Below are 71,683 nucleotides of genomic sequence, written 5' to 3'. Positions count from 1 at the left end.
GTAGTATTAAGTGGAACTTTGGCAAGGGCATAGAGAAACAGACACCAATACATCTGCTATTGGTGAAACTGTGAATCTTTTTTTGCTGCTTAGGGCTGAACCTGTGGCATATGGAGGTTCCCAGGCTAGGGGTCCAATAGGAACCACAGCCGCTGGCCTTCGCCACAGCCACGGCAATACCAGATCCAAGCCACGCCTGTGACCTACACCACAGCTCAAAGCAACTGCCGGATCCTTAACCCACTGAGCGAGGCCAGGGATCAAATCCTCAACATCATGGTTCCTAGTCAGATTCGCTTCCGCTGTGCCATGACGGGAACTCCCTCAATCTTTTTTTAAAGGGCACCTCAGCATTACCAATTATATTTGAAATGCTCTTGCCATTTCATGAGCATTCCACTTTGATGTACGTACAAGAACTGTTTTTGAAGTCAAAAAACTGGAAAGCACTAAAATGTTAATTAAGTAAGGGATAGTTAATTACACATAGTATATAGCCATCAAAAGGAGGCAAATCTTCATATGTTCACACAAAGATATCCAAGACACATCAGGTTGGAAATGCATTTTTTGTGCTGTATTCCCAGTGCCAAGAAAAATGACAGGCATACAATAATTTGAATGATTCAATAAACGAGATAGATTTGTGGGGAAAAGGGGTTCATGTTATTTTATATTTGCTTTGTAACAAATCAAAAGATAATTTATTACATTACCACTCAGAATATTTGTGTCTAAATAACCAAATTCCTATTTAAAGATAGATATTATCCACACTTAATAAAATGGAAAGACTCAGACAAGCTAAATGATTTACCTTCAAACTGCACAGCTAGAAAGTAACACAATAGGGTCTCAAGCCCTAGTCTTCTGATTCTTTTTTTTTTTTGTCTTTTCTAGGGCCGCTCCCTTGGCATATGGAAGTTCCCAGGCGAGGGGTCCAATTGGAGCTGTAGCCGCCGTCCTACATCAGAGCCACAGCAACACGGGATCTTAGCCGCGTCTGCCACCTACACCACAGCTCACAGCAACACCGGATCCTTCACCCACTGAGCGAGGCCGGGGATCGAACCCACAACCTCATGGTTCCTAGTCGGATTTGTTAACCACTGCGCCATGATGGGAACTCCTAGTCTTCTGATTCTTAAATTCAGTTGTCCCCCTCTATCACTGATGCCTACCCAGAAGATAACTGCAGCAACCATACCCTGTAGTTCACACACTGAGACAGTGACACAAAGTTATGCTTGCTGACCTTTATCCCAAGAACTTACTTTGCATTCCGTATCACCCTAAGCTAAATACGGAATGATCAAAGGATTAACTGTACATTACAATCCTGGCACCTGGAACCCAAAATAACTTAAAATGATGTATTCTGCTCATCAGGAAAAGTCTAAGAAACATTACATTTTTTTTTCTTTTTTTGCTTTTTAGGGTGGCCCCTGCGGCATATGGACGTTCCCAGGCTAGGGGCCTAACCAGAGCTACAGCTGCCAGCCTATGCCACAGCAACGCCAGATCTGAGCCGCATCTGCAACCTATACCACAGTTCAGGCAACACGAGATCCTAACCCACTGGGCAAGACCAGGGATCAAACCCGCATCCTCTTGGATACTAGTAGGATTCGTTTCAGTTGAGCCACAACGGGAACTCCCCAAACATTCATTTTTTTAGAGCACAGATCTCAATGCTGAGAGCCTATCTTCTACCTCTCAGTAATAATTTGAGTTCAAAGACAACAATAAAGGAAACTTATTCCCACCTCTTCTAAAAGGAAAAAAGCATTTAATGAACAGTTAAACCCTAAGGTTATCTTCTAAAAATAGGATATAATTAAACACTCATTTAATTTTTATATACCACACAGCATGCCATGGTTAAATCATTTCTACCATTTAAACCTGGAAAGGTTGATGTAAGCCAGTGTTTTTTTATTTGCTCCTGTAAGAAATCTTGTGAGACATATCTTTCGGACATCCAGGTGAAATTCTAAGACCAGAAACATCCTCTACATTTGTTTATGCACGCTATGTATATCTCCCATGCTGAGAATGTAAGCACGCCCAGCAATAACAGAGTGGATTTTTACTTCTAGAAATTTTCCAACTACCAAATTTAGTTGAGGAAGATTTGTAGATAAGGTACAGACCCAAGTACGCATTAAGTATTTCTTCTTCTTCTTTTGTCTTTTCTAGGGCGGCACCCAAAGCATATGGAGGTTCCCAGGCTAGGGGTCTAATCAGAGCTGTAGCCACTGGCCCGCGCCAGAGCCACAGCAACGTGGGACCTGAGCCGCATCTGTGACCTACACCACAGCTCACAGCAACACCAGATCCTTAACCCACTGAGGGAGGCCAGGGATCGAATCCAAAACCTCATGGTTTCTAGTCGGGTTCATTAACCACTGAGCCACGATGGGAAGTCCAAGTATGTCTTCTGAAATATATACTACAAAATCAGGCCTTCCAAAGCTTAATAACTTGTTTCTAATTTGAGAGACTACTTCTTCAAACTACACACTTTTTATAATTCAAAGATATGAAAAATATAACCCACACACCATTCCTTCTTTTCACCTTTAAGACTCCTACCTCCTTTTTCACTGTCATAGTGTGAAGCATCAAACTGAGCATCATCATTAGGGAGCTGCACACTGGCTATCACAAGGTGGTTTTGTTCATCCGACGTGTGTGTCCCCAAAACCAGTCGATGAATACTGAAATCCTTTCCTTCTGGTCTGTAATAGCAACACAAGGTCAATATTCAAGTTAGTAACACTGGGTCCACAAAGTCAGAAACATACATGTATGCAAAGGGCACTAACTACAACCAAGTTTTGAAGGGAAGAAGTGATTAAGACCCACATTTCCTACTTTTTGTTTCTGCTGGTTTTTTCCCCCTTGGTCTTTTTAGCGCTGCACCTGTGGCATATAAAGTTCCCAGGCAAGGCAGCCACAGCAACACCAGGTCTGAGTTGTGTCTGTGGCCTACACAGCTCACAACAATGAGGACCCTTAAGCCACTGAAGGAGGCCAGGAATCAAACCCACGTCCTCATGGATACCTAGTCAGGTTCACTACCACTGGGCCACAACAGAACTCCCGTTTCCTACTTTTACCTTGCACAGAGCTGAGTGAAAGGTCTATGTAGCACTTAATTTTGTAAGTATTTCTTTCTTATCTTTTTAAAAAAAATTTATGTATTTATTTTTTTTTGGCCACACCAGTGGCAACGCTGGATCCTTAACCAGCTGCACCACAGTGGCAACTCCCTGTAAGTATTTCTTACCTTGACCAAATAGTTATAATTACTTTGAGGGAAAAGTTCAATGGAATAAAATATGAATTAGGAGTTCCCTGATAGCTCAGCAGGGTAAAGATCTGGCACTGTCACTGCTGAGGCATGGGTTTGATCCCTGGCTTGGAAACTTTTGCATGCTGCAGGTGTGGCCAAAACATAAATAAATTTTAAAAAATATGAAATAACTACTCACCCTTTACAAGGTGGGAAAGAAAACCATTGCTGGGTATACTAACACTTTAGGTTACTTCATCAGGTTAAGGAAGAAAAGGAAAAGGAAATACTATAAAGTAGCAAGCTACTAAGATAACAGCACAGATTCCAGCCTTGGGGAGTTTGGTCTTGTTCACTACTTTGTAAATCTAGCTAATCATATTATGAAAAGCTTAAAAAAAAAAGATTCCACAATGATTTTTAGTAGGTATGAGGTGGCTCATATTCAGCACAAGAATACGGTATATCTGGAATCACCAACTATTTCTCAAGTATTTTGCCACAAGTTCCTGGGTGGTTTGAACTATTGAGAACTGACAGAAATGATGCCACTTTCCCTGAACTCAAGTAATTCTGATTATCAGCTGAATAATGTGAACTACTGGTCATGATAAAGCAGCTTCCAACTCTAAATTCCTAAGTACTTATTAACATATGTAGGACAGGATTCCCCCCTCCCCCACTTTTTTTGCTCGCTTAGGGTCACACCTGTAGCACATGAAGTTCCCAGGCTAGGGGCTGAATCAGAGCTACAGCTGCCAGCCACAGCCACGCTCTGAATCTGAGCCACATTTGCGACCTACACCACAGCTCACAGCAACACTGGATCCTTTAATCCACTGCCAGGGGCAGGGATTGAACCCACATCCTCATGGATACTGGTTGGGTTCGTTACTGCTGAGCCACAACGGGAACTCCAGATTTCCCCATTTTTAAAAAGTTACTACGAAAGTAGCATGCTCATTAAGTTGGCAATGAAATTTCTATAAAATTTCTATTACTTGTTGAGCTGAAACGTAGGCCAACAACCACATTCTACAAATATCTTGACTCAAAAGACCCGAGTTCTGAAGGAACCTAGTTATTTAGCATACATATAACTTTCAGCTGTTACTCTGAACACCAACAGTTTTGTAATAAAAAATCCATTATTCCCCCAGGCACGTTCAGTTTGTTAAAGCTTTATACTACTTAAAGTCACTTTCCTCTTCGCACTGTCACTTCCCACTGAAAGCCTTTCCTGATATTCCAAGTTGAGATAATTTTCCTTTCTCTGATCATTTTATCTTTGCCACTTTCATAATTATACCTGCCTATTCACTAGACTTGAAAGCAGGTACCATGTCACATTTACCTTTGAATTAACTAACTAGAAAATACCACTGACTGCCGAGATTCAAACATTTTGATGTAAAAACTGAACTCATCCTGATAGTTTCTGAAAGCTGACAAGTTTTACATTACCATTTGGTCAACTACAGCTATAATCCCACTATTCAATTCAGTGTTAGGAAAAGAAAACATCTCCCACACTGCTGGTGGGAAAGCAAACTGGTGCAGCTATTATGGAAAACAGTACGTAAATGCCTCAGAAAACTAAGGATAGAGTTACCATATGACCCAGCAATCCTACTCCCCAGTATATATCCAGACAAAACTATAATTCAAAATGATACATGTACCGCTATGTTCACAGCAGCATTATTCACAATAGCCAAGACATGGGAACAATCTGACAGATGAATAGATGTGGTACATATATACAATGGAATACTACTCAGCCGTAAAAAGGAAGAAATAACGCCATTTGCAGCAACATGGATGCAATTAGATGATCATACTAAGTGAAATCAGAAAGAGAAAGACAAATATCATTTATACTGGAGAATCTAAAATATGACAAACCTATCTACAAAACAGAAACAGACTCAGACATAGAAAATAAATTTGTGGTTGCCAAGGGGGTTGGGAGAGGGAGCAGGTGGTGGGGGTTAGCAGATGTAATAAGCTAGTCTACACGGAAGTGGTAATAAACAAGATCCTACTGTATAGCAAAGAAAATTATATTCAGTGTCCTAGGAAAACCATAATGGAAAAGAATATATATCCAAAAAAAAGTGTACACAGGAAACTGTGTGATTGGGTCACTTTGCTATACAACAGAAACTGAAGAAGCATGGAAAATCAGCTGTACTTTAAAAACATAACTGAATCACTTTGCTGTACAGCAGAAATTTACACAACATTGTAAATTAGTACCTCAATAAAAACAAGTAAATAAAAAGAGAACATCAGTATGTTCTCTCTTATATGCTAAACTGCAAAATAATTTTACATTTTGCCTTACTTTCTGGCCTAGAAAAAAAATGTCACCAATAGGCTTTGATCACGTGTCCTCTACGGGTGACTGGAGAGAGGAAAACAGGGAAAATCAATGTGAGAAATCTACACTGAGGACACAACAAAACAGCATTCGAGAGATTCCTATCACCTGGTTACATCTGGAAGCCACTGTGCAGTTAGGCTGGGCCACTCCAGAGCATGGGTCATCACCAAATCGTAAAGAAAAGGGGTGTTCTTTTTCCATATTTTGTACTCTTCGTTAATCACACGTTCTTCTACTGCGTCATCAAAGGCTGCTAAAAAATTAAAAACAAATTAAGTTAGCGACCACAAACGGAAACCGAGTAAACACTCCCAAAGCTACCGTCACGGCTCCTGAATCCTGATTCTGAAATGGAGATTAGTCTAGATCTCCCCGGAGGTGCAGGCACCACCACTGCTCTCCAGCTTCGCCGGGCGGGAACTGCTCGGGTCATCTCGACCAGACACTCCGTTAGCCCTTCGGGCGACGGCGCCCGCCGTCGAGCGCACAGAACCGACGGGGAGACCGAGCACCGACCCCTGCGGGTAGGGAGAGCGGCCGGGAGGACCCGGAGAGAGGCAGGTAGACCGACGGGGAGCGCGGGAGGGACCAAACCCCCCCCGCCCCCCCCCCGAGGCCACCACGGCCAGCCTCACACCGCTGCGCCGGGCCTCTGCTCCAGAGGGGCTGGCGCGCCATGAGCCCGCCCCGCGGGGCGATTTTTCCTCACGCCTGCGATGGCGGGGACGGCCCTAGGCAGAGTCCGGCCTGCCCCCACCGTTAGGCCGCGTTGAGGCCGCGGCGCAAGCCTGACTCCTCCCGCCCTCCTGGGGCGGCCCCGGCACCCTCACCTTCCTTGTCCGCCATGGCGTACAGGCAAGCCGGGGGGATCCTGGGGCAGAGCGTTGCGAGAGGGGCGGGGAGGCTGCGAGCGCTCCTTCTGCGCGCGCGGCCTCTATTGTTTCCTGCTGCCCCTGCGTGAGGGCCGACTCGCGCACCTTCGCGCCAACATCGGCCAATCGGAGTGCGCCGAACGTCGGTGTGGGCGGGGAAGCCGCGATCGCAGCCTATCCAGACGCGCGGAGCAGCTTGCCTCCAGGCCGAGGCGCGCGCTCTGCCCCTGCCCCCACACGGCCCCGAGCCGACGTCCTCCGATCACGCGCGCGCGCTCGCGCGCGCGGGAGTAGTAAAAGTGCACCCGCCCGGGGTCACGTGAGAGGTTTAGTCCGCACGCTTTTGGGGGCAGCCATTTTCGTGAAGGGTGTTAAGCTAGCGACCCCTTCAAAGTAGTACTTTAGATGGGAAAATGTAGGATGCTTTCGGGTCTAGTTATCTATTGTGGGGCTAGGCGGCAAGAAAAGGCCTCTGTCATTCAGATCGAAAGGTGTCTAATTCGTGTCCCTTATTCCACGTCCTCCAAATTATTTGTTCCCTTAGTCATAGGAAGAACTATTAAGCAAGAGCAGAAAATGGGTCCTTCGACTTTTAATGATGTGCTCCAAACCCTGGGACACAGAACGGAAGTCTAGAGGGATTAACTACCTCCCAGAGAATGGAGCCCTGGTCCTTTAAGGGTGTGCCAAGGGGCGGAGTCTAGAGCGGAAGTTATAAGTCAGGGCCGAAGTCCAGCTGAAGAAGGGCGGAAGTTGAGTTTGGGTCCAAAACCACAATCATGGCGCAGGAAGGGGAAGATTTTAGAGATTACAATTTGACTGAGGAGCAGAAGGCGATCAAGGCCAAGTATCCTCCAGTCAATCGGAAGTACGAGTGTGAGTAGGTGTCTCACTTCTCTCATTGCCTGGGGCTTCTGGCCTCGCCTTCCACTTTGTCCCATACGGTGCTTCCGGCACGTTCCCTTTTAGTCCTGTTTGTCTCTTCTGTGCTTGTCCCGCGGATGCTGAAGGGAAAAGCCACCCGGTCTGAATCGGAAATCTGGGCTTCCACATTTAGTCTTTTGAACTTTTTCTACGTGTGCCTATTCATGCTTACTTTGTGGGAATTTTATTGGTGTATTAATTCTAAAGACAACCGTGTTTTCAAGCGTTTGCGGAGTTGTCGTCTCCTTGTATCTCCAGTGGTTAATAAGAGTGTGGCTAGGTTAGGGAACTGAAAGCTCTCAGTAGGGAACTTCTAACTTGGTGTTTTACCTGTATCGTGTTAGTAAAAAGACCTGGTTTTGCCATATTTAGTTAAGTGACTTTAGGCAAATCATAATAACCTTTCTTTGCATTCACTTCCTTCATGTGAGGGATAATTGAGATAAAAATAAATGTGAAAGTGTAGTGCAGACTCTGAAGTTCTATATAAACCTTAAACTATCATCCCTAAAGGTGGCTGTGGTCTGGGAAGGACTAATCTGACTCTAATTTCCTTGCTTAAAATATTTCATTAAATTCCCCTTGTCTTCAGTATAGAATCCAACTATTTACCATAGCTTACTAGGCTTAGTTCTTTCTGGACCCTGTATGTCTCCCTATGCTCATTTTTCTCTCACTTAGCAATTTTTAAAAATTACTTTTAATAGGTCCTATACATGATGCCAAATTCAAAAAGTACAGGGAGTTCCCACTGTGGTACAGTGGGTTAAGAATCTGACTGAAGTGACTCAGGTTGCTCTGGACGTGCAGGTTGGATCCCCAGCCCAGTGCAGTGTGGAAACCAATCCGACTAGGAACCATGAGGTTGTGGATTCAATCCCTGGCCTGGGAACTTCCAGCTCTGATTTCTAGCCACCTAGTCTTTGTCTCCAGATCAGCCATTCTTAACATTTTCTTATATGTACATGTAGAGATGGACATTTAGTTTAGTTAACCACTTTCTAATTAATGGACATTTATGTTTTTATTCTTTTACTATTGGAAACAATGCAGCAGTGAGTATACTTGTACATCCATTGCTTGGCACCTGTGCAAGTATATCTGTGGAATGAATTTCCAAAAGTTACATTGTTTTGTCAAAAGGCAACTGCTTTTTTTTTTTTTTTTTTGCCCTCCCCTTGAGCCTGTGGAAGTTCCTGAATCAGGGATTGAACCTGAGCCACAGCAGCAGCCCAAGCTGCTGCAGTGACAATGCAGGATCCTTAATCTGCTGAGCCACAAGGGAGCTCCTGCATTTTTAACTTCAGCAGTTATTGCCAAATAGCTCTCCATTGAAGTTGTGCCTGTTTATACTCTCCCCAACATCTTTTCTCATACTTTTGCCAGTTTTCTGTTACCATACTTTTTGGTCTTTTCCAGTTTGTTGAGTGTCTTGTTACACTAATTGCATTTTTCTTACTATGAGTGAGGTGGAACATATTTTAGTATGTTTGGAGCTATTTGTGTTTCCTTTTCTGATATATATATTCTTTTTTTTTCTTTCTTTTTTTATTAGGGCTGCACTTGCAACATATGGAGGTTCCCAGGCTAGGGGTTGAGTCCAAGCTACAGCTGCCAGCGTACACCACAGCCACAGCAATGCAGGATCTGAGCCATGTCTGCCACCTACACCACAGCTCATGGCAATGCTGGATCCTTAACACACTGAGTGAGGCCAGGGATTGAACCCGCAACCTCATGGTTCCTAGTCGGATTCGTTTCCATTGCACTACAACAGGTACTCCTATATTCATATTTTTTAATCCGTTTTTCTACTGGGTTGTTGGTCTTTTTTACTATGTAGAAATGTACTTTTTAAATTTTTTTTGGTTTCACGTGTGGCAGAGGAAATTCCAGGGCCAGGGATCAAACTGGTGCCATAGCTGCAGCCTGAGCCACGGCAGAGATAACTGCTGGATCCTTACCCACTGTGCCACAAAGGAACTCCTATTACCCCTTTCTATTTTTATTTTTTGTTTGTTTTTTTTGTTTTGTTTTGTTTTGCTTTATCTAGGGCCGCTCCCACAGCATGTGGAGTTTCCCAGGCTAGAGGTCGAATCGGAGCTGTAGCCACCGGCCTACACCAGAGCCACAGCAACGTAGGATCCAAGCCACATCTGTGATCTCTACCACAACTCAGGGCAACGCCGGATCCTTTAACCCACTGAGCAAGGCCAGGGATTGAACCTGCAACCTCATGGTTCCTAGTCAGATTCTTTAACCACTGCGCCACGATGGGAACTCCCTATTACCCCTTTTTATAGCTTCTGTGATGTCATACTTAGGTCTTGCCTACTCTGAGGTTGTAAACTAATTCTCCCATGTTTCCTTCTAGTGTAATATTCCTATCTATATAATTCAATGAACTAATTTTTTTCCTAATGTAACACAGTCAGGCATACATAAAATCTGTTCAGAGCACAAGATAGCACAGTGGATTTTAATGTTACAGAGTGTGAAAAGTTCACTGTTAGAGCTTCAAATTCCACATTGCAAATAACCTTTAAAAATCTACCATGTTTCTAGTTTTGGGGTAGTAGCAAGGAAGACTATACAGTTTTTGTTTCTCTCTCCACTCCAGCTACTCTGCTCCTGTATAGTTTTTTTTAGGCTGTTAAAATACTCTTTTCCTTCTACCTCCTGCATATGTATCTGTCACGTTGGATTTTATTTAGGTACTTTAACTAAACTGTCATATTGCAATACATTGAAAAGTCAGACATTATAAATATTCGCAGGAGTTCCCATTGTGGCTTAGTGGAAACAAATCTGACTAGTATCCCTGAGGATATGGGTTCAGTCCTTGGCCTTGATCAGTGGGTTAAGGATCCAGCGATGCCTTGAGCTTGTTGTAGGTTGCAGGTGAGGCTTGGATCTGGGGTTTCTGTGGCTGTGGTGTAGGCTGGCAGCTGTAGCTCTGATTTGACCCCTAGCCTGGGAACTTCCATATACTGCACCTGTGGCCCTTAAAAAAAAATTTTTTTTTTTGCAGAGATGCTGAACAGTGCCACTCTTCTCACTAAACTTTTTGGAAAATACAGGTTTTTTTTTTTAATTAAAATATGTAATTTATGTTATACTATGAGCTTATTTTTATTTTATTTTTAATTTTTTTTTTGTCTTTTCTAAGGCCACACCAGTGGAATATGGAAGTTCCCAGGCTAGGGGTCTAATCGGAGCTGTAGCCACCAGCGTATGCCAGAGCCACTGCAAACTACACCATCGCTCATGGCAACGCCAGATCCTCAACCCACTGATCGAGGCCAGGGATTGGACCCACAACCTCATGGTTCCTAGTAGGATTTGTTAACCACTGAGCCACGACGGGAACTCCGATGAGCTTACTTTTCAATGAATGAATAAGTAGTTAAATTTTTTTTTTCAGCTAAAATTTCTAGTATGGGAGTTCCCTTTAGGCTCAGTGGTTAACAAATCCAACTAGGAACCAACCATGAGGTTGCGGGTTCAATCCCTGGCCTCGCTCAGTGGGTTGGGGATCCGGTGTTGCGGTGAGCTGTGGTGTAGGTTGCAGACGCAGCTTGGATCCCGCATTGCTGTGGCTCTGGCGGCTACAGCTCCGATTAGACCCCTAGCCTGGGGACCTCCATATGCCGCAGGAGCTGCCCTAGAAAAGGCAAAAACACACACACACACACAAATTTCTAGTATGGTTAAAATTGCCAGATAGAACCCATATAAACAAAAAGCTCTTTGGTGTCCTCGATAATTTTTAAGAGAGTAAAGGCTTCCTGAGACAAAAAATTTGAGAACCACTGCTCTGTAGCAGTCTGTCATTGTCTTTTTAAATTGTCTTTTTAAAAATTGAGGTATAGGAGTTCCCATCGTGGAACAATGAGGTTGCGGGTTTGATCTCTGGCCTCACTCAGTGGGTTAAGGATCCAGCAGTGCTGTGCAGGTCGCAGATGTGGCTCAGATTTGGTGCTGTGGCTCTGGCATAGGCTGGCAGCTGTAGCTCTGATTCGACCCCTAGCCTGGGAACCTCCATGGGTGCAGCCCTAAAAAGTAAAAAAAAAAAAAAGAGAGAGAGAGAGAGATAATTTACATATAGTAAAAGCACTCATATCTTAAGTGTAAAGTCCAGTGAGTTTTGATAAACAGATACATCTGTGGAACCAACACTCCAGCCATGCTCTAGAACATTTCCATTGTCCTAGAAAGTTCTCCTTTCCATTCAGTCCCCTGCCCCTTTGCCTTGAGGCAAGTACTGCTCTGACTTCTATCACCATAACTTGCTTTTGTCTGTTTTAGAGTTTCATATAAGTGGAACCACTCCATATAGATTCTTCTTTGTCTTTACTCAGTATCAGAGATAAATACACCTAGGAGTTCCCTGGTGGTGCAGTGGGATAAGGGGTTACCACTGCTGTGGCTTGGGTGGCTGCTGCTGTGGCCCAGGAACTCTTGCTTGCTTCAGGCCTGGCCAATAAAAAAAAAGAGAAGATCAACACAGACATTAAAGTGTTTAGTGGAGTTTATTCAGTAACTACTGACAGTAAAGGAAAGAGCCGAGCTCTTTGGATTTGTGCAAAGGTGATTGGGTCTTTTAAGGGGGCAATGAGGGACGAAGTGAGAGCAGGAGGGCTTAGTAGAGACCAGGAAGTGAAAAATTACCAGAGCTTGGTCAGTGTAAAGTCGATTAGGCCAGTAGTGGTTGCTAACAGGCAGTTATCTAAGTTAGGATTCTGTCCTCCCACAGAGACTGGGAGTCCTTCCCGATGATTACATTTCAAAGGAATGGCCTCCAGTCCTTGAGAAAGACACTTCTCCCTTTCTCCAGACAGATAAATATTCACAACCATAAGCCCTTTTTAGTAAATTCCCCAAGAAGGGGAGGTCAATGGCCTGTTGTCAGGTGCTGACTAGAACAGACAGTAAATTCTCCTGCCTTGTAGAGCTTTCTCTGGAAGGCATTGCAGTGGCACCAGGGTGATCCTAGGAACACAGCCTTAAGCTGCTAGAAGTCCGGCTAAAGTTTGGTCAAGTCTCTCAGTGCAGGGGGTTTGGATGGAGTTATTATTTGCTGAGAGTTGTCCTGTTTTCATTTTTTGGCCGTGTCCTTGGTAGAAGTTCCCAGGACAGGGATTGATCTCGAGCCACAGTAGTGGCAATGTTGGATCCTTAACTGCTAGCCTACCAGCTACTCCTTCACTGAAAGTTTTTGAGATTTATGTAAATGCATATATCAATAGTTCATGCCTTTTTTTTTTTTTTTTCTTTACAGTAGAGGGAAGGATTTTTTTATTATTTGCAACAAGTGAGAACATTGATTGGGGATCTTTCCCAAAGTTCTTACTTCTTTATTGCTGAGTAGTGTTGTGTTATATGCCTCAGTTTATCTGTTCTCCTGACAGACATTGGGTTTTTAATTTGGGAGAGTAAAATTGCTGTGAACATTATGCTGTTTTTTTCCTTCTGTTTTTTAGGGCTACACCTGTGGCATATGGAAGTTCCCAGGCTAGGGATTGAATCAGAGCTACAGCTGCCAGCCTACACCACAGTCAACAGCAGTGCCAGAACCGAGCTGCATCTGCGACCTACACCACAGCTCATGGCAACGCCAGATCCTTAACCCACTATCCCACAGCAGGAACTCCCTCAGCCCACATTTTGTTTTTCCTCAAAGATGATGATTGTTATTCCTGTTGGTAATGATCTAGAGTTATTTTTCTGTGATTTTTTTTTTTTCGCTTTTTATGGCTGCATCTGTGGCATATGGAAATTCCCAGGCCAGGGGTTGAATCATAGCTGCAGCTGCCTGCCTACATCACTGCCACAGCACATGGAATCTGAGGTGCATCTGCAACCTACACCCCAGTTCACGGCAACGCCAGATCCTTAACCCACTGAGGGGAGCCAGGGATCGAACCTGCATCCTTATGAATACCAGTCGGATTAATTACTGCTGAGCCACAATGGGAATTCTTACTTTCCTGTGATTTTTAGGTTTAGTTATTTATAAGTATTTTTCTCTCTCTCCCTCAGATTTGGATCATACAGCGGATGTTCAGTGAGTATACCTGGAGTTTATGCCTTTGACATCATATGGTTAAACTCCGAAGGCTAACGTTTTAATCTTGATGTCCCTAGTTTTAATTTTTCTCCTATTTTGGTTCCTTTAGAACATGAAAATGGTGTCTTTAATACTACTTGGTTTCAGTGTCCTGAAATTGATTGAGGCCTTAGGTTTTGTATTTATCATGTTGATTTTATTTTGACTTTGCTGTCAAGTTTTCCCTGTTGCAGTGAATTATTTTACACAGAGCATGAATGTATTTCTTTAGGTTACATGCCTGGGGAGATACTCTGGAGGAAGCATTTGAGCAGTGTGCAATGGCCATGTTTGGTTACATGACAGATACTGGAACGGTGGAGCCCCTCCAAACAATGGAAGTAGAAACCCAAGGTAACCAATATATTCACAAGGAAGAAATTGTTATACAAATGTTCAGTATTTACATAATTTCATTACATGTTCACAGGAAGAACAAAATTGATTATGAGCCTGTTCTTTCAGCTAGTCTAAACAGTTCATTGTGCTGTTGAATTCAAATGAATTTTTAGAGACAAAAATTATTAAACATACTTTTATGATTCTTTTTGATTCTGCGTAGGAGATGACTTACAGTCTCTTCTGTTTCACTTTTTGGATGAATGGCTTTATAAATTCAGTGCTGATGAATTCTTCATACCACGGGTAAGCAAAAGTTCTTCTTTTTTACTGAGCAAATGGGTTCTTAGTCTATATTTTCGAATGAAACCAGTGATTTAAAATAGAACAGGTGGAGTTCCTGCTATGGCACAATGGGTTAAGGACCTGGTATTACCACAGCTGTGGTGTAGGTTGCAGCTGCAGCTTGGATTTGATCCCTGGCTCAGGAACTTCCATGTGCCATGGTGCAGCTAAAAAAGGAAAAAAAAAAAAGACCATGTGAGGAGTTCCTGCTGTGGGATCTTGGGAGCGCCAGGATGCAGGTTCAGTCCCCAGCCCAGCACAGTGGGTTGGGGATCCATCATTGCCACAGCAGTGGCTGGGTTGCAGCTCTGGCTCAGATCTGATCCCTGGCATGCAGGGCAGGCAGAAAAGAAAAAAAAAAAAAGAATATTTGGGGGGAAAATAAAAGGAGTTGCTGAGTGGCTCAGGGGGTTAGGATCCAGTGTTGTCACTGCAGGAGCTTGGGTTGCTGCTGTGGCATGGGTTTGATCCTTGGCCTGGGAATTTCCCCATGCCATGGGTGTGACCTAATAATAATAATAATAATAATAATAAAAAGAAATTTTACATCTGATGCAAAACCAAGGCATACAGATACCCAAGATAATGATTTGCAGAAATTATAATGACCATAGGTGCTTCTTTTTTTTTTTTTTTCTTAATCCCCTGCACCACCAGGGATGGCACTTCTTGATTAACCTGAGTTTGCCTATGTATGTGCATTCTGTATTTATTTTTTATTTTATTTTTTTGGTCTTTTTGCCTTTTCTAGGGCCACTCCCTCGACATATGGAGGTTCCCAGGCTAGGGGTCTAATCAGAGCTGTAGCCGCTGGCCTACACCACAGACACAGCAATGCCAGATCTGAGCTGCGTCTGCGACCTACACCACAACTCATGGCAATGCCGGATCCTTAACCCACTGAACGAGGCCAGGGATCGAACCCACAACCTCATGGTTCCTAGTTGGATTTGTTAACCACTGATCCACAATGGGAACTCCCATTCTGTATTTAGATCTCTTTATTATGTACTTGTCACTTAATCAGACTCATGTGACAAGAATGCACCTTACTGTCTTCACTGTCTCCGTTTGCACTTTTTATGTCTCCCAAGTTTGAGCTATATGTATGTCCATCCATATGTTCTTTTTGTCTCATTTGAAATTTTGCAGCTCTGCCATGTTGGCCTAAGTTTAAAAATCAGTACATTTGGTTTACCTTAATATGAAAAAGGAAAAGCCAAATGGAGACTACTTGTTGCCATCAACCTCTAGAAGGGAACACCTCTCCAAGATTCTTGTTATCTAACGCATATATCCTGTCTTGTTTCCATAATTCCTCCATTCTCTCCCTTACCAGCTCCACTGCATATATTCTTCCAACTGGGTCATTTGTCCTACAGAGCTCAAGTGCCTATGATATTATATAAAAATAGGCTGAGAGCTTTGTCAACTATAAATAAAGCTGGGGAAAAAAAAACAACCCAACCCAGAGTGACTGAAATCCTGTATCATCCTACCCTATGTATTTTATTTTTAAGGGCCGAACTTGTGGCATATGGAAGTTCCCAGGCTAGGGGTCAAGTCAGAGCTGCAGCCCCAGCAGTGCCAGATCCGAGCCACACCTTCGACCTACACTATAGCTTGCAGCAGTACTGGGTCCTTTACCTTTGAGCGAGGCCAGGGATTGAACCTGCATCCTCATGAATACTAGTCGGGTTCTTAACGTGCTGAGGCGCAATGGGCACTGCTCCTCTAATGTATCTAATAGAAAAATTCTTTCGATTCATATTTTTAGATGGTGTATTTTCAAGAATACCTCCCTTAAATGTAAAAAAACCCTTATTTCCTTGAAATATAGTTTGTTTGTTTTTTTTGTCTTTTTGCTATTTCTTGGGCCGCTCCCGTGGCATATGGAGGTTCCCAAGCTAGGGGTTGAATCGGAGCTGTAGCCACCGGCCTACGCCAGACCCACAGCAACGAGGGATCCGAGCCGCGTCTGCGACCTATACCACAGCTCACGGCAATGCTGGACCCTTAACCCACTGAGCAAGGGCAGGGACCGAACCCGCAACCTCATGGTTCCTAGTCGGATTCGTTAACCACTGCGCCACGACGGGAACTCCTAGTTTTTCTATTTTAGTTAACATTTTAATTTTCTTTGCTGCAGAGAAGTCATATGCTATTATCTCAAAAAAGTGATAACCTAGACATGTTTCTGTAAGTGATCTGTTATGAACATATATTAGAATTAACAATTTTTTTTCCTTCTTTAGGAAGTGAAAGTACTTAATATTGATCAAAGAAATTTCAAATTACGGTCAATTGGGTAAGTTTTGAAAACCTTTTAAATAGCAGGTCATGAAAGAAGTTAAGTTATATTTTTCACTGAATTCAGTGGGCAGGAAGAAAAGCGGAAATGTTAAGTCAGAAGACCAGTTGCATCCCAGTAGGGTTTTGCAGATTAAGCTTTGCGAGACACCAAGGAGTGAGGGTTCACCTCAGCTTTGGAGGACCAGAAACTTGTTAGAACAAAGTTGATTTGGGTTGTTAAACTGGCTTCCCAGTTTGTTAATTTTTAGTACAAAAAAATATATATCATTGCTAGATGGCGCAGAGATTTGCATAAAGCCTAGCTTGGTCACGGGAAATGCTGATGCATCTTTTTTTTTGTCTTTTTAGGGCCGCATCCATGGCATGTGGATGTTTCCAGGCTAGGGGTCAAATTGGAGCTGCAGTTGCCAGCCTACACCACAGCCACAGCAACACCAGATCCGAGCTGCATCTGCGACCTACACTATAGCTCACGGCAATGCTGGATCCTTAACCCACTGAGCGAGGCCAGGAATCAAACCCGGGTCCTTGTTGGGTTTGTTACCACTGAGCCACAATGGGAACTCTACTAGTTGGGTTCCTAACCCAGTGGGCCACAGTGGCAACTCTCATCCTTTCATACAGATCCTCACACTTGGACTCCATTCAAACCAGTTCGTTCTCTTGACAAATTATACTTTTCCTTCCAGTGCTTGCAAACACTTAATCAAGGGCACTCTGATTGGATTTGGTGTTTTCCAGTTTTCTTCAGTCATTTAATGATAACTTTTAGGTTATTTCTTTTCTTTAATATTCTTTTAGGTTATTATTATTTTTTGTCTTTTAAGGACCACACCCATAGAACATGGAGGTTCCCAGGCTAGGGGTCGAATCGGAGCCACAACTGCCGGCCTACGCCACAGCCACAGCCATAGCAATACTGATCCGATCCGTGTCTGCAGCCTGCGCCACAGCTCATGCCAACACAGGATCCTTAACCTGCTGAGCAAGGCCAGGGATCGAACCTACATCCTCATGGATACTAGTCAGATTCATTAACCACTGAGCCACGACAGGAACTCCCCACTTTAGGGTTATTATCTAAAGGTTATCTTTCCCATTTTATGTTGATTTTTTTGTTTGTTTGTTTATTTATCCAGTGAGATCTTATATTATTTCCTTCTTCTTTTTTTATGGCTAAGAAAACAGGCGTGTCCTAGGGTACTTGGCTAATAAATAGTTGAACAGAATTTTAAACATTGCTCTTTCTAACACTGCTACTGCTTCTGCACCTGTGATCTTCAGCCACATTAGTGTAGGAGGGAGAGAGGTTACTCATCCCAAGTTCTAGGAGAGTCCCTTTCCAGGGCCTTCCATATACAGACCATTTTTTGAAAAGTTATAAAATACAAACCAAGTTCAGACAGTATTATACAATCTTGTATTTTGCTCTTAGGTGCTCAGACCTTTTTTCTCCAATGGGAGGTATTACTTACTTAGTTCTATACCCATGAGTACAGTGAACATTTTGAACATGCTACTCTGTTAGAACCAATATCCGTTAAACAATGTTTATTGAGGGAGTTCCCATTGTGGCTTAGTGGTAATGAACCCAACGAGTATCCATGAGGACGTAGGTTCAATCCCTGGCCTCGCTCAGTGGGTGAAGGATCCGGTGTTGCCATGAGCTGTGGTGTAGGTCGCAGATGCAGCTTAGATCTGGTGTTGCTGTGGCTGTGGTGTAGGCCCACAGTTGCAGCTCCAATTCGACCCCTAGCCTGGGAACTTCCATACGCCGAGAGTGTGGCCTTTGAAAGAAAAAAATAAAATAAATAAACAATGTTTATGGAGAATCTACCTATGTCCACTGCACTAAGACACCTTTTTTAAGAGCAACTATCTTTGTTAAGATGTCGGTTACTTTAGTCCCTCAACAGCTGTATCTGCTGATGGTCAAAGTGAAATGTATAGCTCCCTTTCCCTCCATCTCTTTTAGCTTTCTCGTATCTTAACCACATATACATGGCTTCTTTTAAAATAAGGAAAGAGAGAACAAATGTTAAATCTTGAAAATCTTAAGCATGTTTTACTTTTTCTTCTCAAGGTGGGGAGAAGAATTCTCATTGTCCAAGCACCCTCAGGTACGTTTTTAAATCCAGCCATTCGTAGCATTTTTTACTCTCTTACCGTAAAATCAGTATATGTGCCAGTTAACTTACTAGTTCTAAGACGGGGGTGTAAAGTCCTACATTTTTCTCAGACTTCTCTTACCTCTCCAGACATATTACGTTAAAACTCTTTGATTTCATGCATCTGATTTGGAGGATTAGGAGTTAGCACTTGGGTTATGGGGTTAGGTTTTTTACAGAGTACTGTGGGGCTTGAAACTCCCTTTGCCTTTTTGAACATTGATAACTTCCCCTCCAATGAGGGAGTGGGCCTGGATGTTCTCTAAGGTGCCTTCTAGCTTTTGTTCATCTCCAGAGGCTGTATTTGCCAGCATGTGTGGCTTCACTCTGTAGCAGTCAAGTCTGTTGGAATAGGGGACAGGCAGTTTTGGGTTTTTTTTAATGTTTTATGCTTTGTGGGCAGAGAGTAGTGGAAGAGCACCTACTTTTCTATTATGTTTAGCACCGAACAGCCATAGACAGCACATAAATGAATGAATGTGGTTGTATCCCAGTAAACCTATTTTTTTTTTTTGTCTTTTTGCTATTTCTTGGGCCACTCCCTCAGCATATGGAGGTTCCCAGGCTAGGGGTCTAATCAGAGCTGTAGCCGCTGGCGTACCCCAGAGCCATAGCAACACGGGATCCGAGCCGCGTCTGCAACCTACACCACAGCTCATGGCAACGCTGGATTGTTAACCCGCTGAGCAAGGCCAGGGATCGAACCCACAACCTCATGGTTCCTAGTCGGATTCGCCACGACGGGAACTCCCCCAGTAAACCTTTTTTTAACAACCCCATCCCCCACCATTTAGAAAGGAAAAAATCATTCTTAGCCTATGAAGCTGTACAAAAATAAGTGGCAGGCCGGATTTGGCCTTTGATTTGTAGTTCACTGACCACTGTATTCAGTCCAAGGAGACCCAAATTAGGTGGAAGTGACTGGGAAATCCTGTTTGCTCCCAGTAGCTTAACCTGCTGAGCCACAACAGGAATCCCACAAATTATTTTTATAATACAAATGACACGGTGGAATTCTCTTTCTTTTTTTTTTTTTTTTTTGACGCACTGTCTTATTTTATTCAAATACCAGTCTGATCACACATGGTCCAAGAACACCAAAATAATAAACCAAATATAATGACATGTTAAAAGATTGGTCTTTAAACATCATAGCCAACAATGCCACGCTTGCCTGGGATCTCTCCAGCAGAAAACCACATCAATACCTCGGTGGCCAGCAAACCATTCAGCAGAGCTTCCTTAGCTGTGAGCTGTTTGAAGCTACCAGTTTGAGCACTATTTTTGTTGTTGTTGTTGTTGTTGTTTTGTTTTTTGTTTTTAGGGCTGCACCCGCAGCATATAGAAATTCCCAGGGTAGGTAGGGGTTGAATCAAAGCCACAGCAACGCCAGATCCTTAACCCACTGAGCAAGGCCAGGGATCGAACCCGCATCCTTATGGATACTAGTCGGGTTCGTTTCTGCCGCGCCATGGCAGGAACTCCTTGAGTTTGAGCACTATTGACTCTTATTCAGGCTCTGAATAGCTGTAGGGATCTCAGCAGGGGTTGGAGGAACCAGCTGCACCTTGGCATAGCACCAAAATGTGATACTTCTCTGTGAGGTTACAGACACACTGGGCCATGGATCTAAGAGTAAAAGTCCAGTGCTGTGACTGGCTGGCTGGATGTCACCTGCCCGGAAGCAGAATTTTCTTCTTAAGTATATTATGTTTGAAATGCCTATTAGATATCTAAATGGATAGAGTTCCCTTGTGGCACAGCAGGTTAAGGAGCCGGCCATGTCCCTGGCCTGGGAATCTCCACATGCCATGGGCCTGGCTAAAAACAAAAAAGACTCCTAAATGGAGATGTTGGATAATAGGCATTTGTCTGTAGGATAAGTGTCTCAGGATGACCGCTGAGTTCCCAGGGTCCAGGATAGACTGCAAGGAAGAAGTCTCGAGAAGGAGCCCTGAGCCAGACAGTGGGAAAGCTTTGTGTTCCTGGATTCAGCCCATTTGATAAGTGAAAGAACTATGCCCAGAGAGGTCAGCAGCTTCCATATCCGGGTACAAACAAAACCAGGACTATAGAATGCTCCATCTCCTGAGTGCTTTTTCTGCTGTGCACATCTGCCTCTCATTTTTATTGGATAAGTGGATAGTACCATACTGATTGGGTAACTAATTGTTTCATGTGAGCTTTTCCGAGTAACATTAAAATTTTGATTTTATGCCAGTTGTTGTTAGAGTTAATGATTCTGATTGCAATGTCCTTTTTTTTCCCTGTTTGTTTTTTCTTTAACCCCAACTTTAGGGAACTGAAGTCAAAGCAATAACATATTCAGCAATGCAGGTTTATAATGAAGAGAAGCCAGAAGTTTTTGTGATCATTGACATTTAAGATACAAAAAAAGAGACTCCTCTGAAGAATTTTTTTCCTCTTCCTTTTGAGAAGAAACCATGATATAAATTCTACAGTATCTATTAAGATACATAGTTATACAGAACAGAAATTTTTTTTTCTGTCTTTTTGACATTTCTTGGGTCACTCTCATGGCACATGGAGGTTCCCAGACTAGGGGTCGAATCGGAGCCACAGCCGCTGGCCTACATCAGAGCCACAGCAACGCGGGATCCGAGCCACATCTGCCATCCACACCACAGCTCACGGCAACGCTGGATCCCCAACCCACTGAGCAAGACCAGGATCGAACCCGCAACCTCATGGTTCCTAGTTGGATTCGTTAACCACTGTGCCACGACAGGAACTCCCTAGAACAGAAATTTTTAACTTAAACCATGATTTTCATGGGAGTTCCTGTTGTGGCACAGCAGAAAATGAGTCTGACTAGTGTCCATGGGAATGCGGGTTCAATCCCTGGCCTTGCTGTGGCTGTGGTGTAGTCTGGCAGCTGCAGCTCTGATTTAACCCCTCGCCTGGGAACTTCCATATGCTATGGGTGCAGCCCTAAAAAAATTTTTTTAAAAATGTAACTTTCAGAAATGGAAAATTAAGGTACAGTCTTGGTCTGTTATCCAAATATTTACATTCTAAAGAATTCTTCAGGTAACAAGTATGGCTCTTCAATTATTAATTTCCTGCTATAGCAGCAGGAGCCTTTCACCCTTCCGATGGAATGCAAGTCCTCCAGAGCCTGGTCCTAAGAAAGATCATTGATGATAGAGCAGCCTGGGAGAACTGAAGCCCTTGTGCTCTTATCAAACACAGTCTGAAAAAAAAGGAATTTGAGAAGTCCTACAACCAGGATTTTGCTTTTCTTCCAAATTGTTAAGACATATATTTTCTATATGTACATTAGAAGAGGTTGTATTTAGATTGCCCTGTGGAAAAGGGCCATCATATATTCCAGTTGGTTTTTTAAGATGAAATACTTATATTTGAACAATTGGAAGGCTTCTCTAGAAGGAACCCTGATTTGTTTTCTCTCACTTTTTTTTTTGTCTTTTTAGGGCCACATGTGCAGCATATGCAGGTTCCTAGGCTAGGGGTTGAGTCAGAGCTGAAGCTGCTGGCCTACACCACAGCCACTGCAATGAAGGATCTGAGCCACACCACAGCTCACGGCAGCACCAGATCCTTAACCCATTAAGCAGTGCCAGGGATCGAACCTGAGTCCTCATGGATAATAGGTTCATTTTCACTGAGTCGTGACGGGAACTCCCTCTCATGTTTTTTTTAAGCACTGATGTATTGATACTTTCCAATTTTCCCATAAGAGAAAATTGATGCACATGCAAATGGGCCCTTCTTTCAAACATGTATATTACCTACGTTATATGTACAAACATATTAGGTATGTACATGTATATAATACAAATGTTATCTATATATATATAATATGTGTGTGTGTGTGTGTGTGTATTGGGTGCTGGGGAACCACCAAGGAACTCCCTGTAATTTTGTATTAAAGCCAGTATATTTATATAGTTAGAAAAGAAAAGGAGAATTTTAAAAAATGTCTTTGTTCTTTCAAAATTACCTAAGCAGAGTTCCATTGTGGCTAAGGATCCAGTGTTGTCACTGCTGTGGCATGGGTTGTTGTTGTGGCACGGGTTTGATCCCTAGCATGGAAACATCCACATGCCTCAGGTGCGGTCAAAAATAAATGAATAGTATCAACTGTAATAAAAAAATAAAATTTAAAAAAAAATTTAAATGTATAGGAGTTCCCTCTGTGGCCCAACAGGATCGGTGGCATCTCTGTAGTGCCAGGGCACAGGTTCAAGCCCCTGCCAGGCACAGTGGGTTAAAGGATCTGGTGTTGCCGCAGTTGCAACTGACCGATGGCCTGGGAACTCCATATAGTTTGGTGCAGCCAAAAAAGAAGAACTATAAATAAATAAAAATTACTTAAGCTCTTCATTTCCAAGGAGACAGGAGGCCAGGAAAACAACTTTAAACTGATCTGAACTTTTCAAAGTAGATTATGTTTTTTAAAAATGAAACTGCTGGGAATTCCCATTGTGGCTCAGTGGAGAAGAATCCAACTAGTATCCATGAGGATGCGGGTTTGATCCCTGGCCTCATGCAGTGGGTTGGGGATCCAGTGTTGCCATGAACTGAGGTGTAGGTCACAGACTCGGTTCAGATCCTGCGTTGCTGTGGCTGTGGTATAGGCCAGCGGCTGTAGCTCCAATTTGACCCCTAGCCTGGGAGACTCCATATGCTGAGGGTGTGGCCCTAAAAAGAAAAAAAAAAGTGAAACTGCTTTCGTTTGATTTGCAGCATTATTCCATTCTCTATTCATTGACATTTTTTTCTTGTGATAGAAGAGTTTGCAAAGTTGCTGTTTTTTTCACACATACATGAAGAAAGATTGCCTCTGGATGGTGTCACATATCATGATGGTATGCCGAACTTGACCTAAAAGAAAGATTGTCTGTGAGCTTTCTAAGTGTTCTGAGCACTGCATTATTTTTCTCCGGCTGTTTAACAGAAAGTAAGGGTAATGAAGACTAGGCCAAAAGCCTATGGTTTGAGTAATTCTTTACATGAACACAGCGGGATCACTGAGGTAGCCCTCCTTCACCTTCCTAATTCTCAGGTACATTTTATACTTTTTTTTTCTTTTTGTCTTTAGGGCTGCACCCACAGCATATGGAAGTTCCCAGGCTAGGGGTCTAATTGGAGCTGTAGCCGCCAGCCTACACCAGAGCCACAGCAATGGCAGATCCGAGCCACATCTGCGACCTACACCACAGCTCATGGCAAAGCCAGATCCTTAACCCACTGAGCAAGGCCAGGGATCGAACCCACAACCTCATGGTTCCTAGTCAGATTCATTTCCGCTGCGCTACGACAAATTCCCACATTTTATACATTTAAACTGTAGACCTCCAAGCAAAAAATGTCCAGAAGAACTTCTATCTTTTGCTAAGATGAATTTCCAGTCTGAGATGGGGTGGGGTTCTTTTTTTAAAGGACTCCTTTACATATCATGGGTTACTTGGGGGGTTGATTTTGAAAATGAACAACAGGGTATTGTGAGGTTAATGGGAGAGCTGAAGCCACAGTAAGACGAGCTCTTGAAATGTATTAAGTCAAGTAGAGTACAAACTTGATAGGAAAAAAAGCATAGCCATATCTCTTACCACCAGACCTCTACAATGGAGATCAATAAAAACAAATCGGGGAGTTCCCGTCATGGTTAGTGGTAACAAACCTGACTAGTATCCACAAGGATGCCAGTTCAGTCCCTGGCCTCAATCAGTGGGTTAAGGATCTGGTGTTGCCATGAGCTGTGGTGTAGGTCACAGATGCAGCTTGGATCCTGCATTGCTGTTGATGTGGTGTAGGCCAGCAGCTGCAGCTCCGATTTAACCCCTAGCCTGGGAATTTCCATACATTATACTTGTGGCTCTAAAAGGCCAAAAAAAAAAAAAAAGAATAAATAAATCAGGAAATTCCTGTATAGTACAGTTGGTTAAGGATCTAGCATTGCTGACAGCTGTGGCACAGGTGGCAGCTGTATCATGGGTTCAGTCCCTGGCCCAGGAACTTCCACATGCCACAGGTACAGCCCAAAAATAATAAAACAAGTCAGATGTAATTATTCAATACAAATTATATTTCTGTATTTTTAACAAATTAATAATTAAAATTTAGTTTGTGGGTTTTTTGGGGGTTTTTTTGTTTGTTGTTTTTTTTTGCTTTTTAGGGCTTCATCCACAGCATAGGGAGGTTCCCAGGCTAGGGTCCAATCGGAGCTATAGCTGCCAGCCTATACCATAGCCACAGCAACTCAGGATCTGAGCGGCATCTGCGACCTACATCATGGCGCAAAGCCAGATCAACCCACTGAGCAAGGCCAGGAATCGAACCAGCAACCTCATGGTTACTAGTCAGATTCATTTCTACTGTACCACAACAGGAACTCTTAGTTTGTGTTAGTTTTAAAATATGTCAGGAGTTCCCTGGTGGCCTAGCAGTTAAGGATTCAACGTCACTGCAGCAGGTTGGGTCACTGCCTCGGCTCAGGTTCGGGCTGGGCCTGGATATTTCTGTATGCTGCAGGCGCAGCAGGGGAGGGAGGAGCAAAAACATACTGAATAGAAGGGAAATGAGTATGTAACTCTATACATGAAGTTTTGGTGGTTTTTTTTTTTTTTTTTGGTCTTTTTAGGGCCGCATCTGCAGCATATGTAGGTTCCCAGGCTAGGGACAGAATCAGAGCTAGAGCTGCTGGCCTCTGCCACAGCCACAGCAACACAGGATCTGAGCCGAATCTGACCTACAACACAGCTCACGGCAATGCCAGATCCTTAACCCACTGAGTGAGGCCAGTGATCGAACCTGTGTCCTCATGGATACTAGTCGGGTTACCTGCTCAGCCACAATGGGAATTCCTTGGTTTACTTTTTGAGATGGTTGTGCCATGCTCACAGAGCTGCTTCTGTTAGTTTCAGGTATGTGTCTTGCCTTGAAGAACAAATTTCCCCCGTCACAGAGCTAATTCTCCTACCCCATAGCATACCCACTCATCTTCACTTCTGTCTTATTGTTCTCCTTTCTGGGCTGCTGTTCTCATTTCTGAAGACGTTGGGGTAGCAAATCCACTGCTCAAGGAGTCAAGGAGGTTATAAGAATGGGCTGTGGGTGTTGAGTCAAGGGTTTATGCAGCTCCAGCCCTTCTTGCTAGTGGGAATACAGAGTGTGGCAGCTTTTCATGACCCCCTAGAAACATCTTTTTATGTGAACACTCCTGAATTTTTCAAAAGAACCCCAAACCACTGTGGGTTATCACAATGAGGTACAAATTGTGTGTGGGCTGAATCTGGTCCACAGGTTGCTAGTCTGCAGCTCTGCTTTAAAATCCAGCTCAAGCCACATTTCCACGATGCCTCCCTAACCAGACTTCAGGGATCTCTGAACTATACTTCTCAAGGTTTAAGGATTTGCAGGCATATTCAGTTTGTAATTGCTTAATGTTTACCAGTTTTGTCCCTCTGAATAGAAGAAAAGCTCCTTGATGGCACACAGTAGATGCCCAGTTACTATTTAATGGTCAGTGGATTAAGCATCTTAGAGCTATGTCAACCTCTTGGGCAGAGGCCACAGATCAACTCCTTGAGCATATCTACAAGAACGTAACAATGGCAAGTCACAAGCCTCAATTCCTAGCCTTTGCTCTACTGTTTGACCTTGGACGACTTCATCTGTGTATTATAGGTGTGTATGAGTGATTCCTCAATTCCTTTCCAGTTCTAAGTTTCTGTGATCTAGTAATACTGTATTTTAAGCAAATGAGCTGAGAAAGAGAAGGTATCTGTTACTTGAAACAGTTGTTTAGCCTCAAAGGTTCAAATCACACCGTCCAGGTCTGCTTCCTGATCAGCCATTGTTATGGGTAGGTACAGGGTGTGTGACGTGAAGGCAGTGACTCTCAGGAAAGTAGCAGTTAGTGGTGTGATGACTTTTTCTCACTGGTTCCTCTGCCTCTAAGAAGGCTAAGTGGGGAGTTCCCGTCGTGGCTCAGTGGAAACGAATCTGACTAGCATCCATGACGACACAGGTTTGATTCCCAGCCTTGCTCAGTGGGTTAAAGGATCCAGCGTTTCAGTGAGCTGTGGTGTAGGTCGCAGACCAGGCTTGGATCTGGTGTTGGCTGTGTTGTGAGCCGGCAGCTGTAGCTCCGATTGGACCCCTGGCCTGGGAACCTCCATATGCCAAGGATGTGGCCCTAAAAAGCAAAAAATAAAAAAAATTTTAAAAATAAAATAAAAGCTCCACAAGTGATTCTGAAGTGCTGCCAAAGGTGAGAACTCCTGACCTAGGCAGAAATGTTCCATTTTTTCCCTCATGGGCTAATAAAAATAAGTTACTCTTCCAAGTTCCCTTGTGGCACAGAGGGTTAAAGATCTCTTGTCACTGCAGTGGGTCAGGTAGGTCACTGCTGTGGCTGGGGAACCTCCACATGCTGCAAGCGAGGCAAAAAAAAAAAAAAAAAAAAAGTTCTACAGAATTAAGCAATTGGAGTTCCCGTTGTGGCGCAGTGGTTAACGAATCCGACTAGGAACCATGAGGTTGCGGGTTCGATCCTGGTCTTGCTCAGTGGGTCAAGGTTCTGGCGTTGCCGTGAGCTGTGGTGTAGGTCGCAGACGCGGCTCAGATCCTGCATTGCTGTGGCTCTGGTGTAGGCTGGTGGCTACAGCTCCGATTAGACCCCTAGCCTGGGAACCTCCATATGCCACGGTGCGGTCCTAGAAAAAGGCAAAAAGACAAAAAAAAAAAGAATTAAGCAATTGTCAGAGTTCCCATGGTGGTGCAGTGGTAACAAACCTGACTGTTATCCATGAGGACTCAGGTTTGACCTCTGGATTCGCTCAGTGAGTTAAGGATCCAGCATTGCCCTGAGCTGTGGCTGTAGGTCGAAGAAGAGGCTGGGATCCTGTGTTGCTGTGGCTGTGGTGCAAGTCAGCAGCTGTAGCTCCGATTCAATCCCTAGCCTGGGAACTTTCATACGCCAGAGGTGTGGCCCTAAAAAAAAAAAAAAAAAAAAAGAAAGAATTAAGCAGTTGTAAATAACATCAACAAGGAATCAAAAGATTTTCCCAATGGGAAAATCAATAGACTATACAATGGATCTGTGTATCTAGAAATCGGAAAGAGTGAAGCAAAGTACAACTAATTCTTGGATGTATTTTACAAGCTGATTCAATGTCATAACATTTGCAAATGATCTAATCAACCCCAAAGGTAAAAGAGGTGACTGGCATTACCTTGTCACTGGTTTCCTGTCTGAAGGTTATAAAGTATCCGATGGCTTTTGTAAAGAAATAAAAAGAGATGGGGAGAAGTATTTATCATGCTTTTAAGTAAATGCATTTCAATATATTTGCCTTTAAAAGCTGAGTCCCTCGGCTTCTCCTGTGTGTGGCTTATTGCTCATTAACATATCTCACTTTTTTTGGGGGGGGGGTGTCTTTTTAGGGCCACTCCCATGGCATATGGAGGTTCCCAAACTAGGGGTCAAATTGGAGCTGTAGCCGCTGGCCTACACCACAGCTCACAGCCAAAGTCGGATCCTTAATCCACTGAGCAAGGCCAGGGATCAACCTGCATCCTCATGGATGCTAGTCAGATTTCCTTCCGCTGAGCCACAACGAGAACTCCAACACACTTTATTTTTTGTTGGCATTAATACAAGCATTTTGGGAGAAGGCCAACAAGTTAAAAAATGAAGTTTATGGATTCCTTGTGGATTTCATTTTTCTGGTCTATTCATGGCTCCATTAGCATGAATAGTTAGAATATATTTCACAATATATAAAGCAGCTGGGTAGATGATGCCATTTGTGTGACAACCTGAATTTTTATCATAGAAACTCTTGTAACCAAAGTCACATCCTTTACATATAATATTTATTCTGTATAGGATTTATCCACATACAATGACATCAGCTTTAAAACAATTGACTCTTAATTGTATAAAGTCATCTTATAAAATAGAGTTATACACAACACACCTCAGTGAATTAAGCTGGATGTTCTAGGAATCCGAAAACCTGATCATCCTAATTCCTATTTCTGCCGTTGTTTCACTGGGTCGGCTTAGGTAGGTTGCTTTACTGTTCTGTGCCTCATTTCCTTTCCCTTTCATGTGATAAATGTTCTATTTATAGATATGTAAAGAATAACATAAAATTATTAAATAGTTTGCAAATATAGAATGCTATGTAAATGATAAATAGTAATACTGATCCACTCTCATATAAAATAACATAAAATTTTCCATTTATAATCTAAAGTTTGGTCCTCCAGTACCTACTATTACAACGCTTCCCAGTTAAAGACGTCTTACGCTGGCTGCACTGTTTTTAGTGATTTTTCCAGAGTACTAATTTTAGGACTCCAAATATATATAACCAATACGAGTGGAAATTTCAATGTATCTTAGCTTGATTTGGCAAACTAATGCATTGAGTTCTGAGCTCATAAGGAACTGAAACACTAAACTTTTCATCCATTTAGCCATGACTTGGCCACATAAAAGTAGTAACTGTGTCTGACTTCATCACTCAGACATACAGTACTGAAAAATTTGTTCTAAAAAGTTTTAAGATATGCTAACTATAGAAGGACTCTCGTGAAGGTATTATGATTTGTTGCTCTGAGAGTCCCTATGGTTACCAGCTTATAAATGCAGTGAGCAACAGGAGCAATGACGTGAGACTGTAACGCTCGGAGGGAATTCAAAAAGTGATCCCGTCCAAGGTTTTCAGTGCTGGACTCCTGAGCTCTGTAGGGGTGTCCGGGAAAGGCTCGTAGGGAGCTTTAACCAGAGCAGCTGACTTTAATGTTTCCCTTAAAACTTCTCTATGAAAAAATTCATTGGAAGAAAGCGTTTCTTGGGTAAAAAAAAAACCCTTTTAAACCACTCATCTAGTCTTGCTTCCTCCAGACACCAGGCACGACTGCAGTGATGCTTTATTTTTGCAAAACTTCATCCCATCAACCAGATATTCTTGGCAACCATAGACTTAGAAGGTTGTCCAGAAGCTGACAAACAGCGTACTTGTAAGAATGAACTTTGGTCTAACCAATTCCTATTATTTCCCTAAAAAGAAAAAATCTTGGCATAAATAAAGCTTATATTAACAGATCATACCCCTATGTAACATTTTCCCACACTGAAGTGCCGAAGGATTCAGTTTTCTTAAAAACCATTAAGAGCTTCACTCTAGAAAAGAACCGGTCTTTAAAGTCTTAGACATACATGATGTGATAACTGAGTTATTATTTACAACTTACAAACATGTCATGAATGTTCTTTTATGACACTAAAAGGACAGAACAGATGTGCTGTCTAGTTTGGTGAACTTGATAGCGTTTTGTGGCGATCGCTGGATGCTTGTTATAAACAATTATGAGAAAGCATTATTTCTGAGAAGGCTCTACCGGTGCTGGTGGCACTGTGTTCAGTGGACCTTGCTAACATTCATGCGATGTTTGCATGCAGAAGATAGTAGCAGTAAAGAACATTTAGACCATAGACTAAAGTGCGTTAAGAGTACATACATGCAAGCACGACTCCATTTCTATAACTAAAGGTCAAATTAGGCATTTTCCCCACTGGCTCCAATGATTAAAAAGCAGATTATAATTTGAAAGATATTACCATACTCTGGTGGGACTAGAGAATGACAAGTGTTCCCTCCCTCATTTGGTGCAATCTACTTTCTCTTTTTTTTTGGTCTTTATTTTTTTAGGGCCACACCTGCGGCTTATGGAGGTTCCCAAGCTAGGGGTTGAATTGGAGCTGTAGCTGCCAGCCTACACCACAGCCACAGCAACACAGAATCTGGGCTGGGTCTGAGACCTACACCACATCTCACGGCAAGGCTGGATCCTTGGCCCACTGAACGAGGCCAGGAATCAAACTCTCACCCTCATGGTTGCTAATCAGATTTGTTTCTGCTGAGCCATGATGGGAACTCCATTTGGTGCAATTTAATTGTTAAGACTCCTGATTCAGGAATGGTCATGTTGGGAGACAATGAACTCAATGCACACTATCCAGTCTGTCTTTGTTTTGCTTTGTTTTGTTTGCTTTTAGGGCCCCACCCGAGGCATATGAGGTTTCTAGGCTAAGGGTTGAATCAGAGCTGCAGCTGCCGGCTGATGCCACAGCCACAGCAACACAGGATCTAAGCCGAGTCTTCGACCTACACCATAGGTCACGGCAACGTTGGATCCTTAAGCCACTGAGCAAGGCCAGGAATCAAACGTACATCCTCATGGATCCTAGTCGGGCTCATTAACCACTGAGCCACGAAGGGAACTCCCAATTTTAAAGTAACTGGAAATTCACCCTTAAGGGAATCTTGAAAAAAAATCTCAGAATTAAGTACCATAAAACAAAGTGGTTATTCATCTATTTATAAAGAAAATTTAAAGAAATTAACCATTTTAGCCCACAAATTGGTATCAAGGACAATCATTAATTAAATAAGAAAATAATAACATAAAAAGTATTTTGAGGTATGTCATGGCAGGTAATACATGGAGCCTCTCTATGAAAATTAAATTAAAACAGGCTTAATGGTGATAACTTCCTAAGACCTTTATGAAGGTCAGTTCCTTACTTCTAGTATTTAGATTTTATCTTTAGAACTAAAATAAAGCTTCTCCAATTTGACTTAATTTTGGAATGTTTCATAATTCATATATGGGAGAAGTTTTAACTTTGTATCCTAGTAGAAAGATTGTTTTGAAAAATGATATAGACAAGCTAAGCAAAAATGCTTAAAGAACTTAAGAGAATAATATCATCAAATAGTTTTATATATAAAATTTACATATAAATAACAATATAAAACATGTCAATAGATACTATAGGGACATGACTTAGCACTATTTGAATATCTCTAGTTCAAGATATATGCTGTTGGAGATAATTAAATTCCTCTTCTTTCATACTTTCTAAATCTTCTTTTTTCATACTTTCTAAATCTGATAGGCTTCTTTTTATAATTATTGCAGATTGGTGAGGTTTAACTTCATTCCTTGGCCATTTCATCTTTTTATAATTATTGCAGATTGGTGAGGTTTAACTTCATTCCTTGGCCATTTCAGGAGACAATACAGGAAGAAACAGTTGAAAGAGGATGATTTAAAACCAAAACCTGTCCCCTCACCAGCCCTACCACTTAAACTTCCTAACCTTAATTTCCTCATTTGTAAATCAGACAGAATGATCTTTATTCTGCTGATTGGTGGGAAAATGTTGGAGAGAGCACTTTATAAATAATATAGCAGTATAGAAATGTTAGAAATTACTCTTAAAAACTGGTAAGAACCTCCAGTTTTCTTTTTTCTTTAGAGAGGAAGAGCACTGTATATTGACAGATCTTCAAAAACAACCTTGACAGTATTAGTTTACTCCTTTAAAAAAAATGAGGTCTGTATATAATATCTGGTCAGCCTCTATTTTTGGCTTTTTTTTTTTTGTCTTTTTGTCATTTTAGGGCTGCACGAGCAGCATATGGAGGTTCCCAGACTAGGGGTCTAATCTGAGCTACAGCTGCCAGCCTACGCCACAGCCACAGCAACGCCAGATCTGGGCTGCATCCGAAACCTACACCACAGCTCACGGCAATGCCGGATCCTTGACCCACTGAGCGAGGCCAGGGATCGAACCCGCAACCTCATGGTTCCTAGTCGTATTTATTTCCACCTGCGCCACGACGGGAACTCCCTTTTTTTCTTTTTTTTTTAAAATACTGACTACATACATAAGAGTGATTTTTAACTTAATGACAAAAATTTCAAATATGAATGATTTCAACAATTTTAGATTTGTCTTCCGCCATAATGTTAAAACATGTAGGATATGGGAATAATGATAGGTCGTTTTAGATCTGAAGTTAATGGAAAGACTAATTTGTTTAGTCAGATAGGCTGCCAGACCCTTTAATGTGCTCTTACCCGGTACCCTGTGAAAATTCAATATTGGTAGTTTACATGTTTTTGAAACACCTTGAAATTATTTATATAAAGTTTGATTGTGGTGAATTTATTTAAAATATTTTCTTTGAAAAAAATTTGCTAAGTCGATCTTCCAATGTTTAAAAAAAAGGTATCTCTGTAATAAAAGTAAGAGGATTAATTGTTCATCCATCATGCCAACTCAAGCTAGGTCTTTCTTTCCAGTGCAGCAACAGATTTTAGGGCATCAAGGTTCAGAATGAATACAATGGCCTGTTCAGAAAGCATGCAAATGATATCAGGTCATTACTTTTAGGTCAGTCTGATGATCTGTTCACCAGACTCTGACCACGGAAAGAGAGAGAAACGGAAGTTAATGTAAGTTGCAGACATGCCACCTCTGTTGGTTCACCTTCAGCTACCTGATGTTGGGCTTTATTTCCTTCTCTTCTTCTTCTTCACTATCATCAACCTGTTGTATGACCAGATCAGCAGACCCATCCTCTACAATCTCCACGTATGATCTATTCTCATCTTCTCCCAAGTGCCATCTGGAATCCTTATCTCCATCTGATGGGGACATAAGATGCTGTTCAGCTTCCAAATCAATGGGAAGGCTGTCTATGCCAACTTCAGCAAGGCACTCATTACAGAGTCTGTAGCGCCTGGTTCCTTCCTGTACCACTTGACCTGTTAGATCAGTCACATGGCGTTTGCATTTTCTGCAGATGAGTTTGCATGCCTGGTGAATCTGTGTAGAGATTGAAATAGTGATTTTAAAAAAGAGAGATTTTTCAAAAGCAGAACACTTTGATAGTCTAAGTACCAGTTCATAAACTTAAGATGTTCAAAGCCAAGCATACATTAAATTAACACCTAATTATTAGAAAAATATCACAGGTTTTAGTGATAAATTGATGTCAAGAAATATTCACATCAGCTTTCTCTATTTTCTTTCTCTTTTTTTTTGGCCGCACCTGTGGCATATGGAAATTCCCAGGCCAGAAATGGAAGCTAAGCCGCAGCTGCAACCTATGCCACAAGTGCAGCAATGCCAGATCCTTAATCCACTGCACTGGGCCAAGGATTGAACCCTGACCTGGGCCACTGCAGAGACAACACTGAATCCTGCAGAGACAACACTGTCCCACTATGCCACAGTGGGAACTCCAATACCAGCTTTCCCGAACCAATGTCTATTATTTTTTTTATGATTAATGTTATATACTTACTAATTTCACATATCCCTTAATCCAACAGTATCTTTATATCTGAGGTAACAAGGGACACTTCCCATAATAATAATAATAATTGCAAATACTTAATAAATACCATGTACTGTTCTAAAGATTCTACATATCTTTTTTTTTGTCTTTTTTGTTGTTGTTGCTATTTCTTTGGGCCGCTTCCACAGCATATGGAGGTTCCCAGGCTAGGGGTCCAATCGGAGCTGTAGCCACCGGCCTACACCAGAGACACAGCAACGCTGGATCCGAGCCGCGTCTGCAACCTACATCACAGCTCACGGCAAGGCCGGATCCTTAACCCACTGAGCAAGGGCAGGGACCGAACCCGCAACCTCATGGTTCCTAGTCGGATTCGTTAACCACTGCGCCACGACGGGAACTCCAGATTCTACATATCTTAATTTGGGGGGGATCTCATTTCACGTTGCTATTAGTTTTGTTTTGTTTTATTTTTTGTCTTTTTGCCTTTTCTACAGCTGCTTCTGCGGCATATGGAGGTTCCCAGGCTTGGAGTCCAGTCAGAGCTGCAGCCACCGGCCTACGCCAGAGCCACAGAAACGCCAGATCTGAGCCACGTCTTTGACCTACACCATGGCTCATGGCAATGCCGGATCCTTAACCCACTGACCGAGGCCAGGGATCAAACCCACAATCTCATGGTTCCTAGTCGGATTTGTTAACCACTGAGCCACGACGGGAACTCCTGCTATTAATATTTTGTTATTTTGCTAGAGAAAGAAAAAAACCTTGTTGCAAATTTAAATTTATCAAAAAATATTTTTTGATGTAAAGATTACTTACTTGATACTTTTATTAATGAAAGATCTAGTAGAAAGAGGACTAGACTAGGAATTGGAAAGCTTATGTTCTAGCCCTGCTTTTGTCATTTACTAATCTTGTATCTTTTTTTTTTTAAACTAATGCCTTTATTTTTATTTGTTTATTTATTTGTTGGTCTTTTTGCCATCTCTTGGGCTGCTCCTGCGGCATATGGAGGTTCCCAGGCTAGGGGTCGAATCGGAGCTGTAGCTGCCAGCCTACGCCAGAGCCACGGCAACGCGGGATCCGAGCCACGTCTGCAACCTACACCACAGCTCACGGCAACGCCGGATCGTTAACCCACTGAGCAGGGGCAGGGATCGAACCCGCAACCTCATGGTTCCTAGTCGGATTCGTTAACCACTGCGCCACGACGGGAACTCCCTAATCTTGTATATTTTTTCCCAATTTCTCCCCTCTCCCCCTTGGCAACCACAAGTCTGTTCTCTATGTCTGTGAGTCTGTTTCTGTTTGGTAGATAGATTAATTTATGTCATATTTTAGATTCCACATATAAGTGACATCATATGGTATTTTTCTTTCTCTTTCTGACTTAGTTCAGTTAGTATGAGAATCTCTAGTCACATCCATAACCATGTATCTTGAAACAAGTAATTTAAAACATTATAAACCTTCTTCCATGGTAATTGTCAAATATTTAATAATTGGTAAGATATGGGCACCACCCAATCAGAATAGAAACGTGAGTATCAGAATGAACACTGGTTATAAACAACAATTACGGTGGCTCTGCGCCATATCACCCTATTATTATCCTTGATTACTTCCTTATTACTAATGGGGATACAGCTCAGGTTGTAAGGACCAAATGAGTTAATATGTGTAAAATGCTTTGGGAAGAAATTATAATTGATGAATAATTATATATTATAGATATTACTAAATACCTTTGATCAATAGCTGTCAGAACAGTAGATTATAGATGCTAGTCTAAAAATTATTACAAATAATTAACTATATCATGCTGAGTTAATGTTTAAGGCGTATTCATTTAGAAAAAGTCAGAACAGGATGAAAGTAGCCCACCAAACACAAACAGTCAAAAACCCAAGAAACTTGATGCAGTCTGTAAAATATCTACGAAAATGTATATGACTACCACTCAGTACAGTTATTATCTTCTGCTTAACCACTGATGTATCAATGAGTAAATGTTGAAAGTACATAATTTGAGTGTATCTTTATTTCTCCAGAGATAGTATCTGTATTATGGTTATGATATGTGGCATTGTTTTGTTACAAATTTCCGACACAGATTCATACAGATTCCAATACAGTTACAAAGACAAAGAAATCAAGTGAAATACTATAAAATAGAAAATATGATCATGAATTCATTATTTTAAAAATATATATCTTCTAGCTCAGAAATAATCTGAAAAGAATGATGCCTTATAACAATGAGCACCCTAGGTGTCTAAATTTTGTTTTCTAATTTCATTCCCCACTACAAGGTACCAAAGCTTCTTTGAGAAATGACTGATTCCTTTTTTTTTTTTTTGGCAGGGGATGTTCAAGGTGAGCCTAGGGCTCTTTTGGAGCCAGAGAACAAGGATACTTTGAAAATTTAACAGAGTTGTGACAAAAGGACACAAGAGCCAGCTTTGAGTGTCCCCACTGCACACATGAAAATCTGAGTATCAAAAAGAATAATAATTGTTATGGATCCAAATATGATGAACCCAATGAAAATTCATGAGATCACCTGCTATTTAAAAAAAAAAAGGCAGAAAAAACTCATATCATTTGAGACTACTATTTTTTTTTCTTTTTTGGCCACACCTGCAGCATATGGAAGTTCCCAGGCCAGGGATGGAATCTGAGCCATATCTGTGACCTACACCACAGCCGAAGCCTACACCATAGCCACAGCAATGAGGCATCTGAGCAGTGTCTGCAACCTACATCTCACAGCAGTGCCATATCCTTAACCCACTCAGCAAGACCAGGGATTGAATGGCATCCTTATGGATACTAGTCAGGTTCGTTACCGCTGAGCCACAACAGGAACTCCCAGAAATGGTGATTTTGACCTAGACATTTAAAACATTTTTAAAGTTTACATTGTTGTTGGCTCGTTTTATATCCTGAAAAGGCCAGGATATAAAACACATTAGATTTCAAGTCAATTAAAATGGATATTCAGGAGTTCCTGTCGTGGCGCAGTGGTTAACGAATCCGACTAGGAACCATGAGGTTGCGGGTTCGGTCCCTGCCCTTGCTCAGTGGGTTAACGATCTGGCGTTGCCGTGAGCTGTGGTGTAGGTTGCAGACGCGGCTCGGATCCTGCGTTGCTGTGGCTCTGGCTTAGGCCGGTGGCTACAGCTCCGATTGGACCCCTAGCCTGGGAACCTCCATATGCCGAGGGAGCAGCCCAAGAAATAGCAACAACAATAACAACAACAACAACAAAAAGACAAAAAAAAAATGGATATTCAAAAGACTATTTCTTACTTTAAGGTTTCAAAAGGAGAATAAAAATCTATTTTTAAAAAATATATGAATTTATGCATTATATGTAAAGCAAAAACATTAAATGGGAATAAAATTTTAATCTGGTAGAGTTTTATGAAAAGATTTCCCTCAGTTAATCAGATTATCCTAAAGCTGATAAATGCATGGATTTCCTAAGAAGTAAAATGATGAAAAAATCATATACATACTGTTCGAAAATGGCTACTTAGATGGTCTAGCCGGCTAAATCTTTTCCCACAAGCTTGACAGGGGTAAGGCCTTTCTCCTGTGTGACAACGAAGGTGCCGCTTGAGGTCTGCCTTCCGCTTCACCACATGTGTGCAATACGGGCACTTGAACCTCATCCTGGGCAGGTCATCTGTCAGGAGACAGTTTGATTAAGTCACCAGAAGGTTCATAATCAAAATTCTAATAACTTCAAGAATCCAAAAGGGGCTGGTGAGTCCAATCTCAGAAAGATAAGCGAAAAGAAAAAGGAAGAAATTTTATAAAGACTAGATTGTCAAAGATGATAATCCTATTACGGAACCATAACCTCAGGAGATATTTACAAAGTCTGGATAGATTTTGTCTTTTTTTTTTTTTTTTTTTTTTTTGCTTTTTAGGGCTGCACCTGCGGCATATGGAAGTTCCCAGGCTATGGGTCGAATTGGAGCTACAGCCACAGCCACAACCCATAGCAATGTGGTATCCGAGCCGCATCTGCAACCTACCTCACAGCTCATGGTAATGCCGGATCCTTAACTCACCAAGCAAGGCCAGGGATGAACCCATGTCCTCATGGATACTAGGATACTAGCCAGGTTCATTACTGCTAAGCGACGATGGGAACTCTGAGAGTCCCTAGATGTTAAATATCAAGAGGTAGTACTGGATTTTAAAGATTCTAAGTACCTTGTTTTATTAACTTACTTATTAAATAATTATTTATTTAGGCATTTATCCCCCTGCCTTTACTTTTTATACAGTTGTGCTACTTTTCTTGTAAAATGAAAAAGTTTCAAGGATCCTTAATTTTTTGTTTTAAAACTCATACATATTCAAAATGTTAGTTGTGATTGGAGGCAAATCTCATCAATTTAATAGCTGGTCATTATTGAAGATTTAAATAACCCAGAATTATAACAGTTCAGAGCCCAAGAAAGGATAACATTTTTGCTGCTTTAAAACACAACAGGAGTTCCCGCTGTGGTACAGTGGGTTAAGGATCTGACTGCAGCAGCTTGGGTTGCTGCAGTCCTGGGTTCCATCCCCAGCCTGGTGCAGTGGGTTAAGGATCCAGTGCTGCCACACTTGTGGCTTGGATTCAGTCCCTGGCCCAGGAACTTCCATATGCCAAGAGTGCAGACAATCAAAACAAAACAAAACAAAAATGAAAAATAAAATGCAACAAATATTTTCCATTTTTGCTCTGTTATTTCTGTCTTCCTTGGCCCATTATAGAGCTCAGCAGGATTTTCAGTAAGCTCTACAATATGATACAATTTCATGTATTTTCATATTATATCCTACAGGAAGATATGGTTAGTAAAAATCAGTCAGGTTGCCTATTATTTTTAAATATGTTACCTATACAACCAAATTTTTGTCTAAAATTTATATGACGACCAGGGAAATGTAAATATTGATTGGCTTTAATGATATTAAAGATTTGTTAATTTTGTTCAGGTACAATAATAATGGTATTGTAGGGGGTTTGTTTGGTTTGGTTTGGGTGTTTTTTTGCTTTTTTGTTTATTTATTTATTTATTTGTCTTTTTGCTATTTCTAGGGCCGCTCCCGAGGCACATGGAGGTTCCCAGGCAAGGGGTCCAATCGGAGCTGTAGCCACCAGCCTACACCAGAGTCACAGCAACTCGGGATCTGAGCTGCATCTGCAACCTTCACCACAGCTCATGGCAACGCCGGGTCCCCAACCCAGTGAGCAAGGCCAGGGATCAAACCTGCAACCTCATGGTTCCTAGTCGGATTTGTTAACCACTGAGCCACTATGGGAACTCTTTTTTTTGCTTTTTTAGAGCTGCACTTGTGGCATCTGGAAGTTCCCAGGCTAGGGGCTGAATCAGAGCTACAGCTGCCGGCCTATACCACAGCCACAGCAACGTGGGATCCAAGCCACGTCTGTGACCTACACCACAGCTCACGGCAACAGCATATCCTTAACCCACCGAGCGAGGCCAGGGATGGAACCTGCATCCTCATGGATCCTAGTCAGGTTCGTTAACCGCTGATCTGTGAAGGGAACTCCTGCAGGTTCTTTTTTTGTTTTTTTGTCTTTTTGTCTTTTCTAGGGCCACATCCGCGGCATATGGAGGTTCCCAGGCTAGGGGTCTAATCAGAGCTGCAGCCACCGGCCTACACCAGAGCCACAGCAACATCAGATCCAAGCCGAGTCTGCAACCTACACCACAGCTTCACAGCAACGCTGGATCCTTAACTCACTGAGCAAGGCCAGGGATCGAACCCACAACCTCATGGTTCCTAGTTGTATTCGTTAACCACTGAGCCATGACGGGAACTCTCTGCAGGTTTTTTTAAAACTACATTTTAGGAACATATTCTGAAATATTTAAGATAAAATATGATGTCTTAGGTTTGCTTAAAAATGGGAGGTGTTGGGGCAGAGGCACAGATTAAATAAGACTGGTCATGAGTAGGACTGGGTAATGGGTACATGGGGGTTAATTATACTATCCTCTCTTAATATATGTTTGGAATTTTTCTAAAATTACAAAATACAAATAAAGGAGTTCCTGTTGTGGTGCAGTGGGCTAAGGATCCAGCCTTGCTAGAGCTGTGGTGTTAGGCTGCAGCTCAGATTCGATCCCTGGCCCAGGAACTTCCATATGCTGTAGGGGCAGCCAAAAAAAAGGAAAAACAACAACAACAACAACAAAACTCCTCCCTACTGAATTCAGAAAAAAAAAAAAAAAAAACTATTTCAAATGAAAATATGTGTCTTAAGGATTGAACCATTTAAGGAAAGAGCTTTAAAAACTTAACAGTAATCTAATCACCCTCAGGCGTAGGTTTGGAAAATCGTGGGTTTCCACCCTCAACACGCTATTCTTTTGACCTCCTTAAATTCATCCAATATTACTTTTAATTAAAGAAATTAACTTAACATTTAATGAATAGATTTCATTAGAGAAGTATGACTAAAAAAAGAATCACTTGGCTCAACTGCCCATAACACCTAAAGGTGTTATGTTGAAATAGGATTGATTTACAGAGGAGTCTTGGAATGTGATTGAGGGGATGGAGTCTCTTTGTGGGTACCTGGAAAACTTCTTGATGTGACATCAGCTCCTTGACCGTACTGATAGCCAACAGGAGTAGAGTCCATTTCCGCATCCATCTGTGTCTGCTCTTCAGACTGGGAAATGTGGCTGGAAGAATCAGATGTTCGAGCTTCTCGTTTGCTTGACTTATACTGAGTCGTTTCAGAAGGCTGTGACAACCTCAAATGTTTGGACTTTTTCATGGACTCTTTCCTTTGTTCATGCTTGGCCAGAGGTTGCTGAGTATTCCTTTGGGGGGCTGGATGGTAATTATACTTACTCCAAGATTTCCCACTTATTATACCCGTCCCTTGATCGGGGCTCAGGTGAGAGCGTGGAGAACTGCTTTCATCTTGCCAGCCACCGCTATAAAAAGAGGAACGTTCTATACCATTAGAACTGGCATCTTTATCGGAGAGGCTGAAATAGCGATCTTTTTCTTTTTCGCTGATGTCAAGCGAAGATTTAATAAAGGTCTTACAAACACTGATGACATCAGTCATCTGAAGGAAGCTAGCAGCTGACATCACTTCTATGACATTCTGACCCGTGAGAGAGAGCCTACCAGAGTAGACGAAGTCCAGGATGACGGTAAAAGTGTCGGGAGAGAAAGCCTGAAACGTCGCGGTGGTCGGCTGACTCGTTTCCTTGGAAGTCTGCGAAAGAAGCATTTTAAAGTAGCCGCTACTAGCAAATAATACATTCCGATGGGCTTTGAAGACTTTTCCTTCAACCAGAATATTGCAATCACAAAATACATCTTGCCTGCGCTGCTCATTCAGTTGTTGGAGGAGGTGAGACTGATGAGAGGAGATCTCCATTCTAAAGAGGAAAAGACACAGCAGTTACCAAAATCAGAGTAACATGGCTTCTCTGAGTCAAGTGAAAAGACGGTCAGAAACTTTTTTTTGCTTTGTAGGGCCGCACCTGAGGCACATGGAGGGTCCCAGGCTATAGGGGTCAAATCGGAGCTCTAGTTGCCAGCCTATGCCACAGCCACAGCCACGTGGGATCTGAGCTGCATCTGCGACCTACACCACAGCTCACGGCAACACCGGATCCTTAACTCACTGAGCAAGGCCAGGGATCGAACCTGCAACCTCATGGTTCCTAGCTGGATTCGTTTCTGCTGTGCCAGGATGGGAACTCCCAGGCCCAAGATTTCTGATTCCAACAAAATGTGGTCTAGGACGTGTTGAAACTTTTCTGCCACAAATCTTTAGATTCTAGCTAAACTATAGCCAAAAGTTTTTTTGATCGTGCCCACAGCAGGTGGAAGTTCCCGGGCCAGAGATAGGACCTGTGCCACAGCAGCGACCAGAGCCTCTGCAATGACAATGCCAGATTCTTAACCTGCTGCACAAGAGAACTCCAATATAGCCAAAACTTTAAAAATGTACATCTTAGCTTGAAAGAAAGAAGAAATCCCTAGATGCCAGCAGTGGAGAGGGAGCAGAGCCAGAGCAGCGATAAGGGCTTGAGGTTTTTTTGTTTTTATGCCTGCACCTGCAGTATGTGGAAGTTTCCAGCCAGGGACTGAGTCCAAGCCATAGCTGCATAGCTGTGGCAAGACTAGATCCTTTAACCTACTCTGCTGGGCCGGATATTGAACCTGCACCTCCACAGCAACCCAAGCCGCTGCAGTTGGATTCTTAACCCACTGCACCACAGAGGGAACTCCTGTGCTCAAGTTTTTATCAGTAACAGAAATTGGAACCCTCTCAGGGTTCGAATTTAATGAAAAAGGAACTAGTAAATTTTGCTTCTAAGTCCAAGGAAAAGGCAAAGAAAGTGTGTTTTGGGGGCCTTGCTGGGCAAAAAAAAAAAAAAAAAGACCCTGAAGATAACTGAAGTCAACATATGAATATCAAGTTGAAAAACAATGCATCCATAAGAATACTAAAAACATGAATTACCTAGGAGTTCCTGTCATGGCTCAGTGGGTAACGAACTGGACTAGTGACCATGAGGCTGTGGTTCGATCCCTGGCCTTGCTCAGTGGGTTAAGGATCCGGCATTGTCATCAGCTATGGTGTATGTGGCAGACGTGGCTTGGATCTGGCATTGCTGTGGCTGTGGTGTAGGCCAGCAGCTACAGCTCTGATTCGACCCCTAGCCTGGGAACCTCCATACGCCATGGATATGACCCTAAAAAAAAAAAAAAAAAAAATCCATTAAATACCTAGGTGTCAACTTAATATGTGCAAACCGTGTATAGTGAAAATTATAAAACAGCTGAAAGAAATGTAAAAGATCTAAATCAATGGAGCCAGGCCATGTACATGAATTAGAAGACTGAAACAGTTAACATGTCAGTTTTATTCAAATTGACCTGTAGAATCAATGTAATCTCAATCAAAATATTTAAAAGCTTATTTTTGTAAACATAACCAAGCTGACTCTAGAAAAAATTTGTTTTTGGCTGCCCCACAGCATATGGAGTTCTCAGGCCAGGGTTCAAATCCCACCTGCAGTTTTAACCAACTGCGGCAACCCTGGATCCTTTAACCCACTGCGCCAGTTGGGGACTGAACCTGTGCCCTGGCGATACTGAGACTCTGCTGATCCTGTTGCACCACAGAGGGAACTCTGGATTCTAAAATTTATAGCAAATACAGGGGACCTAGTATAGCTAAAACAATTTCAAAAGGAAGAATACAAAAGGAAATTTACTCTACCTGATTTTAAGGCTTATTGTAACGATAGTAACCAAGATAGTGTAGTATAGAGTCTAGAAAAAGACACACGAATATATTACCAATTGATGTTTTTAGTCAGGTTTATTTCACTTTTTCTTCACAATGGTGACACATTTATTCAATGGGGGAAATAATATTTTCAAACAAATGGTGCTGGAACAACTGGATAGTCATCATAGAAAAAAAAAAGAAACTTGACCCTTTACACCACATGCAAATTTTAACTCAAAATGGATCACAGAACTAAATGTAAAAGTTAAATTTCTAGAGGAGAACACAGGAGAAAACTTTAGGACCTTGGGGTGGGCAAAGATTTCTTAGGACACAAAAAGCATGGACCATAAAGAAATAATTGACAAACTCTGCTCTTTGAAAGATATCATCAAGGGCATAAAAAGTCAAGCCATGAACGGGGATAAAATATTTGGAATACATATATCTGACAAAAGACTTGTATCTAGAATATATAAAGACTTTAAAAAAAAATTTTTGTGTGTTGTTTTAGGGCTGCACCCTTGGCACATGGAGTTTCCCAAGCTAGGAGTCAAATCCGAGCTGTAGCTGCTGGCCTACACCACAGCCACAGCAACACCAGATTTGAGCCACCTCTGCAACCTACACCATAGCTCATGGCAACGCCAGATCCTTAACCCACTGAGCGAGGTCAGGGTCAGGGATCGAACCCATGTCCTCATGGATACTAGTGAGATTCGTTAACCGATAAGCTGAGCCATGATGGGAACTCCTAGAATATACAAAGACTTCAAACAACTCAATAACAGGACAAACAACTCATTAGCAAATGATTTGAACAGATTATTTCACAAAATATGTGCAAATTAGCACATGAAAAGATGTTCAACATCACAATCCCTGGGGAAATACAAATCGTGGTTTTGCACAATGAACAATGAAATGTCATTAAACACCCACTCTAATGGCTAAAACTAAAAAGACCGACAATACCAAGTGCTGACAAGGATGCGGAGAAACTGCATCTCATACGCTGCTGGTGAGAATATAAAGTGGTACAATCATTCTGGAAAACTATTTAGCAGTTCTGATAAAGTCAAACCTACTCTAAGACCCAGGAAGTCCATTCCTAAGTGTTTATCCAAGAGAAATGAAAACGTTCTGTCCACAAGGAGATTTGTTCAAGAATTTTCTCTTGATTGATTGATTGATTGATCTAATTAAAGTACAGTTGATTTATAATGTTCTGCCAGTTTCTGCTGTGACGACCTATGCCAGATCCTTCACCCACTGAGCCAGGCCAGGGATCGAACCTGCGCCTCCACAGTGACCCGAGCTGCTACAGTTGGATTCTTAACTCACTGTGCCAGCGGGAACTCCAAACAGTGCATTTTATTGTATGTAAATTATACCTTAATGAAGTCCATTTTTAAAAAACTCCTTAGAAAAAGAGAATTTAGTAAGATAGCCAATTATAAAATACACAGAATGATTATACAAAAATGAATAGCTAGTTATCAGATACAATGGAAGATTCCTTTCACAAAATCGTTAAAATTAAAAAACTTTTGGCCACCCCTGTGACATGTGGAAGTTCCTGGGACAGGGACAGACCCAGCGCCACAGCAGGGACACAAGCTACAGCAGTGACAACGTCGAATCCTTAACCCATTGAGCCACCAAGGAATTCCTAAATTAAATATTTTAACAGTGGGCTGGAAATCCTGTGAAATCAGATTGTTATGATCATTATACAACAACAGATGTGATAAGTTCATTTGAGTAATAAAAAAATAAAAATTAAAAAATTTTAAAAATTAAAAAAAATAAATATCTTAAGAAATACGCAGGAATTTTATGAAGAACATGATAGAACTCTGTAATGAGGATCATAAAAGAACTTGAATAAACAGACTATTGCCTTAGCTTCCTCAATGGTCTCTGCTTTTACAGGGGGATCTGCTAAAATATGTCAGATCATACCATTCCTCTACTGGAAACTTCCAAAGGCTTCCCTCTCAGAAAGCAATCCAAAACCTTTGCCTTGGTCTTAAAAGGGCTGCAAGATCTTTTTCCAACCTTCTACCCCCACCCCCCGACCCCACCAGTGCTACGCTCATTGGTTTTGATGTTTCCTCCAGATCTTCACAAAACTTGTTCCTCTACTTTTTTTTTTTTTTTTTTTTTTTTTTTGCTATATCTTGGGCCGCTCCCTCGGCATATGGAGGTTCCCAGGCTAGGGGTCCAATCGGAGCTGTAGTCTCCAGCCTACGCCAGAGCCACGGCAATGCGGGATCCGAGCCGCATCTGCAACCTACACCACAGCTCACGGCAATGCCGGATCGTTAACCCCTGAGCAAGGGCAGGGACCGAACCCTCAACCTCATGGTTCCTAGTCGGATTCGTTAACCACTGCGCCACGATGGGAACTCCCCCTCTACTTTATATAAGTCTTTCCTTCAGTGTCACTTCATCAGAGGTCATCCTGACAACTCCATCTTTCATAGGGGGAGTTTCAGTGGATCGCTATGGCCAAATAGCTGTTGTCATAGAAACTACATCCTAGGAGGCACAGTTTAGAAACCAGGAAAAGGATTAAAGGAAACATGATCATTGTCTTCCTGGAGTTCCCGTCATGGCGAAGTGGTTAATGAATCCGACTAGGAACCATGAGGTTGCGGGTTCGATCCCTGGCCTTGCTCAGTGGGTTGGGGATCCTGCGTTGCCGCGAGCAATAGTGTAGGTCACAGACACAGCTCGGATCCCGCGTTGCTGTGGCTGTGGTGTAGGCCGGCAGCAACAGCTCTGATTAGAGCCCTAGCTGGGGAACCTCCATATGCCACAGGAGCAGCCCTAGAAAAGGCAAAAAGACAAAAATAAATAAATTAATTAAATTTAAAAAATAATAATAAATAAAACTGTGATGCTGATAATAATGAGAAAACCAGTGAAGTATATCAGAAAATCCAGAAATGTATCCCAATATATGAGGGAATTTAATATATGATGAACCTGTGGTGAAGAAATGAGCAGTTTACTGGGCATTGGGACAATTTTTACTTTTCTGGAAATAAAAATTAAGCTGGATTTCCCACCTCTCACTTTGCATCAAGATAAGCTCCATATGGACCAAAGACAGAAGTATGAAAACAAGGCCATAAAGGTGCTGGGAGAAAACAGGGAAGACTTTATAAACTCGAAGTGGGAAAGGCCTTTACAACCATGACTCAAAATACAAAAGCCATAAAAATAAAAGGTTGGTACGTTTGATTACATAAAGATACAACAAAATTCTGTATGACAAAAAATACCACAAGCAAAGGCAAAAGACAAACAACAACATGGTAAAAACATCTATTAGAGAAAAGGGTAATCTTCCTAATATGTTACAAATCTCTAAGAAATTGGCAAGAAAAGAACAATAACCTAAGACAAAATAAGACAGAAGAGGAGTTCCCACTGCGGCACAGTGGGTTAATGATCAGGCTTATCTCTGTGGAGCTGCCAGTTTGATCCCCAGCCAGGATCCAGCATTGCTGCAGCTGTGGTGTAGGTTGTAGCTCCAGCTCAGATTCAGTCCCTGGCCTGGGCACTTCCATATGCCACGGGGGCAGCCAAAAAAGAACAAGACAGAGTACAGTTCACAGAGAAAGAAATACAAATGACCCTTAACATATGAAAGGATGTCCAACCTTACCCATGAAAATATAAATGCAGGAGTTCCCATTGTAGCACAGCAGAAATGAATCCGACTAGGAATCATGAGGATGTGGGTTCGATCCCTGGCCTTGCTCAGTGGGCTAAGGATCCAACATTGCTGTGAGCTGTAGTGTAGGTTGAAGATGCAGCTCAGATCCTGTGTTGCTGTGGCTGTGGCATAGGCTGGCAGCTGTAGCTCCAATTCAACCCCTAGCCTGGGAACTTCCATATGCTGGGGGTGCGGCCCTAAAAAGCAAAAAAAAGAAAAGAAAAGAAAATATAAATGCAAATTTAAACTATACTGTTTCATTTTTCCTCTCTCAAATGAGCAAAAAAAATTTTTTTTTATTTGATAATATTGATAAGACTGTGGGAAAGGAGGTACTTTTGATCTTTACAGGTAGGAATATAAATTCGTATGACCTCATGAAGAGCAATTTGGCCAAAATTCCCAAAATTAAGAATGCAGAAGTTCCTGGGTGGCTCAGCGGTAATGAACCCAACTAGTATCCATGAGAACACAGGTTTGATCCCTGGCCTCACTTAGTGGGTTCAGGATCTGGCATTGCTTTGAGCTGTGGTGTAGGTCTCAGACGAAGCTCTGATCTGGTGTTGCTTGTGGCTGTGGTGTAGGCCAGCAGCTATAGCTCTAATTCGATCCCTAGCCTGGGAACTTCCATATGCTGTGGCTGCAGCCCTTAAGAGATGAAAAAAATTACAAATGCCTATATTCTCTGACCAAGCAATTTCACTTCTGGGAATCTATCCTACAGGCCCATAATCGAAGTGATACAGGTACAGAGACAGTTATTCACACCAGTGCTGTTTGTGATAGCGGAAGATTAGAAAAATGTCCATCAGCACCATTAAACTCCTAGAAGAGAACATAGGCGAAACACTCTCTGACATCAACCTAACAAATGTTTTCTTAGGTCAGTCTCCCAAGGCAACAGAAATTAAAGCAAAAATAAACCAATGGGATCTAATCAAACTGACAAGCTTTTGCACAGCAAAGGCAACCATAAAAAAAAAAAACCCACAAAAAGACAACCTACAGAATGGGAGAAAATAGTTTCAAACCAACTGACAAGGGCTTAATCTCTAAAATATACAAACAACTTATACAACTCCACAGCAAAAAAACCCAACAACCCAATTGAAAAATGGGAAAAAGACCCAAATAGACATTTCTCCAAAGAAGATATACGGATGGCCAAAAAGCACATGAAAAAATGCTCAACATCACTGATTATTAGAGAAATGCAAATCGAACTACTATGAGATACCACCTCACACCCATCAGAATGGCCATTTTTTTTTTTTTTTGTCTTTTTAGGGCCACACCCACGACATATGGAAGTTCCCAGGCTAGGAGTCTAATCAGAGCTGTAGCTGCTGGCCTATGCCACAGCCATAGCAATACTAGATCCTTAACCCACTGAATGAGGCCAGGGGTGGAACCCGAAACCTGATGGTTCCCAGTCAGATTCATTTCCACTGAGCCACAAGGGGAACTCCCAGAATGGCCCTCATTAATAAGTCCACATGCAACAAATGCTGGAGAGGGTGAGGAGAAAAGGGAACCCTCCTTCACTGTTGGTGAGAATGTAAATTGGTACAACCACTATGGAAAAGAGTATGGAGGTACCTCAGAAAATTAAATACAGAACTACCATATAACCCAGCAATCCCACTCTTGGGCATATATCCAGACAAAACTTTCCTTGAAAGAGACACATGCATCCGTATGTTCACTGCAGCACTATTCACAATAGCTAAGACATGGAAACAACCTAAATGTCCATTACAGATGATTGGATTGAGAAGATGTGGTATATGTACACAATGGAATACCACTCAGCCATAAAAAGGAACAAAATAATGCCATTTGCGGCAACATGGATGGAACAAGAGACTATCATACTAAGTGAAGTAAGTCAGAAAAAGAAAGACAAATACCATATATCACTTACATCTGGAATCTAATATACTGCACAAATGAACGTTTCCACAGAAAAGAAACTCATGGACTTAGAGAACAGACTTGTCGTTGCCAAGGGGGAGGGAAAGGAAGTAGGATGGACTGGGAATTTGGGGTTAATAGATGCAAACTATTGCCTTTGGAATGGATAAGCAATGAGACCCTGCTGAATAGCACTGGGAACTCTATCTAGTCACTTATGATGGAGCGTGATGGAGGATAATGTGAGAAAAAGAATGTATATATGTATGTGTGACTGGTCACTTTGCTGTACAGTAGAAAATTGACAGAACACTGTAAACCAATTATAATGGAAAAAATAAAAATCATTTAAAAAAAAGAAAAACATCCATCAGTAGGAGAGGGCCATCATATGGAAAGATGGCCATGATACATTGATATATGACAATACATATAGCTAGGTTTTTTAAATAAAAAAAGCAAGGAGTAGAGACTGTATAATGCAAGGGGGAGGAGTTCCCGTCGTGGCTCAGTGGTTAATGAATCAGACTAGGAACCATGAGGTTGTGGGTTCGATCCCTGGCCTGGCTCAGTGGGTTAAGCATCTGGCGTTGCTGTGAGCTGTGGTGTAGGTCACAGACGCGGCTTGGATCCTGCATTGCTGTGGCTCTGGCATAGGCCAGCAGCTGTAGCTCTGATTAGACTCCCTAGCCTGGGAACCTCCATATGCCACGGGTGTGGCCCTAGAAAAAGGCAAAAAAAAAAAAAAGACACACACAAAAAACACAAGGGGGAAAGACAAGCATAAACTGGAAGGATTAACAAGAAACCCAGAATGGTGGTTGCCAATTGCAGGTGAGGTAGGACCCGGAGACAGAAGCAAAGATGGGAAGGAGACTTTATGCAGTACATTTGTTTAATATTTGAGTTTTGAATCATATGAATATATTCAAAAATAAAATAAAAATAAAATTTTTAAAGTATGTCAAACAAGTGGGTGAAATAGTAACTATTTAGCCAGATCTATGTTGTAATTCAAGATTAAGAGATCATGGGACCTCTCAGGCCTCTCAGAGTAATGATATTCTGTGTGTACTTAAGTCAAGATTCATGTGCTACACGAACAAGTGACAAGATGACATTCCATTATGAAAGTCAAGAGGTTGTACTTCTTGAGGCGGGTAGAGAGAACAAACCAGGCTACTTTCAGATGAACAAACGACTACACTATTGCAACTGTCAGTCTGGTTACTGGCCTGAATACAGTGATGATAACAGACTGGGAAGAAAAAAAGATACAAAAGACTTGAATGGGAAGAAAATTCATGGGTCTTGATGGCTAACTGAAAAATCCTAGAGTTCCCACTATAGATCAGCAGGTTAAGAACCTGACTAGGGAGTTCCTGTCACGGTGCAGTGGAAACGAATCTGACTAGGAAGCATGGGGCTGTGGTTTCAATCCCTGGCTTTGCGTTTCCGTGAGCTGTGGTGAAGGTCGAAGACACGGCTCGGATCTGGCATTGCTGTGGCTGTGGTGTAGGCCAGCGGCTGTAGCTCCGATTCGACCCCTAGCCTGGGAGACTCCATATGCCAAGGGTGTGGCCCTAAAAAGATAAAAGGCCAAAAAAAAAAAAGAACCTGACTAGTATCCATGAGGATGTGGGTTCGATCCCTGGCGTCGCTCAGTGGGTTAAAGGATTCGGCATTGCCATGAGCTGCCCTATAGTTTGCAAATGCGGCTGTGTGTTACTGTGGCTGTGGTATAGACTGGCAGCTATAGCTCCAGTTCGACCCCTGGCTTGAAAACTTCCATACACCGCAGGTGCGGCCTCTTAAAAAAAAAAAAAAAAAATCCTACTACACCTGCCCAGAAATCCACGCTACACACACCCAGATCTTTCATAACTTTTATTTGATTTGCTTAATTGTACCAAAATTTACCACAATCTGTAATTGGCATGGGAAGGCCAGACAGACATAAAGAAAAGACAATGATTTTTATTTTTATTTTTTTTAATTTTTATTGTCTTTTTGCTACTTCTTTGGGCCGCTCCCGCAGCATACGGAGGTTCGCAGCCTAGGGGTCGAATCGGAGCTGTAGCCACCGGCCTACGCCAGAGCCACAGCAATGCGGGATCATTAACCCACTGAGCAAGGGCAGGAACCGAACCCGCAACCTCATGGTTCCTAGTCGGATTTGTTAACCACTGCGCCACGACGGGAACTCCAGACAGTGATTTTTAAAGCATAGGGGTTTAGCACTATCGCAGACAGAAATTAGGAAGCCAGTTGGAAGAAAGCTAGGTTTCGAGAAAAAGCACCAATTTAAGTTTTAAGTACATCATGGTTGATGTGAGTGGGAAGTCAGGCACATCAAGCCGTGGCCACAGGGCCCCTGGAAATGCTCCTTGAAGTTCAGAGGGTAAGTCAGATCTGAAGGTAGAGATGTGGGAGATACAAGCAAACAGAGAGGAAGGGGCTCCAGAGAAACACAGGCTGCGGTGAGAACCCGGAGGACTGCCCACAGCTGTGGAGTGAGCTGGGGAAGAGAAGCCAGTGTTACAGACCGAGAATTACAGGGAGGATCAGGACGGCATGTGACATGTACCCTGAGGATAGGGAGCTTCAGGAAGCAGTGAAGGGATCCACACAGTGAGACATGAAAAGGCCACCGGCAATGCTAATAGTAGCAATAGGCATCGCCTCCTTAATCCCGACACACAACAACCTACTAGGTAGATGGTATTATTAGCCCCATTTTACAGAAGAGCGTATTAACCCAGACAGTGACTCCAAAGCTGCAGGATGTAACTGATGAACTATACGCTGCTTCACCACTGCTTTGGGGGGAGCTGGGAGACCAGAGTTCTGACGCCAGTCCTACCACTAAACTAGCTCTATATCCACAGACAAGTAAGTACCTTCCTAGGCTTCATCTCCTCCTCACATTGAGGGGATTGGTCTAGATAACCCCAGCTCTTATGTAATGAGTCTCTAATTAAGGTAGAATGGAAGAGATGGACACACAAGAGAGGCAACGAATTAAAAATTTAACTATAAGAGTAAAGGGATTCCTGGCCAAGAAAATCAGAATGTTGAATGTTTTATACACTATACAGTGAGTTTTTCTCCCTCTCTTCCTTCTTCCCTCCCTCCCTTTCTTTTTTTGCTTTTTAGGGCTGCACCTGTGGAATATGGACGTTCTCAGGCTAGGGGTCAAAGCGGAGCTACAGCTGCCAGCCTACACCACAGGCATGAGGGATCCGAGCCGCATCTGCAAACTACACCACAGCTCAAGCCAACGCTGGATCACCAACCCACTGAGCGAGGCCAGGGGTCAAACCTGCATCCTCACAGATACTAGTCAGGTTCATTTCAGCTGCACCACAGGGGGAGCTCCCCTTTCTTTTTTTTCTTTTTGGCTGCACCTGTAGCATATGGAAGTTCCCAAGCCAGGGATCAATGTTGAGCCACAGAAGTAACCTGAGCCACTGCAGTGACAACTGCTGGATCCTTAACCCACTGAGCCACAGCGGAACTCCTATACAGTAAATTTTCAAGCAATAAACCCAAACTCTGATATACAAAATCTATAATTGCAAAACTCTACTTCTTATCTATATATTTAAGTTAGATATAATACCAAGAATTAAAATTTTTCATACCTGGGAATTTATAAATGCTGCTCTTGAAACCCTGCTAAGTCGATTGAGTGGAGTAAAAAGGGGAAGAATCCAAGTTAAACACAGTCTGTATATGAAGGCTTTTCCTGTAGAAAGAGAAAAGAGCTATTTATAAAGAATTTTTGTAATAAGAGACAGAAACATTTGCTAAGGTACATAATATCTATTTATTTTTATTTTTAATGTTTTAGTCTTTTTAGGGCCACACCTGTGGCATATGGACATTCCCAGGCTAGGAGTCAAATTAGAGTTGCAGCTCCCGGTCTACACCACAACCACAGCAATGTCAAATCTAAGTCTCGGCTATGACTTACGCCACAGCTCTTGGGAATGCCAGACCCTTTAACCCACTGAGTGAGGCCAGGGATCCAACGGCATCCTCATGGCTACTAGTCGGATTCTAAACCCAATGAGCCACAACAGAAACTCCCAATAAATATTTACTTAAATAAATTACATGGGAACATTTATCAGGTATCATTTTTTAGCACAGATATTCTGGCACAGAAAATTAATGGGATCTATCTATCCATCTATTACCAGAACTTTAATATTAAAATCTGCAAGAGGAGTTCCCATCATGGCACAGCGGAACCGAATACGACCAGGAACCATGAGGTTGCGGCTTTGCAAAAAAAACTTCAAGAAGAGATTTCCAAAATGAAAATATAGTATGAAAAATTGAAAGCAAATATATTTTTAACTTTGAAAGTAAAAATAATCTTCTCAAGACAACAGCTATTCAGGAGTTCCTGCCCTGGCACAGTGGGTTAAGAATCCAACTGCAGCATCTAGAGTCACATCGAGGTTTGATCCCCAACCCTATGCAGTGGGCTAAAAGATCTGGTGTTGCTGCAGCTTCGGCTTTCATTCGATTCCTGGCCCCAAGAACTTCCATATGCCGGGGGTGCAGCCATTAAAAAAAAAAAAGACAACAGCTATTCAAAGACAAGCCAACAGATGAAATAGCAGGATAGCAACATATGTTCTACTACCCTTTTCCTGCAAGTGGCATCGACAGGATTTGCAAGAAAACCAAACAGAATAGTGTTAAGGATTCAACTTGAATAATTAAACATTTCTTGGAGTTCCCATGTGGTTTGGCAGGTTAAGTATCTGGCGTTGTCACTTCAGCGGCTGGGGTTGCTACTGTAGTGTGGGTTTAATACCTGCCAGGGGAACTTCCCCATGCTGCAGGTGCAGCCAAAAAAAAAAAAAAAAGAAAAAGAAAACATTTCTTAAAAACAGTATGGTTAAGAGGGAAGTGAGAAAAAAAAGTCCTACTGTGTATGTTCAGAAAGTCCCCCTGCAGTCATCCAGATCTTCTATTTGATTTACCAGATTATATAAAAGTGTACCACAATTTGCAACAGCAGCTGTAACAACTCCTATATTAAAAATATTTCAGGGAGTTCCCACTGTGGCTCAGCAGTAACCAACCTGACCAGTATCTATGAGGATTCGGGTTTGATCCCTGGTCTCGATCAGTGGGTTAAGCCTAGCTGTGAGCTGTGGTGTAGGTCATAAACGTGGCTCGGATCTCCAGTTGTTGTGGCTGTGGTGTAAACCCGTACCTGCAGCTCCAATTCAACCCCTAGCCTGGGAACCTCCATTATGCCATGGGTGCAGCCCTAAAAAGGAAAAAGAAAAAAGAAAAAAAAGTTTCAGTTTCTATTATATTCCAAACCTTTTTCATTACCAAAAAAAAAACCCCAAAAATCTGTTCAACTATTTTGTTCACTGACCATGAAGTTTTGTTAATGTGGAGAGTGTTAAAGTTTTATGTCCATACAAGGGATTAATCTCCAAAATTTATAAACACCTTCTGCAGCTCCATACCAAGAAAACAAACAACCCCATCAAAAAATAGGCAGAAGATCTAAACAGACAGTTCTCCAAAGAAGACATACAGATGGCCAAAAAACACAGGAAAAGATGTTCAACATTGCTCATTATTAGAGAAATGAAAATCAAAACCACGATGAGGTACCACCTTACACCAGCCAGAATGGCCATCATCCAAAAGTCTACAAACAGTAAGTGCTGGAGAGGGTGTGGAGAAAAGGGAACCCTATTACACTGTTGGTGGGATTGTAAATTGGTGCAACCACTGTGGAAAGCAGTATGGAGATTCCTCAGGAAACTAAAACTAGAACTACCATTTGATCCAGCAATCCCACTCCTGGGCATCTATCCAGAGAAAACGACGACTCGCAAAGACACATGTACTCTGATGTTCATTGCAGCACTGTTTTCAATAGCCAAGACCTGGAAACAACCTAAATGTCCATCAACAGAAGAGTGGATCAAGAAGATGTGGTACATATACACAATGGAATATTACTCAGCCATTAAAATGAACAAAATACTAGCATTTTTAGCAACATGGATGGACCTAGAAATTATCAAGCTAAGTGAAGTCAGCCATACAATGAGACACCAACACCAAATGCTTTCACTGACATGTGGAATCTGAAAAAAGGACAAACTGAACTTCTTTGCAGAACAGATGCTGACTCACAGACATTGAAAAACTTTTGGTCTCCGGAGGAGACAGTTTGGGGGGTGGGGGATGTGCTTGGGTTGTGGGATGGAAATCCTGTGAAACTGGATTGTGATGATCATTATACAACTACAGATGTGACAAATTCATTGAATTAAAAAAAGCTTTATATTCATAGGCAGTGGAAAAAGGAATCTCATGCTTTTAAAACCAATTAAGCTAAGCCAAAATAATTTTTACTAAATTTAAAAAATGAAATCACTTTTTAAAATAATAGTTTTTTTCTTTTTTTTTTTGTCTTTTTGCCTATTCTAGGGCCGCACCCACGGCATATGGAGGTTTCCAGGCTAGGGGGTCTAATCGGAGCTACAGCTGCTGGCCTACACCAGAGCCACAGCAACGCCAGATCCGAGCCTCATCTGTGACCTACACCACAGCTCAAGGCAATGCCAGATCCTTAACCCACTGAGCAAGGGCAGGGACCGAACCCGCAACCTCATGGTTCCTAGTCGGATTCGTTAACCACTGAGCCATGACAGGAACTCCTACATTTTTTATTATAAAAGTATTATATACTTACAAAAAAATTTAAAAATACAGGCCACTATAAAGAAGAAAACAGGAGTTCCCGTCCTGGCACAGCAGAAATGAATCCGACTAGGAATCACGAGGTAGCAGGTTCGATCTTTGACTTCGCTCAGGCCAAGTATCGAACCCCTTGTTCAGTGGGTTAAGGATCTGGCGTTGCCGTGAGCTGTGGTGTAGATTGCAGACACAGCTCGGATCCTGTGTTGCTGTGGCTCTGGTGTAGGCTGGCGGCTACAGCTCTGATTCGACCCCTAGCCTGGGAACCTCCATATGCCACGGGAGCGGCCCTAGGAAAGGCAAGACAAAATAAATAAATAAATAAAACAGTGACCTAGAAGTTTATAAAAAAATCTTTCTGAGCAGCAACCAAAAGAGAAAACAGCCAAGATGATCTGAGTGTTCCATAAAGTTTAATGTCATTTCCTCTTATGATTGGCAAAGTTTATTTAAAAAAAAAAAAAAAAAAGGTCCCACAGTTTCTATAGCTGGGAAGAAGGGGAGAATTTTTTTTTTTTGTCTTTTGTTGTTGTTGTTGTTGTTGCTATTTCTTGGGCGGCTCCCGTGGCATATGGAGGTTCCCAGGTTAGGGGTCCAATCGAAGCTGTAGCCACCGGCCTACGCCAGAGCCACAGCAACGCGGGATCCGAGCCGCGTCTGCAACCTACACCACAGCTCACGGCAACGCCGGATCGTTAACCCACTGAGCAAGGGCAGGGACCGAACCCGCAACCTCATCGTTCCTAGTCGGATTTGTTAACCACTGCGCCACGATGGGAACTCCTCCCCCCCCCCCTTTTTTTTTTAAATAAAGGCACAGGAGTGCCTGTTGTGACTCCAAGGTAACAAACCCAACTGGTATCCATGAGGATGAGGGTTCAATCTCTGGCCTTGCTCAGTGGGTTAAGGATCTGGCATTGATGTGAGCTGTGGTGTAGGTTGCAAAGACAGCTAGGATCCCGAGTTACCGTGGCTGTGGTGTAGGCGGCAGCTGCAGTTCCCTACCTAGCCTGGGAACCTCCATATGCCACACTTGTGGCCATGAAAAGCAAAAAATAAATAAATAAATAAATAAAATCTAAAAAATAAAATAAAGGGACAAAAAACAAGCTGAGAGCAAAAGGTAACAGAGCTGAGAAACAGCAAACCTCCTAACAGTGAGTTATCAACACTTTATATCTGTTACTTTTTAAAGTATAGTAAGAACAGAATTGGTTATGAAAAGGATTTTAAGAAACACCCATAATTAAAACAGCAGGATCTCATTTAGGGGCAAACTAGGATTCTGTCTTTGGGGGAACAAAATAAACAGCTTTAGAGAACAACTCCTCACAACCCTAAAAGCTCATCTACTGCTAGTCCCGGTGAGCTAGAAGGGTCCCGTAAAGGTTATTCACTTTGATAGCTTTAATTTCACGGTTCCAACAATACTGCTTAAGGGCACTCACTAGGACTTTCCAGTATACTGGGTTGTGTACAATGGCAAGCAATAGTTAATTCTGGAGTTTTTTCTTTTTTTTTTTCTTATGTGGCCACACCCGTGGCACAGGGAAGTTCACAGGCTGGGAATTGAAGCGGCGCTACCGCAGCAACCTGAGCCGCCGCATTGACAACACTGGATCCTCAACTCTCGGGGCCACAAGAGAAAGCCTCTGTTTCAGGTTTTTTGGGGGCCCCACCCGCAGTATATGGAAGTTTCCAGGCTAGGAGTCGACAAATCGGAGCTGCAGCAGCCAGCCTATGCCACAGCCACAGCAGCCACAGCAAAACGGGATTTGAGCCCCATCTGTGACCCACACCACAGCTCCTGACAACGCCAGATCCTTACCCCACTGAGCGAGGCCAGGGATCGCACCTGCATCCTCACGGATGCTAGTCAGATTCCTTTCCACTGAGCCACGACCAGAACTCCCTCTAGGGCTTTTTAAGAGAACTGACTTCTGCACATAGTCTGTGCCCAAACCAGTTTCCACAGGCTGATGAAACGTCATGTTTAGGGATGACCCTGGCAGAAATTAGTTAAGAGTAGATGTGTGAACTAACTCCCAGCATGCGTTCAAACTTCCTTGTGGAAAACTAAAAAGTTCTTTTCCCAGACTCCTTTTCAGTTAAGTTTCCCCATGTGAAAGGGGGTCCATCCATCAGAGTTCTGTGAGATTCAGAAGGCAGCAACGAGGCGGGAGCCATCTTTCTGCTGTTCTGGCTGTTAATGTTGGCAAGTACATTTATGGAAACATTGGGTTTTTCTGAAGCATTCCATGTCCAGAGTTTCACAGCTGTCAGAGAGACAAGTTTGGTAGATTCAGCTGTCACTAGTTGGTGGGTGTTGAGGGGCAGTTGCAGAATAGCAATTTCCTTTTTTTTTTTTTTTGGTCTTTGCAGGGCTGCACCCATGGCATATGGAGGTTCCCAGGCTAGGGGTCTAATCAGAGCTGTAGCCGCTGGCCTAAGCCAGAGCCACAGCAACTCGGGATCCGAGCAGCGTCTGCGACCTACACTATTGCTCACAGCAACGCCGGATCCTTAATCCACTGAGCAAGGTCAGGGATCAAACCCGAAACCTCATGGTTCCTAGTCAGATTCATTAACTACTGAGCCATGATGGGAACTCCAGAATAGCAATTTCTTGACCCTTGAATTGCACCAAGCAATGTCATCTGGAACTCAGAAGGGCCAGTGGTGGCCTCCCGATTCCCTCCTCGTGAGGGTCTGTTTGGCAGTCTGCTCCTGGGAAAAACTTCTGAAGGCCTAGCCTGGAGCCCACTCTTCATGGCCTTTCCAACAATTTTTGTGAGCACTTAGTTCCCTTTAGTAGACGAATTAAATCCTAGAATGGTTTCTCTTTGCTGAAACTGGGCCCAGATGACATATTAGCCCATTAGATGCCTCAAAATGTAGGAAGAAGGGTGAGTAGTCTGTCTGTGAGTGAGCAGAGGGTACAGGCTTTGGAATCAGATTGCCTAGGTACAAATTCTGGCTCTGCCACACACTTACTGGATAACATAGAAAGTTAACCTTGTGCCTCAGTTTCTTCATCTGTAAAATGGGACTAGTAATAATACCTATACCTTCTAGAATTATGGAACAGAGTAAATGAAAAGACAGTCTTAAATGCTTACAACAGTGGCTGTCTTATAATAAGCCCTTGAGAGATGTTAGCCATTATTATACTAATAATATTAATAGCATTTGCTGTTATCAGTTACGCAGACCACTTTAAAATGCTGCTTTAAAGAGTTCCTGTTGTGGCTCAGTGGTAACAAACTCGACTAATATCCATAAGGAGGAGAGTTCAACCACTGGCCTCGCTCAGTGAGTTAAGGATCCGGAGTTGCCATGACCTGCAATGTGGTTATGGTGGAGGCTGGTAGCTGCAGCTCCAATTCAACCCCTAGCCTGGGAACTTCCTTCCATTTGCCGAGGGTGCGGCCCTAAAAAGACCAAAAAACAATAAACAAACAAAAGAAACCCCCCCAAAACACTGCTTCGACCGAGTAGAAAATGTAAACATTTTAGAATTTTATTACCACACATTTTCTTGTGGGCTGAAGAATGCTAACTTATACAAAAGTGGACACAAAAAATTTGTTCCATCATATCTGTATACCCAGAGAGAGTGATCATTTCAAAACTACAGTGTACATGAGGAGAGCAAACCTCTACTCTAACTAGTCAACTAGTTATTCTAACTAGTTATTCTAGACTTCACCCTAACAGTTATTTTTTAGAAGCAATTTCTGCCATTTTCCCATTTCAAATGTTACCTCATCGATTATGCTTTATGAACAAGAGTGTTTGTTATTCAGATTTTTTGGGGTTCACTAAAATAAAACTGACAGGGAATTCCCTTGTGGCGAAGTGGGTTAAGGATATGGCACTGCCATTGCAGCAGCTTCGGTCGCTGCTGTGGCACGGGTTCAATCCCTAGCCTGGAGACTCCGTATGCTACAGGTGCAACATCCCGCCCATATATATATATATGACAAAACTGTGAGATATTTGAAGTGAACATTGTGGTAATTTGATATAATATACATTGTGAAAGGATTCCTCCCAGCTAGTTAGTTAAAATATGCAGTACCTCACATATTTATCTTTTTTTGTTGTTTCGTGAGAACATTTAAGTCTACTCCCTTAACAAATTTCAATCATACAATACCGTGTTATCAACCACAGTCACCATGTTACACATTAGATCCTCGGACCTTACTCATTTTACAGTTGGAAGTTTGTGCCTATTTTCCCATCCTCTAGTCCTTGACAACTACTTTTCTACTCTGTTTCTATGAATTTGGCTTTTTTAAAAAAGATTCCACATATAAGTGATAATATTCAGTATTTGTCTTTCTCTGTCTGGCTTACTTCACTTAGCATAACATGCTCAAGCTCCATCCATGTTATCACAAGTGACAGGATTTCTTTTTTCTCGTGGCTAAATATTATTCCATTATGTCTAGACACACACACACACACACACCCGCATCTTCTTTATCCATTCATCCATTAGCCCACACTTAGGTTGTTCTGTTTTTCAAAATTTAGGTTGTTTTTAAAACGTTATCACAGAGACTTCATGAGAATGAGATCTGTACTCAATAAGATTTGCAATCTGAAAGTTTAAATTTTTAATGTTTATGTCACGAGACATGTTTCTACAATATTTTCTTAGCCTCTTTGCTGAAAACTCCATCTTGTCCTGCTTTACTTTATCCCATCTTCGTGCTTGACAGTCACAGTGCTGGTAAATGACTTAAGCTTAAGAACAAAGACCTAAAGGCATAAGCTATTCATAGGGTCAGCTGAATGAGGACATAATGCGTTGGTCTAGGCACGCCGGACCTGTGCAGATGGGCACGCTGTTTGCACAAGCATGATATGTCCTCTAAGGAATAAGAGAAAGAGGAACCTCATGGCCATGTGGTCTAGGAGCGGTCGTTAGCAGAATATGCATTAGCAAAGAGAACTAAGGTGAAAACCTAGGCCCCAAATAGTCATGCCCTTTGCAGAAGCACAGTGAGGATTCTCTGGAATGCTATGCATAGATAGCTAACTCAAATGATTGTTATATGCCTAAAGGTCAGAGTAAAAGCTTAACCTTCTACCAGCTAAGTGGCTTTTAAAATAATAAAAGAACTTATAAAATAGTAAACAAACCCTATATCCTCCACCCATAGCCCCTCCTCACTTGACATCATCCTAAAAAACACAATAAAAGCGGTGCGGTTTCTTGAGGCGTGCTCTTGGTCCCTGAGATTTTGAGTCCCCCGGTTCCCACCTCTACTTAAGATAAATGTCTCTGTGTCTTGTTTTATGTTAACTTTTTTCCTTAAGTTTCACAGCACCCATTCTTCAGCCCCATCCTGCTGAGCTGGTCTCGGCATGTTTAGACTTAGAATAGTATTCTAATATACATATTGAGATGGTCTTAGATAAAATTATGTCCCTGGTTTGGTTTGCAAGAGACTTCTGCTGATAAAAAATATACTGTAGGAGTTCCTGTCGTAGCTCAGTGGTTAACAATCCGACTAGGAAACATGAGGTTGTGGGTTCAATCCCTGGCCTCACTCAGTGGGCTAAGGATCCTGTGTTGCCATGAGCTGTGGTGTAGTTCGCAGACTCGGCTTGGATCCCCTGTTGCTGTGGCTGTGGCAAAGGCAAGGGGCTATAGCTCCGATTTGACCCCTAGCCTGGGAACCTCCATATGCCGCAGGTGCGGCCCTAGAAGGACAAAAAAAAAAAAATGTATATGTGTGTATATATATATATATATAGTAATTTTTGGAATAAAGCTTCCCTCAAATACTCTGAAATTGTAAGAGCCTTATGTTGCACCTTATCCAACAATGCCAGTAAATAAAGGGACCTGAAGCAAAGGGGTTAATATACCCTCAATGGTTCAGATGATGCTAAGAGTCTAGGACTCAAAGCAGTAGATTTTCTGAAGGGTTAGAAAAATAAATGAAACAAAACAACTTCAAGAGTTCCCTGATAGGAGTTCCCGTCATGACACAGTGGTTGACGAATCCCACTGGGAACCATGAGGTTGCGAGTTCGATCCCTGGCCTTGCTCAGTGGGTTGGGGATCCAGCGTTGCAGTGAGCTGTGCTGTAGGTTGCAGACGCAGCTCGGATCCCGCGTTGCTGTGGCTGTGGCTGTGGTGTAGGCCGGTGGCTACAGCTCCGATTAGACCCCTAGCCTGGGAACCTACATATGCCACGGGAGCGGCCCTAGAGATGGCAAAAAGACAAAAAAAAAGGGGGTTCCCTGATAGTGCAGCAGGTTAAGGATCTGGCATTGTCACTGTAGTGGCTCAGGTCGCTGCTGTGGCATGGATTCAATCCCTGGTCCGGGAACTTCTACATGCCATGGGCATGGCCAAAACAAACAAACAAGAAAAAGCAACTTCATCTTTTGACGCAGTAATTATTTTTATGCTATGGGGTTTTCTTTTCTTTTTTCTTTTTTTGTCTTTTGTCTTTTTAGGGCCACACCAGAGGCATATGGAGGTTCCCAGGCTAGGGGTCAGATCAGTGCTGTAGCTGCTGGCCTACGCCTCAGCCACATCAACGTGGGATCCGAGCCACATCTGTGACCTACACCACAGCTCACGGCAATGCCGGATCCTTAACCCACTTAGCAAGGCCAGGGATTGAACCTGCGTCCTCATGGATACTAGTCAGGTTAGTTAACCACTGAGCCACAATGGGAACTCCACTTTTACGCTGTTTTGAACTTCATATAGCTGTACATGTTTTCTTTTCCTATTTTATTTTTTTTTTTATTTTTATTTTTTTTGCCACCCTGAGGCATGGAGTTCCAGGGGCAGAGATCAGATCTGAGCCACAGCTGTAATCTAAGCTGCAGCTGCAGCAACTCCGAATCCTGAACCCACGGTGCTGGACCAAGGATCAAACCAGGATCAAACACTCCCAAGATGTCATAGATCCTGATATGCCACAGTGAGAACTCCTATTTTATTCTCTTTTTATAAGGCCAGATATTCAAGCTGAAATGTGAAGTGTATTCATTCGATACATATTTATTGAGCATCTGCTTTATGCCTGCCTATCCCTGGCCTTGGGAATAGAAAGATGATGACAAGAAGAGATCAGTGCTCTAGAACACCTCAATGTCCATCAGCAAAGAGAGAGAAAGAAAATACTCCTAGGAGGAGGAAACTAAAAACCAGAGAAGCAAATGACTTTACTTGGGAGTGTCCACAAAAATTTCCAAAAGGCAGTAACAGTCAAGTCTTGAAGGATGGTTAAAAGTTAATACATGAAGAACAGATCAAAGAGCATTCTATTTTATTTGTTTATTTATTTATTATGTCTTATTATGTCCCTGTTATGAGGGATTGAACCCTCATCCTCATGGATCCTAATCGGGTTCTTTACTGCTGAGCCATGACGGGAACTCCACAAAGAGCATTCTAGACAGAAGGACCAAAGGCAAAGGCACAGACAGGTATTAAACTCCAGGACCTCTTAAAAATATATGTATATGCTATGGCTAGAGACTCAGGGTCTGTGGAGGGATAATGGAAGATGAACAGAGAAAAATATGTAGGTGCCAGATCCTGAAGCCCCTCCACTTTCCTAGGTTTGGGGCACTTTTGAAGGATTTTAAGAGAAGCGACATGGTAATAGGTCACCAGTGACTAGCTATGTGACTTTGTCAAGTGGCTTAACTTTTTTTTTCCCGGTCCCACCACAGCATGCGGAAGTTCCTGGGCCAGGAATCAAACCTGAGCTACAGAAATGACCCAAGCCACAGCAGTGACAACACTAGGTCCTTAACTGGTAGGCCACCAGGGAACTCCCTCAAGTTACTTAACACTAAGCATCAGTTTCCTTTTTGTAAAATGGGGATATTGACTCCTAAGAGGCTCTAAGGAAGTCTGTTAAGAGGATTAGATAATAGCTAAGATAAATAGGATTGATAACAATAAGAAATTAAGATAAACAGCAATAAGCACATGAAGATATGTTTAACATTAGTAGTCATTAGGGAAGTGCAAGTAAAAATCACGAGATTTGACTTCACACTCACTAGTATGACTACCATAAATACACACACACACACACACACACGGAGGAAAATATTGTGTCGGCCAGGATGTGGAAAAATCAGAACCTTCATGTATTGCTGGTAGGAATGTAAATGGTGCACCCATTTTGGAAGAGTCTGGCAGTTCCTAAGTGATTTTTTTTTTTGCTTTTTCAGGGCCTCACTTGTGGAATATGGAGATTCCCAGGCTAGGGGTTGAATAAGAGCTGCAGCTGCTGCCTACATCGCAGGCAGAGCAACGCAGGAGCTGAGCCATGTCCTCCACCTACACCACAGCTCACGGCAACGCCAGATCCTTAACCCACTGAGTGAGGCCAGGGATTGAACACACATCCTCACAGGTAATAGTCGGGTTTGTTTCTGCTGAACCACAATGGAACTCCTCCTAAACAGAGTTACCACAGGACTCCACAGTTCCACTCCTAGGTATATGTTCAAGAGAAATGAAAATTTATGTCCCCATTGAAACTTGTATACAAATATTTATAGCAGCATTATGGATAATAGCTGAAGGGTGGAAACAGCTCACATGTCCATCACCGTTTGGGAAAATGGATAAACAAAATGCGGTATATCCATACAATGGACTGTTATTCAGCCATAAAAAGGAATGAAGAACTGAGTACCTGCTATACATGGATGAACTTTGAAAACCTCAAGCTAAGTGAAAGAAGCCAGGCACAAAAGACCATATACCTTATGATTTCATTTATATGAAATGTCCAGAATAGGCAGATGATAGGGACAGAGAGTAGATTAGTGGTTGTCAGGGGCTAGGGAGATTCAGAAATGGGGTATGAATATTAATGGGTATGGTATTTCTTCTTTTTTGTTCTTTTTTACGATGCATCTGCAGCACATGGGAGTTCTCAGGGTAGGAGTCAAATCAGAGCTGGAGCTGCTGGCCTATACCACAGCCACAGCAACACAGGATCCAAGCCACATCTGTGATCTACACTGCAGTTTACAGCAACACTGGATCTTTAACCCAGTACACAAGGCCAGGGATTGTACCCACATCCTCATGGACACCATGTCAGATTATCAACCTGCTGAGCCACAATCTCTGGGTATGGGATTTCTTTCTTTTTCTTTTTTCTTTTTTTTTTTTTTGTCTTTTTGCCATTCCTTGGGCCGCTCCCACGGCATATGGAGGTTCCCAGGCTAGGGGTCCAATCGGAGCTGTAGCTGGCAGCCTACGCCAGAGCCACAGCAACTCGGGATCCGAGCCGCATCTGCGACCTACACCACAGCTCATGGCAACGCCGGATCGTTAACCCACTGAGCAAGGGCAGGGATCGAACCCGAAACCTCATGGTTCCTAGTCAGATTCGTTAACCACTGCGCCACGACGGGAACTCCACTGGGTATGGGATTTCTTTATGCAGTGGTGAAAATGTTCTGGAATTTGAGGGTGGTGATGGTTGCACAACTGTGTGAGTACACTAAAAAACACTGAATTATACACTTTAAAAGGGTGAATTTGGGGAAGTTCCTTTGTAGCACAGTTAAGGATTCAGTGTTGCTACAGCTGTGGTGCAGGCTACAACTTTGGCACAGGTTTGATCCCCAGCCCAGGAAATTTCACATGCTGCAGGTGCAGCCAAAATAAAGGTGAACTTTATGGTATATGGGTTATTATCTTAATAAAAAGAAATAGCTAATACTTGTTTACTAGGCACTGTACTCAACACTTTATACTCATCTTTATTTTATTTTATTTTTTTGCCTTTTCTAGGGCCATACCCACAGCATATGGAGGTTCCCAAGCTAGGGGTCTAATCAGAGCTGTAGCTGCTGGCCTACACCACAGCCACAGCAATGAGGGATCCGAGCTGTGTCTGCGACCTATGCCACAGCTCACGGCAATGCCAGATCCTTAACCCACTGAGCAAGGGCAGGGACCGAACCCGCAACCTCATGGTTCCTAGTCGGATTCGTTAACCACTGAGCCATGACGGGAACTCCCAATACTCATTATCTTATTTCAGTCCTCACAATAACCTCATGAGGTAAGTGCTACTCTGATTCACATGGTTTAGATCAAGAAATGGAGGCACAGGAGTTCCCATGTGGCTCAGTGGTTTAGGTATCTGGTATTGTCACTGCAGTGGTTCAGGTTTTGATCCCTAGCCTGGGCAGGTTCTGAAAAAAAAAAAAAGAAAGAAAAGAAAGAAAAGAAAAAAGAAATGAAGGCACAGAGAAAAGAAAATCTTCTCTAAGACTGCAAAAGGAGCAAGTGAACAGAGATTGAAATTCAGTGAATGACCCTGAACCAGCACTCCTAATTCTTACACTTTTCTTCTGACCATGATATATGCAAAATGCCCAACATAATTAGCAGCATGAAGCTGGGGCTCAATAAATATTAGGTATGATTATTATGATGATCCAACTTGTATACCCAGAAGAAAACCCGAGACAGCATGGAGGAAAAGAAACAGCGGGAGAGGCAGGGCCAGGGAGACCAATTTAAAGGCTTAATGAAGTTGTCAAAGCAAGAAATGGTGACGAACTGAATTGAGACAGTGGAGACAGAGTGAATAACAGAAGGGATAACAGGAACTTTTCCAAGAAAATAGGAATTGTCGGAGTTCCCGTCATGGCACAGTGGTTAACGAATCAGACTAGGAACCATGAGGTTGTGGGTTCAGTCCCTGGCCTCGCTCAGTGGATTAAGGATCTGGCATTGCCGTGAGCTGTGGTGTAGGTTGCAGACTCGGCTCAGATCTCACACTGCTGTGGCTCTGGCATAGCCCGGTGGCTATAGCTCTGGTTAGACCCCTAGTCTGGGAACCTCCATATGCCATGGGAGCAGCTCAAGAAAAGACAAAAAAAGAAAAAAAAAAAGAAAATAGGAATTGTCCTATAAATTAGGGTTAGCTACAACTTATAGTATTTACGCCTACAAAGCATTAGCATAACTTGCATTCATAATTGTACTCTTTTTTTTTTTTTTTTTGCCTTTTAGGGCTGTACCCACGGCATGTGGAAGTTCCCAGACCAGGGGTCGAATCGGAGCTGAGGCTGCCGGGCTACACCACAGCCATCGCAACTCAGGATCCAAGCCTTGTCTGCCACCTATACCACAGTTCAAGGCAACACCAGATCCTTAACCCATTGAGCGAGGCCAGGGATCAAACTCACGTCCTCATGGATACTAATCAGGTTTGTTTCTGCTGAGCCACACAGGGAATTCCCACATAATTGTACTCTTGAGTCATCAGGAAAGGTTTAAGTTATTCTCAAAATATGTGACTAAGTCAAGAAAATGGGTAAAATGTTTCAATTTTTCTTTTCAGTAGATTGACTTTGTAAGTTGAAACAGCAAGTTATAATAGTTCATGTAAACAGTCAATTCAATTTGCAGAGTTCCCGTGGCTCAGAGGATTAAGGATCTGGCGTTGTCAATACTATGGCTCTGGTTACAGCTGTGGCATGGGTTCAATCCCTGACCCAGGAATTTCCGCATGTCCTAGCCACAGCCAAAAGAAAAAAAATTGGGGAGTTCCCGTGTGGCTCAACAGGTTAAGGATCCAGTGTAGTCACTGCAGAGGTGTGGGTTCAATCCCTAGCCTGGGAAATTCTGCATGCTGCTGGCATGGCCAAAATTTTTTTTTTTACTTTTTAGGGTTGATCTTGCAGCATATGGAAGTTGCCAGGCTACGGGTCAAATCGGAGCTACAACTGCCATCTTATTGCCACAACCACAGCAACTCAGGATCCGAGCGAGCCGTGTCAGCGACCTGCACCACAGCTCACGGCAACACCAGATCCCCAATCCACTAATCGAGGCCAGGGATTGAACCCACATCCTCATGGATACCAGTCAGATTCGTTTCCACCATGGCACAACGGGAACTCCAACCCCGGAAAGATTTAGAACTAAGTATAAAACTGTTTAAGAAAATCAAAGCAGGAGTTCCCGTCGTGGCGCAGTGGTTAACGAATCCGACTAGGAACCATGAGGTTGCGGGTTCGGTCCCTGCCCTTGCTCAGTGGGTTAACGATCCGGCGTTGCCGTGAGCTGTGGTGTAGGTTGCAGACGCGGCTCGGATCCCGCGTTGCTGTGGCTATGGTGTAGGCCGGTGCCTACAGCTCCAATTCGACCCCTAGCCTGGGAACCTCCATATGCCGCGGGAGCGGCCTAAGAAATAGCAACAACAACAACAACAAAAAAGACAAAAGACAAAAAAAAAGAAATAGCAACAACAACAACAAAAAAGACAAAAGACAAAAAAAAGAAAGAAAGAAAATCAAAGCAGTATTTGGGCAAATCTCAATGAAAAGATGGCATTTAAAGAAAAATCCAGGAGTTCCCACTGTGGTACAGCAGGTTATGGATCTGTCACTGTCTCTGAAGCAGTGCAGGCTTGATCCCCAGCCTGGTTCATTGGGTTAAGAATCTGGTGTTGATGCAGCTGTGGCTCAGATTCAGTCCCTGGCCCGGGAAATTCCATGTGCTGTGGATGCCAAAAAGAAAAAAAAAAAAAGGAAAAGAAGTTTTTTAATTAAAAAAATAAAGTCTAGAGAGTTCCCTGGTGGTTTAGTAGTTAGGATGCGGTGCTTTCACTGCCATGGCCTGAGTTCCATCCCTGGTCTGGGAACTGAGATCCCACATCAAGCTGCAGGCTGGGGCCAAAGAAAAGAAAAAAAGGAGTTCCCGTCGTGGCGCAGTGGTTAACGAATCCGCCTAGGAACCATGAGGTTGCGGGTTCGGTCCCTGCCCTTGCTCAGTGGGTTAACGATCCGGCGTTGCTGTGAGCTGTGGTGTAGGTTGCAGACGCGGCTCGGATCCCGTGTTGCTGTGGCCCTGGTGTAGGCCGGTGGCTACAGCTCCGATTGGACCCCTAGCCTGGGAACCTCCATATGCCGCAGGAGCGGCCCAAGAAATAGCAAAAAAAAAAAAAGACGAAAAGAAAAAAAAAGGTCCAAAGGAGGACAAAGAGTCAGTCAGGCATCTGGGGGAAGGGTGTTCCAGGCAGATGTAACAGCAAGTGCAAAGGCTCTGAGGTGAAGCAGGCAAAGACTGGAGGAACATTAAGGAGGGCTGGGGCAGGTAGGACATCATGGGACCAGTTTCTACAAGGCCTTATAGACTATTTAGGGGCCTCCGACTTTTGGTCTGAGTAAAATGGGGAGCCACTGAAGATGGGGAGCCACTGACCAATTCTGAGCAAAGAGGTGACAAAGACTTCCCTCAAGGGGATGAAAAAACTTGCACCAAATCTTTTAAATCTGATAAACATGTAGTTAGGTCACTGAAAGGGTTGAAACTGTTAGACAGAAATTCCATTTGATCTAGAAAATAAGATTTAAATGATATAGGAGGAAACAAGTATTGCCCTATCTTACAAAGTTTTTGCTGGGCTCAAATCATTATCAACAGCAAAGCTGGTAATTTCAAGGCCATGAGAAAAGGTCTAGCAGAGTGCCTTCTTTACCGGGTCGGAAATTTACATGATCTGGAAAAGGCCAAGATGATGCCTCCTACTAACATTTTAGAGCCATGCCTGTTTAGCCAAGACTGGCAGGTTGGATCCTCACTTCCCATTAACATCTTGTGTGGTCAGGGGGCTCCTGGGAATAAAGACATCTGATCTCTGGTTATAGTGAAGGGCTCTTGCTCCAGGGGCCTCACAAACCCAGCCATACCCAGGGCTTGGGGAAGGTTACAGAGAGGAAGATTGAGCCGGGGTTCTTCTGCTGAGGATTTTAGATTTGCTTCTGATACAAATCAGTTAAGGTTTTCAGAGCAGGGAAGCAATATGAGTTGCTTACTGGAAAGCTCTGGAGGTGACTTTAGGAGGAAATGAAGAGCTAGAGCAGGAGGCAAGGGCGTTGGAAGGCTGCCACCTTTCACCTCCTGGCTTAAAGCTTAAATGCTTAATGTGTTTCCTCATCTAGAAAGTGAAATAATCCTCAGCCTGACTAGGTAGTTGTTTTATGTGATATAACTCATATAGGCGAAAGCACTCCATTTACTAAAGTTCTGCAAATAAAAACATTTATCAAGAATAGAAGTAAAACTGATGTGTGCAGTTTAAAAGCCCAATTTACATGATCTAGAAAAGGCCAAGATGATGCCTCCTACTAACATTTTAGAGCCATGCCCGTTTAGCCAAGACTGGCAGGTTGGATCCTCACTTCCCATTAACATCTTGTGTGGTCAGGGGGCTCCTGGGAATAAAGACATCTGATCTCTGGTTATAGCCCGTGAGAATCTACGGCTTCCAAACACTCATTGGACTAAAACTAACACAATGTTACTTGTCTACCATATCTCAATTTAAAAGGAAAAAAAGGGGAGAAAAAAAATAAACCACGCCTTTTAAAGATGTGGAGCCTGGCTACTGGCACAATCAACAATAAATAAGCGCATGCGATGGAGAAGGGGCCAAACCACTAATTAACTTACAAGAGAGGCCGTCTGCATAGGTAGAAGGTGCGTACATGTGGGTTCGGCATAAAATAATAATTGTAGCTCAATATTTGTTAGGTATAGTAAGTCTGCCTTGGCTTCTCAGCCCGGATCTGTCACATCACCATATAAAACCAAAGGATGGAGGATGTACGCAGAAACTCGGACTACTGCCCAGCCAGCCACCTACCCGAGGAAGCGCCCGGAGCTGCAGGAGAGAAGCCCCGGACCTTGGCCACCCCACCCGGCGGGCCACACATCACCCGCCGCGCAGCCCGAGCCCGGCTGGCTGCCGACCCTCCGGGAGTCCGCGCCGCCCGACGGCTCGAGACACGCCCGGCACGGTCCCCGCGCCGCCTTCCCGCCGCCGCCGCCAGGAGGCTCCGCGCGCCTTCCCGCCTTTCCCCGCGCCGCGGCCGGGCCAGGCCGGGCGGCCGGGCGGGCGCGGCGCTGGGCGGGCGCGGGCGGCGACGGCGCTGCCATTGTCCCGCAACCCCTCCCGGGCGCGCAGGCGGGCCGGGCCGGGCGGTTGGATGGGCGCCGGAGAGGCGGCCGCGCAGTCCGGGGAACGGTGCGCCCCGCCGCCGCCCGCCTCTCCCCCGCTGGCCGCCGCCCGGAGGCCGGGTCCTGGGCGCCGGCTGCCCGCGCCTCCTTTGTGACCGTCTCCAGCCCCTCGGAGCCGGCGCGCCACCGCCGCTGTGCCCGGGGCTGCAAATGGCGCCCGCTCGCCTCTGCGCCTCCCGCCGCTCTCTGGACCGGGAACGTCTGGGGGCGCCGCGCCGGGGCCGCATCCCGCTGTTGCCGCCGCCGCTGCAGCCCTGGGACCAGAGCCCGCGGCGCCTTCGCCCGCAGCTAGGCTCGTGGGCCCGTCCCGGGCAGCCCCGACGCCCCGCCCGCCCTTCGCCCGCGTCGCGCGCAGCCACTTACCGCGGGCCGCGGCGCACCGGCGGGTCGCGCGCGCGGGCTGGGGGAAGATTCCCGGTTCCCGGCAGGGGAAATACCCCCTCTTGAAGCCGTTCCTTTGCGCCCTAAAACAAGTAGCCCCAACGTGAGAGAAACAAAAGGTATTTGCTGACGTGGGCGTTGGACAGAAACGCCCGAGGGCTGGGGACACAATTAAAGGGGCAACGCACAGATTTCAGGCACCAACCAGCAGCTTCGCCCACTCCCCCTGCCCTTGCCTACACCCCGCTGCACCCTCCGGAGGCAATGGGGTGCCCAGATCCCCTAGCACTTGACTACAGAATCATTATTTAGTAAGGAGCTTAAATTTTAAATTGTACTTTACGTTGGGAAAGGCGCCTCCGGGAGGGCAGAAGGGCTGGATTTCTAGGATCTGGGGAATTTGGTTTAGGAAAGAGGGAGGGACTTAGGCGTGCCCACAATTACTGTATAAGTGCATGTGACATTATTGTACTTAAGTTTAGCAACGTCAAATGGAAGAGATCTGCACAGAATTTTTCCCTTTTTGAAGAACTCGTTTTAGTCAAGGGTAATCTTTTCTAAAACTCTGCAAGTCACAAGAATTTTCTTTGAAGAGGATAACCCAAGAAGCTGAGATAAGAAAAAATAATCCTTG

The 71,683-nt window shown here is 43.1% G+C and overlaps 3 protein-coding genes across 5 annotated transcripts in view; 1 reads left to right on the top strand and 2 right to left on the bottom strand.

Moving 5' to 3' along the window:
- The window catches only part of RBBP4 (RB binding protein 4, chromatin remodeling factor), a 19,563-nt gene extending 12,894 nt beyond the window's left edge, over positions 1-6,669 (bottom strand). Inside the window, exons 1-3 of the mRNA XM_047793074.1 lie at positions 6,515-6,669; positions 5,790-5,937; positions 2,596-2,741 (exon numbers count right to left, since the gene is read on the bottom strand). Of these exons, the coding sequence (XP_047649030.1) occupies positions 2,596-2,741; positions 5,790-5,937; positions 6,515-6,530 (310 nt within the window). The 5' untranslated portion in view covers positions 6,531-6,669. The remainder of the gene's footprint in view (positions 1-2,595; positions 2,742-5,789; positions 5,938-6,514) is intronic.
- Positions 6,001-22,592, top strand: ZBTB8OS (zinc finger and BTB domain containing 8 opposite strand). Of its 3 annotated transcripts, none has more exons than XM_047793075.1 (7): positions 6,001-6,245; positions 13,523-13,547; positions 13,822-13,943; positions 14,152-14,234; positions 16,529-16,581; positions 18,670-18,706; positions 21,053-21,240. In XM_047793075.1, exons 1-7 carry the CDS (start codon positions 6,035-6,037, stop codon positions 21,137-21,139), a joined length of 618 nt encoding a protein of 205 aa, XP_047649031.1. In that variant the 5' UTR covers positions 6,001-6,034; the 3' UTR covers positions 21,140-21,240. The 3 variants fall into 3 exon arrangements, with proteins under 3 accessions (XP_047649031.1, XP_047649032.1, XP_047649033.1); XM_047793076.1 differs by lacking the exon at positions 6,001-6,245 and adding an exon at positions 6,803-7,432 and having other exon boundaries at positions 21,053-22,592; XM_047793077.1 differs by lacking the exon at positions 6,001-6,245 and adding an exon at positions 6,803-7,436.
- A 10,165-nt stretch (positions 22,593-32,757) lies between these two features.
- Positions 32,758-71,234, bottom strand: ZBTB8A (zinc finger and BTB domain containing 8A). Its single transcript, XM_047793073.1, has 5 exons — positions 71,032-71,234; positions 52,508-52,611; positions 40,528-41,351; positions 37,437-37,606; positions 32,758-33,437 (listed from the first exon to the last, which is right to left on the bottom strand). Exons 3-5 carry the CDS (start codon positions 41,348-41,350, stop codon positions 33,105-33,107), a joined length of 1,326 nt encoding a protein of 441 aa, XP_047649029.1. The 5' UTR covers position 41,351; positions 52,508-52,611; positions 71,032-71,234; the 3' UTR covers positions 32,758-33,104.
- Positions 71,235-71,683: the final 449 nt, after the last annotated feature.

The sequence above is a fragment of the Phacochoerus africanus genome, chromosome 8 (genome assembly GCF_016906955.1).
Source record: "Phacochoerus africanus isolate WHEZ1 chromosome 8, ROS_Pafr_v1, whole genome shotgun sequence".
NCBI lineage: Eukaryota > Metazoa > Chordata > Mammalia > Artiodactyla > Suidae > Phacochoerus > Phacochoerus africanus.
This window is presented reverse-complemented; position numbering and strand designations above follow the sequence as displayed.

Bases quoted from the DNA above. Each gene is read 5' to 3' on its own strand.
- ZBTB8A (XM_047793073.1), bottom strand. From the start codon at position 41,350: ATGGAGATCTCCTCTCATCAGTCTCACCTCCTCCAACAACTGAATGAG. The intron at 37,607-40,527 runs GTACCCACAAAG...GTCTCCTGACAG, and splicing joins CACATCAAGAAGTTTTCCAG to ATGACCTGCCCAGGATGAGG. The intron at 33,438-37,436 runs GTATGTATATGA...ATCTCTACACAG, and splicing joins TAAGTAGCCATTTTCGAACA to ATTCACCAGGCATGCAAACT.
- ZBTB8OS (XM_047793075.1), top strand. From the start codon at position 6,035: ATGGAGATTAGTCTAGATCTCCCCGGAGGTGCAGGCACCACCACTGCT. The intron at 13,548-13,821 runs GTGAGTATACCT...GTATTTCTTTAG, and splicing joins GATCATACAGCGGATGTTCA to GTTACATGCCTGGGGAGATA. The intron at 16,582-18,669 runs GTAAGTTTTGAA...TTTCTTCTCAAG, and splicing joins TTCAAATTACGGTCAATTGG to GTGGGGAGAAGAATTCTCAT.